General features: G+C 37.7%; 1 long non-coding RNA gene and 1 pseudogene across 2 annotated transcripts; one reads left to right on the plus strand and one right to left on the minus strand.

The window, feature by feature from the left end:
- The first annotated feature begins 8268 nt into the window (after positions 1 to 8268).
- On the plus strand, positions 8269 to 9014 carry LOC144302267 (protein PBDC1 pseudogene; annotated as a pseudogene).
- Positions 9015 to 26671: 17657 nt separating this feature from the next.
- Positions 26672 to 53769, minus strand: LOC144302738 (uncharacterized). 2 transcript variants are annotated; one of them, XR_013369768.1, is made up of 8 exons: positions 53691 to 53769; positions 47269 to 47341; positions 34235 to 34345; positions 33004 to 33172; positions 32755 to 32820; positions 32032 to 32296; positions 31819 to 31949; positions 26672 to 27447 (listed from the first exon to the last, which is right to left on the minus strand). It is a non-coding gene; the product is annotated as an uncharacterized LOC144302738 (long non-coding RNA). The 2 variants fall into 2 exon arrangements; XR_013369767.1 differs by lacking the exon at positions 26672 to 27447 and having other exon boundaries at positions 30377 to 31949.
- Between the last annotated feature and the right edge of the window lie 18320 nt (positions 53770 to 72089).

The following is a 72089-nucleotide window of genomic DNA, read 5'->3' on the forward strand; positions in this document are numbered from 1 at the left end:
GTCATCCTTATCACGTCCATACTGAAAATGAACACACTGAATTTAGTCAAGGTAAAGTAACAGGCTCAAATTCTCCAACTCCTATTCTTTCTTCTCATGAAATCAGCTGCCAACGTGTCTCACCTTCCTAATTTTTGAGGGTGCTAGATGTGAAATTCGACGTGAGTGATAAAACAACAAATAATCACAGCAAAATCACCAGCCAGTCTTTTTTTTTTTTTTTTAAGCTTCTACAACCCTATCATATTCATTGATTTTAGCCAAATTCACCTCCAACAGAATCTCACAAGGAGAGGAAAAGAAACAAACAGGAGGGACTGGCCCAACACATCTCTTACCAGCCTAGAACGGAAGAGTTTCATGCAATTAAATCTATTCATCTGTCCTTCTCTCAACCCCAACACCACATTTCCAGTCATTCTTTTTAAGACCACCAAGATGGAGCTGCAGACACCTGTTTGAAGGATAGGATTCTCAGTTCACAGCAGCATAATTAAGATGCAATAGTATTGAAAAGAAATGAAAACTATCCCCTTTAGCTAGTTGACATGATGCGATGTAGAAATACGATTATGCAGAACCATAAACCTGTACTATGCCATCCATCCTCTCTTAGTTGGTATCTATTCAGCGAGACTTCCTCGCGCCATTTAAAACGTTAATGGAGTGTACAGTTATGTGTAACTTCTCTACAGATTCTTAGTCTGCAGCAATCATCTGTTAACCTCCCTAAATCCTCGCAAGCCTAGTTTTTGTTTCCTCCTTAATATATTAAGAGCCAGAGTCACATATTAAAAAGACCATAAAACCAGTGTCATTTTTTGTTTCTTTTAAAGAAACACAGTACTTGGGCCTCTCTGCTCACCCTCTCTGTCTAGATCCTAGATTCGTGACATTTTAGAAATGTAACCCCCTTCAATTTACAAATGAGGCAACCGAGGCCCAGAGAGGTGATGTAAGATGTGCAAACCAGCTACGACTTGGACCCGGAAGAGTCAAAACTTAGGCTCAGGCCTACTGATCTCAAGGGCAATGTGCTTTCTGCTACCGTGTTTCCTCAAATTAAAGAAATGAGGACTTAGAAACTTTCACAGGTGGTGCTATTGAATACTTTTTCTTTCTTTATCCTATCTAAACCTACCAGAAATAAAGACCAGAAAAGAGGTCACAACGAAAGGGGAAAGAAAATATAGGGAATAAAAGAAAACACTTGCCTACTTTATATCTTACTCAATGAACAGGCAAATGATTTAGCAGACAAAACAATAAGATGACAATTATGAAGAAAATGTAGACATTTCTTAAAAAATATATTTTTTGATAATACGGAAATGATCAAAAGAATCACTGTGTGTTGGATGTAGTGCAGGAGAGGGAGACAGAACATGACAAGAACTGAAGTGGAATAAGCCAAAATAAGATAAAGGTACTGTAATTATAGGCAAATTTATTCAATCTCAAAATGTTGTTTATTGTTACTATAGCTTATGCTAACTAAAATTAACATGTGCTCCTTCAGAAATAGTACTTAAATATTCTTTGGAGGGAAGCTTCTACACGAGGAAATTTCTTGATAGCTCAAATAATTATAAAAAAAAATTACTTTTTTGTGCTTATAATTCAAAAGCTGAGAAAGAGTGAAAAGAATAAAGCTTTAAAAGATTCCCATATTTGTTAAAATGTAATTTATGACAGGTATGATCAAGCTTCATATATATTTTTTAGAAAAAAAAAATTCTCATCTTGCCAGAAGATAAGAAACATCATCTAAAAATTACTGGTAGGTCAGGAACAAAAGGTGCTCAGACTTTGAAAATGCAGAATTTAATCACCGGAAAGAAAAGAACACAAGTTTAACATAAAGAAATTTGCAATTCTGATGAAATGCTCACAGTTTTAAAATGCTGAGTGATTTGACCAGGGATGTTATAGAAAGCAGTCTATTACATTTACATAGCAGGCAATAAAAAACAAAGGTAAACAATTATTTTTGAATCTTTTGGCAGATGCTTTAAAGATCACTGTCTATGTAATTACAAGAGAAAAATGGTCGAGAAAAAGAAAACAAACAAATTTATATCTAAACCTGAAAAGAAAGACTCTGTAGAGGATCCCTCAAAAGTGAATGTTGTTTTTTTTTTTTTTTTAATTTAATTGCCAATGAGGATTATCAAAGATAAAGGCCACTATGGCATACAACAGATCCAGAAAGTATGAATAGCTCGTTTCTTATATCGAATTTCCAATCTCCACTCTTTTTTATCTTTCAAATGTTACCATTCCCTCAAGATTCAAGTCCCACCTCTTAATCTCACACGCACACACACGCACACACAGGTCTCTCCTTTAAACTTCTGTTGCCTTTAATGTCTGTATACATACTGAATATTTACTCACACCGTTAATTATAAGTGTGTAGCTCTAACCTATAACATGCCGGGACCTCTTAATAGGCCCGTATAATAACTTCTACATCTTTATATCTCTCCAGTCCCTTAGACAAAGGGGCACTTAGTCTACAGGAAAAATGTGAAGATGTTTAAGGCCCAGCATTTAAGCTGAAATCTGAATATCAGAACATGAGAATGACATTTAAATAAACTCTTTTTCTCAAAACAGAATTTTAATGCTGGTTTAGTTGGCAAAACTTAGCTTAGGTTTTATTGTGATAAATTAGGGAATACGTATATATCACGAATTCATTTTCAAACTATAAAAAAAGTATACCCTATATGGAAGCAGAATTGAAATGTAAAGAAAAAAAAACAGCTTATAGAGAAAAATGGACATATGTTCTAATGAGGCTTTTGCCACTTACACCTAGATGGGTCTTCTTATGATACAAAATCATCTGCAAAAATAGCAAAAATTCATATCTAGCAAGATACAGTGAGGATTAACATCTCACAGAATCTAGAAAACCATAAATTAATGATAGATTTATCATTAGTCCAACATGTTATTATTGTACTTATTATCATAACTATAGATGCAGATATTTTACAGAGATACGATGCAGAAAACCACTACTAATACAGTCTAAAAGAGCACCAGAAATTTGTTGATAATGGGTCATTATGTCACATTCGTTGCTCCTTGATATTGAAATGCTTGAATAGGGCTAGTTCAATCAATGCTCAGAAATTCATCAACAGTTGATTGGAAGAAATCAATTCTGATTTTGCATTACTTTTAGTTTGCATAATGTATCTAAACTGTCTGCCTATATATCAGAAACACCTACGGAATTTCATAAAATGCTGAATTCTATGCCCCATAACAGATATCTTGAACCTATTATCACCTACAATTAAGAGTTGGTAGGAAGTCAGAAAGTTCTTGCCACTTCTGAGTCTGATAATAACTAAACAAGCTATCTTTAAAGGTTTAATTAGTCCGAATTTAATGATAAGACCCTCATGTTACAATGAAAATCAAATAAGAAAGCATATACCATTATGTTGGATACTATAGAAGTTTAGTACGAGTTGGATCAGAATAAAAATTTGTTAAAACCTCTACATTACTGTCATTATTACTGCCTTTGTTATCATCATGTTTGCTATGATCGTTGTTATTACACAATACTGTGTTCCCATGAGCTCCCCTCAAAGTGTCAACAATTAACCTTTTCTTCCCATTTGCTACTTCACTGTGTCACTTCTTAATTTTACCCTGCTGCACCAACCAAGAGTTGGAATCCAAACTCTTTTTGTGAGAATTCTGAAAACATTTATCCTAGTTATTTAATCTCAAAGAAAGAGAAGCCCGGCCAATTATTTTATCTAAAAAAATTGTGGCAGTTCTTGGAAGGTTAATTCAGCATGTCATTCTTGAGCTTTTTAAGGAAAGACGTACGTCAGATATGTAAGGTAAGTCAAAAGGTTGATGGTGTGGTATCTAGCAACTCAAAATGGACTCTATTTTTTTTTTTTTTCTTTCAAAATGGACTCTAAAACCTTGAAAGTAATTATAAGATTCAGGACTATTTTGATTTGACTTAATAATAAATTCTATCCAAATGTAGATGCAGAACATGAAATGCCAGCTCATTTTCTGTATTTTTTTATAGTATGAACTTCAATAGAGCATTTGAAGTACTTTAAAAATAGACAACTGCCATATGGAATTTATTAATTTTGATTTAAGATGTTGAAGGTCAAATTATTTTCCTCTTTCTTGGTAAGCACTCCCTTCTACAAAACCAATACATTTTTTTCATGTTGTCATAGTTCCACATCCTCCAAAACATATAGATTGTTCACATAAAATATTATTAACGTTGCTACTTATAGTTGAAGTTTAATTTACTCATTTTGAAATGCACAAGTATTCTTGTGTGTAATATCTGCATTTTTAATAGTTTCCTTTCTTCAACGTAACTTGGCGTCCTATTAAAGTTATTGCAAAGAGATAGACTATTTCTGTTGAAAGGACAAAAGTCATATCAAGTGACTAACTCATTTTACAATATAACCATGAAAATTTTTGTAATATAAAGCTTGCCGTCTTCCTATCTCAAAAGGATATTTTGGAGAGCAACTAATAAATTCATTTAAAGAGCTTTTGACATAATGTGCTACACCTATATACTCAATAAAAGTGAAAAAAGAATGCTGGAATTAGTTCAAATTGAAATGAGATCATGTACAACCATAGCATACACAATCCAAATGTTTCTATTTAATAAAGATAATAGGTACTTAGGAAAAAATTGTTTTAAGATGTACAAACATCAACATCTCTTAGAACATTTCCAATCATTAATTATATAAGTAAATAAAACTTTGTGGGAATTCAGTGACTTAGTCACAGACCAAAAAGAGAGAAAGAAGTACCAGTTTTTACCACTAGTGATTATCTTCTTCAATTTCATGTTCTCATGTCCATGATTATTCCTAGACTAAAGGATCTTTTTTTCTTTAAATAAAGGAGAAGTAGGAGGAGGAGGAGGAGGGGGAGGAGGGGGAAGAAGACTAAAGGATCTTAATGAATAGAATACATCCTACCCATCCAAAAAAAAAAACAACACACAGAGACAGCTGTTTATCTCCACATGTCAGATAAGGAAGCTTTCAGAATCCCTCCATCTCATTTTAACTGATCCCACAGTGTATCCAGAACTTTCAGAAATTACTAAATTTCACCTCTGCTAATACCATTAATGTATTCACCCTCTTTGCTTGAGTTAATGGCTGAAATACTTCAGCAACGCTTCTGTATTTTAGCCCTAGAATGTATGGAAGAAAAATAAACACTGTGAGAAAAATTATACAATCAACCTTTGTCCTATGACTCATCTTCAATTAGCTTTGAGGTCCTGTCCATCCCACATCTGAAATCTCTTACAAATTCTTTCATTTAATTTCTTATCACCTCTGACCTGGATTTGCAAAAATCTTCCAAAATATCTGAAAATCTCCTGTCTCTGGTCTCTCTTTCCTTCAAGCAGCCTTGCACACCACCCCAGGGATTATCAGCTGGTCAGCGCACGGTGCTGAAGAATGGGGTAGCACATAGCACTATTCTCTCCCCAACAGGCTGAGGAGTTTAGGTGATCACCTTTGGAAAGGCAAAGGAATGAAAATCAAAAGATAACAGGTGGTTATTTTTATGGTTACCTCACCCTCAAATTTTTCTTTAAATATTTTATGGATTAAACCAGATTGTTTCCCAATTATCCATCAAAAGCACAAAGTATATTCTCAGAATGAAATCACTGGAAGAGGGTGATTTAAAGCAAGTCAAACAAAGAAGTAATCAATTCTGCTACTTCTTCTGTTCTATTATAATCTGGCTGAAGACATATTTATATTTTTAGCCCATAGCTCTTTTCTCAGTCTCAGACCTACATATCCATCTGCCAACTTGACATCTATACTTGAACATCTTACAAGCATCCCAAATTTAACATGGACAAATATTAACTTTTGAAATTCCTCTTCCAACATTCTCTGAAGTCTGGCATACCGACATTTTAGGATTTGATCCTTCTATCCTCCCACCTGAATTATCTTTGATGACTTCATCTCCTACGTGCCACTCATCCAAGTCTTCTTGATTGTATTTCCAAGAAATATCCAGCTTCGGATCATTTTTCCTGCACCCCTACTGCCACCATCCTGGCCAAGACACCTCCTTTCCTAAACTGAACTCTCTCAACAACCACATGACTATCTCTCTGCTTCTATTCTTGCCCCTCTTGTCCACTCCCCACAGAGCGGTAGAGTGAAATTTTTAAAGCATAAATTATATAAGATCTCTCACCTGCTTAAACTTATTTTCACTGGACTGAGAATGAAACATAAAATGTTCTTAGAGCAGTCTGCAAGCTCCTGCCTCGTCTGGCTGTTCTCTTCCCCAGTCTCAGCTTATGCCTAGGTGTTCAGACAAGCAGTGCGTCTCACACTTACACAGAAATCCATCATTTATCTGAAATTCAGATTTGCTGGCTGCCCTACATTTAATCTGACGACCTCAGCCATGCCACTCTCCAATTTGCTCCAGCACGCCAACCACAATAGCTTTAAGAACTTTCCTTCTGAGCCACACCCTTTCCTGCTGTAACACCTACTATCTCTACTAACAGGGATGCTCTTATGTCAGAGCCTTACCTGACAAGCTACAGGTCTTCTCTCCAGATTCACCTTAAATGCTACTTTGTAAGAGAGTCGTCTAATATGTTTATCCAAGTGAGGTCACACCATTAGTTTCTCATAACCCCTTATATATGATTTTCTTCTTGCTTGTATCATAGCTTATATATCTATTTATGTGGACATAAATATGTGACTATGTGTTTGGTGCACCACTATATCCTCAATGCCAGCAGAAAATCACAGATATAATAGAGCCTCAATACATATTTTTGAAAGGCAGAAAGGTAGAGAGGGTGGGAAGGAGAATGGAAGGAAGGAAGGAAGGAAGGAAGGAAGGAAGGAAGGAAGGAAGGAAGGAAGGAGGGAGGGAGGGAGGGAGGAAGGAAGGAAGGAAGGGAGGAATTCTATCTAAAGCAACCCCACTATTCTAAGTCTATGCTGCCTATGCGAACTTTGATCCTATAGTTCAATTTCCTGAAAGCATTTACTCTCTGGACCGATGCACCTGACCTTAACTATAAAATATCACTCAGTCACTCTTACAGATCTCTTGATCATTGGAAATGAAGATATTGGCACACAGGCTTGTGAATGTAGTTTTTGTTATTAAATGCCATGGATTTTATCATTTTTATTATAAGGTCTAACCTGATTCCTGAACACTCCACTTCCCTTCCTCACAGTGCCAAGTACACTTGATCTTCAGAGGCAGGTTCTGCCTCTGTCTCTGGTTTCCTAGTCTATTCCTAACCCAATCCTTTGGGTTTTGTTTATTTGAGAGACAGAGAGAGAGAGAGAGAGAGAGCATGAACAGGAGGCGGGGGCAGAGATGGAGAAGCAGAGTCCCTGCTGAGTGGGGAGCCAGACACAGGGCTCAATCCCATGGATCACGAGATCATGACCTGAGCCAAATGCAGACTTTTAACTGACTGAGCCACCCAGATGCCCCCATTGGCTTGATTTTAATCTGATAAATGATCTTCTGTCTCATTGCAGAGAACTGTGTTAATCAAGATAGTAAAGGTTATGTGCTTTGGAATCCAAAACCCATCTCTCTAGTCTAGTCTTAGTAACTCGGTGAAATTGGAAAAGATTCTGCAACTCTCTGAACGTCAATATTCTCATTTATAAAATAAAGATAAACTATCTTCTTCATGGCACAACTATGTTGATTACATGAGGTTGTTTTCTCCTCCTTAAAAACATTAATCCAAAATTCCAAATCCAAGCCTATATATGAGCTGGATGCTACTAAACTCACCATTTAATGGAGCTCATTTAATGCTCCCTTCCTGTCTTACATCAAGCAACAGAAGTTCCAATACTTGCAGTGGCCAGGGAGGTAGTACAAAAAATGAATCTGATGAGATGTAAGGGAAAACAGGAAGTAGTGGGAATATGGGCATAGAAACTAACACAGGCCCCATTCAAAGAAATTAGCTTACTCAATCCAGGTAATTGTGGCCATGTGAGAACACAAGTTCAGTGTTTTTAGATCATCTAATTTTTGTTTAACAGAGGCTAGAAGTTCACATTTTTATCTAAACATTTTAAATTTTAAAAAGTAATAAAAAAATAAACATTTTAAATTTTAAAATACCAGGTACTGCTTAAAATAATTTTAGAACTTGGTGCAGAATTCTCAATTAAAGTTGGCCAGGGGGTGGGGTTCAACATGGAGATGACTAGGGGAACTGCTGAGCCAGTTCCCGGGGAACTGGTGTCTGTGGCACATGCTCCTTCTCTCCCAGCCGAGTCTTACGGCAATGATCCTGATATCGAGATGGCTTGGGCCATGAAAGCAATGCAGCACGCTGAAGTCTACTACAAGCTGATTTCATCAGTTGACCCACAGTTCCTGAAACTCACCAAAGTGGATGACCAAATCTATTCTGGGTTTTGGAAAAATTTCGAGACACTCAGGATAGATGTGTTGGATCCAGAAGAGCTCAAATCAGAGTCCGCTAAAGAGAAGTGGAGACCATTCTGCTTGAAGTTTGACGGGGTTGTAGAAGACTTCAACTATGGTACTTTGCTGCGACTGGATTGTTCTCAGGGCTACACTGAGGAAAACACCATCTTTGCCCCCAGGATACAATTTCTTGCTATTGAAATTGCTCGGAACCAGGAAGGCTGTAACAAAGCAGTTTATACCAGTGTTCATGACAGAAAGAGAGAAAGAAGGCAACCATGGAAGAGAGAAGGGAGCTGACAGTGCACAGGCAGAAGAGAAAGGAGCCAACAGAGAAAGAGTAAAAGCAAAAAACCAACAAAGGAGAAGAAAAAGAGAAAGAAGCCAACAAAGAAATCCGCAAGAGTGGTGAAACAGCTATGGAAAGTAGACAGGGAATAGCGCTCTGGAAGCTGTGACTCAGCTAAGTCTACAGATACCATGAGGCCACTTGGTTAATGGTTAACAGACCCCTGTGGTTAAATGTATGTCCAGGGCACTGAGGTGGCTCAGCGGTTGAGGGTCTGCCTTTGGCTCAGGGCGTGATCCCAAGGTTCCAGGATCGAGTCCCACATTGGGCTCCCTGCAGGGAGCCTGCTTCTCCCTCAGCCTATGTCTCTGTCTCTCTCTTTGTGTCTCTCATGAATAAATAAATAGAATATTTTAAAAAATAAAAAAATAAAAAATAAAAAAGTTGGCCAGGGAAGTCATGACTCAATGTACTTTTTCTTTTGCACCCACATGTCAAGGCCATAAATGATCACTAGGATATAAAAGGGGGAAAAATACAACTAGAATAAAAAAATAAATAATAATTTATCTGAGGAACACAGATGAAGCACAAAAAATGAGGTGGCAAAATTTGTTTTTTCCATTATGAGGTCTGGTCTTAATTCACTTCATATGATTCCTTCTGTAGATACAAATTAAAAAAAAAAAAAAAAAAGCCTACAGAAGCAGCTAAGTTATATACACCTATCTCAGCCTCTGACCGTCTTTACCTACGCCAGGGCTTTGTCGTTGTGCAGAAGCAAAACCAACCATTCCTTTGTCCTTGAGAGTACAGAGTGCAGAGGCAGCTCCCTCATGGAGGGAGAACCCCGAGTCCCGAGTCCCCTGCCTGCCTCCTGGGAGCCTAGAATGCACATCCTAACGTTAGTGGAGTCAACGACAAACCCATATTCCTAAGCTTTGTGAAAAATAAATCAAGACTCTGGGGAAGCGTTGTTGCTGTTGCTGTTGTTATTCCTTGGCTTTCTTGTTTAGTTTACATCCAGGTTGAGAAACAGATTGACCCTCCAAACTTCAGGGCTTTCCTTTAGAAAAGAAGTATTAAGGTTATTAGAAAACAAATCTCATGCTGACTCACTAGCCCTTGTACAGAGCTTGCTGCAGCCAAAGAAAAATCTGTCCAGATTTATAGCATTTGATTAATTCCCTCAGATGGCTTTGTAATAGATGCATCCCTGGAGCTTTTTCCTGGGTCATTTTTCCTTTACTTTATGTTTGTGTATTTGAAGCAAATGAACAGCCAGTAGATTGGAATGAGTGTTTGGGTTTTTTTTTTTTTTTATAAAAACAAAAAAGGAAAGAAAAAATAGATAAGATCAGTTATTCATGAGGAAAATGGTTGAAAGCAAAAAGCTTCAATTGGCTACAAGTGGCATCTTTCAAACAAAGTAAGCCCGAGTCTTCAATAGCTCAAGGGACTTTTAGTCAATAAATTTAACAAGCTGCAACCGAGGCCAAGCTTCAGCGCAGTATGTAAATGAAAGTTCAGGAAGCCAACTTCTTCTCAACCCTAGGACAGAGTTAATAGAGGGGAAATGACAAAATGTGTAAGGAGGATTTGACAGAGTAAGCTTTTTTCTCTTTTCTTTTTTTCCCCTTTCCTATTTAACTTAAGGGCAAATAACCAGAGAATCTTTGTTTTGAGAAATAAGCCAAGCTGGAAGCATTGAAAAAAAAAAAAAAAAGCTTCATATATGAAAATGATATTTCCAAAGCCAGGAGTTTAAATAGTTCACATTACAGATATAGATTTTTAGGAAAGTGCCATTGTAGATAGGGAAACACTAACTATAATGAAGTTATAACATATACTAACCATTTAGTTTATAAATTAATAGTTTGTGATGTGAAATGTGATGTCCCAAAACAGCACCAGAAATATCTATTGATCAAAGTTGTTGAACTTGTGGAAGAAAGAGAGACCATCACCTTTTACTAGTATCTCAAAACGTGGTGATGAGAAAGGATACGCATTGGGTCTGGGCCCTGGGGAATTTGAGGTGGATCATGAAAGACGGAGAATGATTGGAATGGGGCAAAGTTTACAATGAAAGAAGTTTTGGATTGGAGGGTACAGCAAAGTTGGGATCTTGAAACAGAGCTTGATGGTCAAACGATATAAGCTGGTTCACAGTTTTATCTTCCAGGAGAAAGTATTTCCTGGAACAAGTAACTAAGTTATTTTTTACTAGCCGCAGTATTATTTTGCACAGACAGTAGAAGGTATATTTGGTCCCAGAGGTTTTTTTTTAGCACACAGACACAAAACTAAGTTGGCTGCAGTTTTCACTCCCAAAAATGCATATATTTCATTTCTACAAAACTCCTCTAGTAAGACTAAGAATTATTTTGACCTTAGATGTGTCTGACTTTTCAGCTACATTGATGTCGTGCTTTAGATATTCCTAAAAAGCAGCCTGACTTCTCATTCACTGTTTTTCTTGCTAAAAACCTAATATATTAAGGCAATTATAGTCTTTAAGACGTAAAAATTGAAATAAATCATTGAAAATAAATCAGAACCCTTAATTCTCAGAATACTACTGCCTGTTGAATCATCCAAACAATTTAATACATAGTCCACCAAACAGAGTATTGAGTAATAAAGTTAGTTTGCTGAAACAGGGAAATTTTTATACTATAAATGATATGAAGATAGGATGCATGGTATAGTTCGCGGCTGGCCTGGTTTAGCCTATTAATTTGGGTTTTATTCTAGGATTAAAATTTGTAACTGAAAGGAAATTTGGAGAGTACCTAATTCAAACTCCTTAATTTTAAATACAAATAAATAAATATGAGGAAATATTGCCATTTGCCTAAAGTCCTACAGCTACTTCTCTTCTTTTCAGCGTCATATTTTCAGAGGCTTCAATATCTGAGAATTCACTCCCCCTTCCACATGTTCACACTCTGTCTCAGTTTTTCTTTGTCTCCCAAGGACTCTGGTCTGAAGGAAAGAATATCTCTACTTTCTGGCATTATATCCCATCAGAGTCATTCTTTCCAGAAACTCTGGATCAGATCGTGAGTCATGGCTTTCCCCCTAGGTCAGTCTGCTGAAATGTCACAAATGAGCTTCTCCCCAGGTGCCCTTTCCAGGGAAGCATCATCCACTCTTAACTGAACAGTCAAGTCTCCGCCTCAGCTATTGGTTCATCATTGGGATTTTTCAGATATATTTCAGCATGGTTAGCCACAGGCAGGGCCCCCTGCCAGGTAGCTAGCCAATTGCGGGGTAGAAGATGATTCTAGAAAACAATATGGCCCAACAACAAGCCCGCAGTCGGTAAAGAAAATCATGGGCAGCCATGATCACCATAGACACATTTGAGACCCAGAGAGAATAAAAGCTAAAATAACTGTTTTTAACTAGCATATATGATGCTAAGTCCCATGAAGCTAAGAGGAACGTATGGGCAAGGTGATGAAAGACCTTTGCTTATTGGGTTACACAACCCCCCAAGTGGCCCCCATAAGAAGAAGCCATGGTGCTGAGAGTGTGGAGTGTCCCCCTGGTGCCAGCACTCATGTTGAGTGTCAATAGTAAGGGCAGTAGAGCCTCATTAGGAGGCATCAGCAACAGGATGTATAAAAGCAGATGATTACACTGCCTAATAGCCAAGAGACCTTGGCCTACAGACAAACAAAAAGCTCACTGCATTAAGTGTTAGGAATCCTGGAGAGCTCAGGAGAGCAAGTTAGACCGACGACACCTAGAACAGTGCTGTTGATTAGTGTCCCCGGGGCTCTGGACCTGAGGAAATATGCTACAGTCTGATTTCTTTCTCGTTGTTCTAGCTTGAACCCAAATCAATGCTTTTTAAGCTGTACAACTCATCTGTTCAGCACTTCCTTTGTCCTATTTTCTCTTTTCATTCCATTTACTTCTGATCAGCCACGCAATTAACATTTATTGTATTATGGAATGAGCACTTTTTAAACTATATTTAAGATACCCTTTAACTGATGCAAAGAAACTAAAGCGGACGTGCAGTTATAATACATGTTATTTATACCAAATGGTTAATCACTAAATAGTCTACCATTTGTTAACACTCTCTGCTTCTCTTGAAATGACTGCTCAATTTCACAGATATTAGATATATGACTTAGGTTTATATTCAAGTGCCTGACCTGACAGATAAGTGAGGAAAATTATATTATTAGAAAAAAATAAATAGCTTTACTTTTTACTTCAAGAAATTCCTGAACCAATTTCCCTGAACAAGAAGTTTGCTCATCTGGGCAAAATCTCTCCTCTCAGGACAATAAATTGTTCACCCGGGCAAGTAGCTTACTCCAGAGATTATTTAACAAAACTTAACTCGGGACCTTCATCTCACTCAAACAATCCTAAACTATGTCACAATCCCAATCAGTTCTTGTCCTGGAAAATCCCATCATCAATTCCTTGAGCATGGACCCTAAAGCCATATAAGCCTTATTATTTGATGGTCTGCAGTACATCTAATAAAAGTAGCTTTGCTTGACTGACAGGATTTAACAGGCATTTGGGGGATGTGAGAAAGGCCCCTGAGGTCCAGTTGAGACTACATCACCTCCACTGCTCTGCCCACTGCAGCTCAAGATCTTTGACTTGGAAACAGCATGCTCCCCTTCCAGCTGTGAAGGGGAAATAAGCAGAACTCTTCTTTTCTTTGAGTCTTCAACTTCTGAGTTGTTATCTCTTAGAAACGAGGAACCTTGTAGAGAAATCCTTTCATTGTCTTCTCAAATTGTAAAATACCTTTCTTAGGTAGAAAACTGCCTGGTTATTGATAACACTACTGTCTTTATCTGTCCTCAACACCTTTTATGGTAAGTCCATTTGGGGATGTTCATAAGGAAGAGAACAGATAAGGCCACCCCTCAAGCAGTCTTCAAAGATTCACCAGGTCGGAAGAACTCGTCACACCGGCATCTTTACAGGACCAACATTGCTTTGGGTCGCCTATCAATACCTTATAAAAACTTTTCCTATCTTGTCTCATTTTGTTCATTAGAGTGTTGTTCTGAAAAGGATCCCTTCAGTCCAACCTACAACAGTCCACCTACAAAGAAATGGCCGTTTGTCAATCCCTAATTGGAAACAGCCAACTATTGAGTTGGGCGTCCAAGACACAAAGTACAAGAGCAACTTATCCTACCAGCCACTAGCAGACACTCGTGGGTTTATCTCAATGTAAGTTAATACCCACTCTGGGCCAGATTCCTGTTTCTTGGAAAGTTTTGCACTATAAATCTAATTCTAGCACTTCTGTTTATAAATGGCAAGAGATAATTAAGAACCATAGTGGATATTTGGGAGAATTTTAAATATTAACAAGCTCGTTCATACCAGAGGCACCTTAACAAAACAAGGAGTAAAACTGAAAATATCCATTGAGTGTATTCTTCTTGTTTGAGGAAACACCCCAAATAAATTCAGATTCCAAAACTGTTTCTCAAAAAGAGCTCTTAGCCAAGACACATGGAAAATATAAAACAAATGCATCTTTTAAACTTTCTATATCACAACTTGACCATAACAGCCTTTATACCACTTGTCCCTCTCCTGTGCTTTTTCCAGAACCATCCTTCTTTCCTCTCTTGATGATCCAATTCCTTTCCATTCCCAACAGCCATAAATCCCCAAAGCTCAACTGCCTCTTAAAATTAAATTCACTTTAAAACAGGGCAAATTCCTGTTCCAAAATTAGTACTCTTGTTAGACACCAACATGAACTGCTATACACATATCATTCTCACTCCTATTAAATTCTATAAATCAGGCAATACTTTTAAAGAACAATCTTTATGCATTTGTATGCTTAATTGCACTTTTTTCTACATTTTTGAACAAGGAGCCTCACATTTTCATTTTCTACTGGGCTCCACAAATTATGTAGTCAGACCTTATACTATATTTCAAAGTATAGCAGGATAAAATGTTAATAAATCCATAGGATTCCTCCCTTGTGATTTTCATAAAATTGTACCCAAAAAGTGGATCAAAATAGGCCACTTTAAAGAAAATGATAGTTTGTTGTTTTTAACTGGACATACGCACTACCATAGGAAAACAATAATGTACTTACCTCACTGTAGACCTCTCTGGTATAAAAAAACAAATAAGAAAGCAAACAAATAAGAAAATCAAATGAGATACTAGGTCATTTGGTTTATATCCCCACAGCGCTGTAAGCAATTTGAACTGGGGATGAGTTTTGTTCTTTCAATTTCATTGAACACTCTTAGCGTCTGGATTAGAAATAGACTATAAGCTCTCATCATAAATATCCTGTTAGTATTTGTCTTTATATAGTTCTCAAAGTCGACATCTTTAGAAGTTCACATGTCATTGTTTCACATTATGCTGTCCCATTAAATGATTCTGAAAATAATCATCGAATGGAAAAAAAAAAAAAAAACCAACAACAGAAAACTTGATACTTACAGAGGCTGAAATCGTCACAGTCAGAAAGGTGGTACATGATAACCATACCTTAAACAGTGCTGTGGGTCTGTATTGATTACTTCTTCAACTCATGCTGATGCATGGTCCAGGGGAGTAGGAAGCAAAGGTTGAAAACTCACACCACCTACATCCACTTAAATTAACTATTAGGACCAAGAAACGAGGCCCACCTGTGTCAACATGACTTAACTATGTGTTCTAGGAAATTCTGGCCCAGGAACATTAGCCAGTAGGCCAGTAAATAATATAACTGTTTGCTTCAGAAAATCCTGCAACCAATTTGTCTGGGAAAGATAGTTTGCTCATCTGGGATAACAGCTCTCCTTTCAAGACAATATATTGCTCACCTGGCAAACAGCTTGCATAGCAAACAGTTCACTCATCTCACTTACCTTGGCACTCTCACCTCGCTACATCCACCAACCTTAAATTATTATGCCACAAAACTTGCTCAGTTCTGATCAGTTTCCTGCCCAGAAAAAACCCTAAACCACTCAAGCCAGACCTTATAACTTTATAAATATCTTTTCCTTACATTCCTGTTTAAGACACTACTGAGACTCTATTAGGGAGGTGTTTGTTCTTACTTTCGTAGAACTAATAAACTGGGCTTCGCTCAACCAGTAGATTTTGAGGGATTCTTTTGAGGAGTTGTCAAACAATGGGCACATTCCTACCAATCAAAATAAGTAAAAACAGAGAGAAACAAGCAATAAACATCCAATATAGGTAGAAAATGACAAAACAAAAGATTTTCTCTATCACCCTAAAATTATTATTGGTCATACTACCCCCAAGATTTTATTTCTCCACAAATATTTTGATATTCAATATATTAAATGATTTTGGGTGGTAGAGCAGTAATCAAACAGAAAATGATACCTCACAAGTCCATATAATTAAAATTAAGATTTATATTCTGGACTTTGTGTCAGAAAAATCTGTGACCAAGATCCAGTTCTACAAATTATCTCTGTAATCTTGTAAAAGTCACTGACCCTTTATTTGTTTAGTTCTTCACTTCTAAAATAAGCCAAATGCATCTATCAGACAGTATAATTTTGACTTTCCACTCTGTATCAGGCAGTGTTCCAGGAAACGGAAATACATTTCAGTGGCCACACAAACATTAAATAATGTATGTAAGATAAATTTGTAGTAAAGTAGTAAATATGTAAAGTTTCCTTATTTTTGTTATCATCAACAATAATATCTAGATTCTCTAATATGCAGTCAATGGTTTTTAAAAAGTGAAATTATTAAAGTCTCTATGTGAGAATTTCTTTAAAGCCAGAGTCCATCAATATGAATGTTGTTTGGTTATTCTGAATTTATCAGGCTTATTTTCATTTGGCTACCATAAAATTTGAAATCATAAAAAATACTGATAAAAGTCCATCACTGACTCTTCCAAGACTCCTGCTTATACAAAGTAAATAGCAAAAAAGGTTGTTTTAGAAATATGCATTTTAGATGAAGTTGCATTTCTTTTTTTTTTTTTTGCGAACTCTAATAACTTAATATTTACCTGTTTTAATCATTTTTTAAAAGATTTTATTTATTTGTTCATGAGAGACATGAAGAGAGAGGCAGAGACACAGGCAGAGGGAGAAGCAGGCTCTTTGTGGGGAGGACCCCAGGACCCAGGACCCCAGGATCATACCCAGAGCCAAAGGCAGATGCTCAAACGAGCCACCCAGGTGCCCCTATTTTAATCATTTTTAAGTCTATAGTTCTGTGGAATTCAGTTCATCCACACTATTGTACAACCATCACCACTATTCTTCTCCAGAACTTTTTCATCTCCCCATGTGAAACTCTGGACCCATTAAAGACTAATTCCACCTTCTATTCCCTCTCTGGTCACTGGCAATCACCATTTTATTTTCTGTCTCTTTGAATTTGACCACTCTAGTTACTTTAAATAAGTGCAATCATTCAATATGCATCCTGGCATCTATCCCTCATCATAGTGTCCTCAAGGTTCATCTATTTCATAGCATACATCAGAATTCCCATCCTCTTTCAAAGCTTAATAATATTCCATCATATGTATATGCCACATTTTGCTTATCCATTCATCTGTCAAAGGACACTTAGGTGGTTTCCATATTTCAGCTTTTACACATGCTGCTATGAACATGGGTGTTCAAATATGTCTATGAGACTCTGCTTTCAATTCTTTTGGGTGTGTGCCCAGAAGTGCAATTGGTGGATCATCTGGCAATTCTATTTTTATTTTTTTAAAGAATAACAATGCCACTTTCCACAGAGGCTGCACCATTTTACACATTCCTTCCAGGAAAGCACGAAGGTTCCAATTTCTCTACATTCTCTCCAATACTTGTTACTTTCTGTTTTTTTGATAATAGGAATCCTAATGCATAAGACATTGATTTTCAATGCGGTTTTTACTTGCATTTCCCTGATGTTGAACATCTTCACATGTGCTTATTGGTCATTTGTATATCTTTTTTTGGAAATGTTTATTCAAGAGCAGCCCAGGTGGCTCAGCAGTTTAGCACTGCCTTCAGCCCAGGGCCTGATCCTGGAGACCTGGGATCGAGTCCCACGTCGGGCTCCCTGCATGGAGCCTGCTTCTCCCTCTGCCTCTCTCTCTCTCTCTGTCTCTCATTAATAAATAAATAAAATCTTTAAAAAATGTTTATTCAAGTCCTTTGCCTATTTTTTAATTGGGGTGTTTGTTTCATTTGTTGTTGAGTTGTAGGAGTTCTTTACATATTCTGGATATCAATCCCTTATCAGACTATGGTTTGCAGATAGTTTTCCCATTTTGTGGGCTTCCTTTCACTCTATTGATAGTGTCCTTTGATGCAAAGTAGCTTTTAATTTTCCTATTTTAATGATCTATTTTTGGATGTAATTGCATTTCGTAACTCCTACCTGTGAAACACACAAGTGTGGCTTCATCTGCCCAAGAATTTGCACTGTAAAAATTGTATTGGAATTATACTTTTTATGAAACCCAGAATTCAATTGATCAAATGAGAATGTGTTCATTCACCACCGGGAAGAGAAAACAGATGGAGAACTCTGTTAAAATACAGGGAAGAATGATCCACTGAATTCTTCATTTAAAGAGAAGAAGAAGAAGAAGAAGAAGAAGAAGAAGAAGAAGAAGAAGAAGAAGAAGAAGAAGAAGAAGAAGAAGGAGAAGAAGAAGGAGAAGAAGAAGGAGAAGAAGAAGGAGAAGAAAGGGGAAAGGGAAGGGGAAGGGGAAGGAGAAGGAGAAGAAGAAAGAAGAAGAAGAAGAAGAAGAAGAAGAAGAAGAAGAAGAAGAAGAAGAAGAAGAAGAAGAAGAAGAAGAAAGAGGAGGAGGAGGAGAAAAAGAAATATACTGATGTACCTTATACTTAATGGGAAAAAAGAGCTAAAAATAAAAAGCAGATAAATCTTTCCAGGTTGGAGCTGTGACATACTCACAGGTGGAAACCAAGATGTACCACAGAGCTGGGTCTTGTTTTGCCCAGCAGCATGATGGGCCTCCTGCTGTACTCTGCCAAGAGCCATTATTTTCTATGCAAAAAAAAAAAAAAAAAAAAAGGATATTTCCATAGTAAGATAAGTAGCTTTACTTTTGTGAGTGAAGGAAGAAAAAAAATAAGGAATACAGGTTTGTTGTATACTATCAAGTACTGTCTAATACTTAGAAACTACAAAAAAACATCTATACTTAACAGCATGCAGAGCTCTTAAAAATAATATGGAGTAAAAATAACAAAGAAGGTTAAGTTTTTTTAAACAATGCCATTTATATAAATTTAAAACAAATATACATAAAAATTGATATTTTGCAAGATAAAAATTCAAAGATATTTATCAAACCCCAGAGAAGTAGTTGTTTTTAAGACAGAGAAAAATAAGAGTACCAGGGAAAAATCAAATGAATATACAATTAAATGAACATAGTAACAGTGTACTATGAAGTAAGGATTAGAATGAAGTCAACTCTCTGCACCTATAACCCTATGTTTTAAAAAGCAGGCATGATGTAGCCAAGGACATTCATGACCTTAAGTGGCCAGGAAGTCAAGCTAGGACCACTTAGAGATGTTAGTAATTTGAAGTTTATTCGTAGAAAACAGGCAACTCTTCACTCTGCATCCTTTATGGAACGGCAAATGAAAATAAGGGCAGAAAGGCAGAGGGAAAGGGGAAATAAAGGCAGCCAAATGGGGTCTGAATTGTGAGCAAAAAGAGAGAACAAAGCCAAAAAGAATTCAGTAAGAAGCAGCAATAACAATAGCATAAGAAGCATTGGAAGAAGTAAGCTGAGAATATATCTGCATAAATAAAAGGCTGTTTGGAGTAAAAAGAATACAGGAGCAAGCTAATGTAGTTCTAAGAGAATTCCCAGTTAGGATGAGCAAACGATAATGCCCAGATGTTGATAAAGGCATTTAAGTACCCTCTGGCAGTCCCTCAAAAGATGCAATAGAATTTTAAAAATTTTGAAGGAAACCTGCATCTTGTTTCATTTTGTTTGATTGCTTGTTTTAATTCTGATCACAATTTACTTTTTTAAAAATATTTTATTTATTTATTTATTCATGAGAGACTCAGAGAGAGAGGCAGAGACACAGGCAGAGGGAGAAGCAGGCTCCATGCAGGGAGCCCGATGTGGGACTCGATCCTGGGTCTCCAGGATCAGGCCCTGGGCTGAAGGCTGCACCACCCTGGCTGCCTCTGATCACAATTTAAAGAGGATGGGTGAGTCAGTGGTTTTCATATTTTCGTGTACATTCATCATCACCGGGAGCACTTGTTAAAGCACAGATTGCTGAGACCAGTCAGCAGGTCTGGCTATGCTCTGAAAATTTTTATTTGTAACAAGCCCCCAGAGATTAATGATATGTATGTTGCTGGCCAGGGACCACTCTTTGAGAACTACCGTCTCGGTGGGTATTTGTAAAATAATTAACTCACTGCATGGTGTTTTCCTGGGAAAGCTTTTCCAGAGAAAAAGCCTTTGTTTGGCAAATAACCAGAAGCCCAGTTTCTTCAAGATAAGGAATCTTCATGGCCAACTTATTTCTAGGAAACGGGTCAAGCCATCGTAAACAAAACAAAACAAAAAATTAAATTAAATAAAACAATAAAAGAAACGATAGGACTCGGGGAAGCCTTAGTTTTAAGGATAAGAAGGATTCTGAGAAGCGATCCAGAATTTGAAGCCAAAGCCTGAGATACAATGTCAGGAGCAATAAGGCTGCTGGGGGTATTGGTCATATCTACCCGGAAAGTCTTAGTACCGTGGAATGCGTGGTGGTTAGGACATATTCTCAAGGACCAGTGGACCAAAATTCAGGTCCTGGTTCCACCATTTTCTACTTGTTGTTCTGTGGGCAAGTGATCCTTCATTTTCCAGCTTGGTTTCCTTATTTTAAAAAGGGATGATAATACCCAACTGCATTAATCAGGCTGGGTAATCTGCTGTAACAAACAACCCCAAAATATCAGTGGCTTAGCACAGTAAGTGGATTTCTTGCTGACACAAATTTCAACCTAACTGTCCCTGACTGAGAAGATAAAGCAACTTGCTACCACTGACTGAAAGATAGGCTGGTTTAATCCTGGGATTCCACAGCCCTGTGGTTTGAGGTTGTCCTGATGCCATTCCTACAGCACATGAGGAGGAGGCAGGTGGAAGGAAGAGGAAATACAGAGCCTTGGGTATTTAACCCTCTAAGCCAAAGTGACACTCATCACTCTCATTGCAATTCCAGTGGTGAGAACTGGGCATTCTGGGCAAAAGGACCAGAAAAGGTAACTCTAAATCGACAGCAACTTCCCAGCAAAAACTACCCTATGAAATGGAACCATGAATATTCCTGCCAACTAGCCACCTCTGCCGCACCAGCTCCCAGCATTTAAATATTAAACTACTAAATGGAAGTGCTTAGGACGTAGTGCTGGTGGCCATTATCCTGACTTGCTGGATTTTACCTCTCTTAATATTGCACCTCCCCCCCAAAAAAATTATATTAATTCCTTAGCGATGTCTAATACTCAGACTATGGACTTATGGACTCTTTACATTAAAAATATCCTTTTATATTTGGTTAATTTGCAATCAGTATTCAAACAAGTTCCCCACATTTCATTGGGTTGATATGATGACTCTTCAATCGCTTTTTACCCAGTTTTCATTTTAATGCCATTCATTTGTTGAAGAAAGTAGAATATCTGTCCCCAGAGAAGTCCCAATATTCTGGATTTGGGTGAATGTATCCATATTGTGTCATTTAACATGAAAGTTTATATCTTATATTTCATGTAAACCAGTCGATAGATTCTAGAGGTTTGATTAGATTTAAGTTTAATTCCTTTGGCAAGAATATCATTATGGGGCGGTTGCTCTGCGTCATTCCCAGCAGATCAGCTCGGAGGCTTATACAGTGTCACCCCTTTGGTGATGTTAAGACTGATCAGTGGGTTCACTGATGTCAGCCCAATAATAAGACAGGTCTTTTCAACCTGTCTTTCAATAATTAGTAGCCATTCACAATCAAAAACCCAGAATCACTTGATAATGCTAATTTGATGATACTGTCTGTATTTAACAGTCGGAATTATTCTATAAAGAGCTTAAATTTTTATTTACTCTGAAGTACTATTCAAACAGATACCACTTTTTAGAATAATGAACCAGCACCTTAAATATCTTCAAAAGTCACAGTAAGTTTTTTTTTGCATTATTATGAATTCATGTATTTTATATAAGTGATCGGTTTTAAACCACTTTGAGTATTATTATTATTCCATGGCTAGAATTCTCTCAGTGTCAGTCAACATGAGCTCCAGCAAGATGGTTCCTATGTCCCTGGTATGGCTTTAGTTGTCTTTGATAGGTTCCTTGTTTTCTGGGATAACCTAATGCTTCTAGTCTGATCTTGAATATCTGACCCAGATCTGGAATCAATTACTTCTCCGATGTAACCTCATATAAAAAATTGTATTTAAGAGGTACCATATAGAGTTGAGAGTTTTGCATTGTTACTGGCTTGCCATTACATCTCGGAATTTTCTGTGGTGGGAGGTAGAAAAAAGTGTGTGTGTATGTGCACATATACACCCCAAACATTTATATATTCATGTATATATATACATTTTTTATTCATATATATATGAAAAAGTAAAATAAATCATGGTATTTCCTATTCAAATTTAAAAATACAGGGTTTTTACTTAAGTGTTTAAATTTTATCTTAGATTTCTTTTCCTTATGCTCATAACCTTGGTTCCTAATGGCATGAACTTAATTACTTATTTGCTTTATTCTGTTATATAATAGGATGGTTATATAACTCATAAAAATAACTTCATAGTAATCATATTAATACTACTACAAACAACAAATTTGCTGAATGCAGTCTAAGTTTTTGTTCGTATTTTTTCTTTAGAATATAATCCAGTAAGGATGTACAGTCAATACACTGTGCTGCAAAAAATGAATTCTTTTTCTCTTTGTGGCTATGCCACTTAGATTATTAATTTGTTTTTTAATTTGTTTGATTAATTTGCTTTTGTTTAATATTTTAAGAACACTGTTTTTTGATACAAGTGTCTTAAAACATCTACATTTATACTGTTCAAATATCAAACAGACATGGTCCAGAATCAAAATTCCAAACGTTAGAAATTAGACATTCAGGGAGTCTGATTTTGAACTCTTTCCCTCCCTATAGTCTTTTGGGAGGGACTTTGGTTTATCCTTTTGGTTTATCATCATCTTTTGGTTTATCATCTTTTGGTTTATCCTTTATTGTATCTTTTTTAAAATATAAGCAAATGCCTATAAATACTATACTTTCCCCCCTTTTCATACGACAAATCTTGATGGTCCCTAATCATCAAGATGCTGGGTGATGTTTCCCATGATCCTTCTCCCAATGTGTTTCTTCTCAGAGAAGTAGCAGCCCTAACCAAGAACATTCAGAGTAATAGTAAACTCTGCAAACAGAATTTTTCCTTATACAGGTAAAATCAGGGTCCCCCTGTTGATGTGCACCCTCATGGTCCAAAGGTACCATGCGGCCTCAGAATTGAAGCTGGCACTGGCCTTGTGGCATGTGCCAGGAATTTATCCTCAGGAGATCATATGATGAAGCAGACCCACAAAATCATAGCTACATTTTGAGAAATATATCTGATATTTTGGTTTGTCATACTGGAAGCTTTCATATAACCAATCATAAAAAATGTCATCTCTTTCATCAATTTATTGTGGAAACATGAAAAAAGATGGTGCTTTTAGGAATTATTAAGTAAGTCTTGGAAAAGATACCTCTGAGTCCCAAATCATGCAAAAAAAAAAAAAAATGATATCGAATGTTGTAAAGTGTGAAAATAGAAGTCAATTTTTTGGTCCGACCTCCTGCTTCTTTCCTAGCCCCATTCTTTAAGTGTTATCAACTCATAATTAATGCATTGGTAAGAAATATAACAAGTGGCTTATTCACTGGCCATATTATTCATATACAGCCGATCATTACCGGTCGTATGTATCCTACACAATTCACTATACCAGACACTGTAGACAGAAAGATGAATGATATTTGGTTCTACTCTTGTTCTTGGAAATAAAAATAACGAAGTAAATGATTTCAAATTAACATGGACAATGTATGATGAGAAGAATGGTGTGGGTCCAGCCTGCGTTGGCGGAGAGGGCGGCTATAGTGGACTGTAAGCAGTTCAGGTTAAAATGGTGACTCTCTGAGAGGAGCCTGGAGCGTCAGGGAGGTGATGGGAGAGGAAGACCCAGCATCCATGATTCTAAGAACACGGGGTGTCTACTACTCACCAGGAATTGCTATGGTTATAGAAAAAAAAAATTCACTGCCTTCACGGAGCATACCTTCCAGCGGAGCAAACACAAGACGAACACATAAAAAACAAGTGCGCGCTGTGACCTCAACAGTGACAACTATTGAAGAAACATTAGCCAAAGGGAAAAAGGGTGAGAAGGGGGTGTGTTTATGTCTGGGGGTCAGGAAGGCCCCTCTGAGGAAATGGCTTATGCCATTCCTGGATGCCATTCAATCCAGGGCCTGGATTGAAATGATGTGGAAGGTGATGGGAGTGTTGGGGAGAAAAGCTTTCCAAACCAAGGGAACGGAAACCTTGGATTATTGGCAGAACTGCGGGAGCTGGGGGAGCGGGACAAGGGCAGGCTGCTGCTGCTGCTGCGGGGGGGATGCTGAGCTCAAGCTGCAGCCCGGGGCAGGAGTCAGCAAACCCGGCTCGCGGGCCTACTCTGGTCCACCACTTGTTTACGTAAATCAAGTGTTTTGGGAGCACAGGCAGACAGACCGTCTGGCTGTGTGCTTGCCTCGGCCTGTTTGCAAAGCCTGAACGTGGCTGCCTCGCCCCTTACAGGAAAGGTCTGCTGACCCCGGCCCCCAGGCAGCCAGTTGCCTCAATGAGGAAAGCGCGGGGCAGGCCTGGATTAGAAAGGACACAGCCCAGAGCTGCCACCACAGTGCTTCGGGCCACAGCGGGGGCTTTTCTCATTACTAAGCTGAACCTACAAAATAGGTTTCCATTCATGACCCTGGAGTCATTTTTAATTTCTTTATTTTTCTCATCCCACACGCCCAGTGTGTCAGCGGTCCTGGCTTTCCCCGCTACGCCGGGGAGGTGGAACCGCACCTGTGTCCCACTCCTGGAAGTAGGGAGAGGCCCTCCCCTGCATCCAAGGACAGTCGCAGTCCTCCCAACCTCCCTTTCTGCTACCCTCCTTGGCCCTGTACATTCTATTTTCATCACGTAGCCGGGACAGTATATTAACTATTAAAATCCAGATGATGTTATTCCTGTGTTCACACCCCATCCTCGCACGGTTCACTCAGTGAAGCAAATCCCTTACCACACCATCCAGCCCCTTTACCTCCCTGACCTCACCTTCTGCCGTCCTCCCCTTTGTTCACTCTTCTCCAGATACGATGGCCTTCCTGCTCTTTTACTGACCCTGGAAGCCCACCTCCACCCCAGCGGCGTTGCACTTACTGTTTTTTCTACCTGGAGTGCTCTTCTTCCAAAATTTACAAGGCTCATTCCTCCCATGGTTTGTCAAGTATCACCTTCTCAACAAAAACTCTCCTGACTCTAAATTTGCAACCCTACCTCACTCTCCCAGCATTACCTACCTTCATGCACTGTTTAATACTTCCCCATAATATTTAGTGCTTTCTAAATATATTTTTTAAAGAATCATTTATTTTATTATTTTATAAAGATTTTTATTTATTTGAGAGAGAGAGAGAGACAGATAGCAAGAGAGAGCATGAGCAAGGGAGACGGAGAGGGAGAACCAGACTCCCTACTGGCTGAGTGGGGAGTCTGATGCAGGGGCTCAATCCCAGGACCCCATGATCATGACCCAAGCTGAAGGCAGACACTTAACCAACTGAGTCACTCAGGATTTATTTATTTTAGAGAGAGCATGGGGCTGGGGGAGAGGGAGAGAGAGAATCTCAAGCAGACTCCCTACCGAGAGTGGAACCCAAGTCTCAGCTCAATCTCACGACCCTGAGGTCACGAACTGACCCAAAGCCAAGAGTTGGATTCTTCACCGACTGAGCCACCCAGGCTCCCCTAGTGCTTTGTATCAATACATTAAATAAAATTTTGTATTTGCTTTTACCCTCTTCCTTTATTAAGTGAAGGCAGGGATTTTTTTCTGAAGTTTGTTCTTATTCATCACTGTATCCTCAACCACAAAAACAGTGCCTGGCACGGAGTAGGCCGTCAGGATATATTTTATGACTGAAACAATTAGATCAATCCCTCTTTAATTCACAAACTGGATATTATAAGGGAGAATTAACAGTATCCTACATAAGTGGAAGTCTACATATTTTAGAGATACTCATCACCACGCAAAATAAGAGGGGGATGAACAAGGCGTAAAACCTAGTGAACTCTAAATTTGTACCCTTTGCAATGATGCTTAGGACTTGATTCCTTTCTAATTCAACCCCCCTGCATTCAGAGAACACAGCTGATATGATTTTATCCTTTTAACTTTATTGAAATTGGTTTTGTGACCTAACATAGTACCTGAGCTGAAGAATTCAACATGTGCACTTGAAAAGAATTCAACTGTTTATTGGCTGGAGCGTTTGGTAAATGTCAATAAGGTCAAGGTACTGAGTCGTGCTGTTCAAGTCCCTCTGTCTGTTTTCAGACTTTCTATCTAGCTTGTTTTATCAGTTTTTGAGAGTGAGATAATAGAAGTCTCTTATTGTTCAAATGTCTATTTCTGCTTTCATTTCTGTCATCTTTTGCTTTACATCTTTGTGGGGTCCTATCACCACATGTGACAACCTCTTCATCACTATGAAATAGTCTCCTTGTCTCTGGCAGTATATTTGTCTTAAATTCAATTTTGTCCGATATGAGTGTAGTTATTCCAGATCCTTAATGGTCACAATTTGCATATTATATCTTTTTTTCATCTCTTTACTTTCAATTTACTGAGTCTAAATCTACAGTGTGACTCTTGTGGAGATCATATAGTAAGATCTCATTTTTTTTATTGCAGTCTGATGATATCTGCATTTGATTTGGATGCTTAATTCACTCACATTTCATGTAATTAGTGGTATGGTTGGGTTCATGTTTGCCATTTTGCTATTTATTTTCAAAGGGATATAGCTACCTTGAATTAGCTATAATACCTTGAATTCCCATTTTCTTTGCCTGAGTATTAGTAGTTTTTCCACTTATCAAGGCTTCACAGTCTATTTTAAATCATTGTCAATTTCCAGGACTCTGAATGCTTGTTTTTGATAATATTCTCTAGTTTTATCATTGCCATTTGAGGAACAGAATACGGTGACCTCTTCATTGTACCATGTTGGGAATCCCCAATTATGAGAATTGTTGCAATAGTTCAGGAATAAAACAAAGATAGTAAGAACTAGGAATGAATAGTGACAAACATTGATAGAATGGATTTAATAAATATATATTTTTTAAAGTAGACAAAACTTGAAGAATGACTGCATTTGAGAAGGATAAATTCCAGGCCAATGGAACATGCTGGTTAAAATTGCGGGTTTAAATCTTAAGTCTGGCCCTTGAGGCTGGATGACCTTTCTAGGCCTCAGTTTCCCCACCTGAAAAATAGTGATAATATTCACTCTGGTGCAAGGACTTAATACAACAATGCATGTAAGATTGTTTACACAGTGCCTGGCATCCTGTGATTTCCTAAAAGTTGTAGCTATGACTTTTACCATTATTAGGCCATCCTTTGCTCCCATCAGCTCTTTGATAAAGACATTAATAGCACCATTGGAAACAGATTACAGCCATCTAGGGCCTATTCCATAAGAACTCAGGAAGAAATGAGGGTACTTCTACTTCTTGCTAATCACCAATAAGACAAATTTAAGCAACATTCTTAAGACAATTAAGAAACATGCCATTTCCTATACTAAAAGCTCTAAATATATTATGGCATAATTGTCATATGAGCAAGGAATATGTTGTTTTTAAGAGAAGCTGTCAATCGCCTTTAAAATAGCTGTCAAATTTTTCTCCCTATTTAATATATTCCAAAGGGGTTTTAAAAATAACGTTTATTTCCTCTCCAATTTTTCCTCATTCCTTCAGCAAACACTGATTATTTTCCCTAGTGTCTTGAATACAGATTGAAATCAATGTGGATTTGGGGTTTATTATTTGATTAGTGCACCTGAATCATTAATGACATGAGCTCAATTCTTAAAATAGTTTGAATAAAGAGCTGCTGTCACAGATTACGCAAAGGGAGACCAACAATGCAAGCCTTCATTTCTACACATTAATATTAATTACTAACTCATGCCCTCCACCTTCTTTCAGTAGAAAAATCAAATGAATTCTAATATACAGCATAAATGGTCATGTTTTTATTTATTTTTGGTTATTTATAATTTATATTTCCTACCCTTTCAAAATATATTTGAAGTTCCTCTCAATAAGCACGTAAGACCATAAAAGATACAGGCAAAGGAGATCAGAAAAGAGATGGTAAAAGGGGTAGAGATTATTCTGTCCACAATCTGGGGTCAGAAGGTCATTATGATTGAGCACTTCTTTTAGCTCTGACCTTCCTGGCAGCCAAGAGGAAGAGTGAAATAATGGATCACGTATCCTCACTAACTGATTAAAGGAAACGCAATAGTATTGCAGATGATAGAAAATTTTTTGCAATTAAATTCCTGGAGGAATTCAACTTGACAGAGTCTACACAAGGCATATTGTGTGACACATAAAACAAAAGTTTTCCTCCGCAGTGTGCTGAGGAAATGTATTCCTCACACGGTCTTTGGAAACTCCATGATTGCTTAATCAAAACCAAGGAAACAATATTAAATATTAGCGCAGAGAATTGCTTTTAATGATGATGTCACCTGTCATCTGAATTTCCACACCTAATGGACTCTGCAGATCCCTCTCATGGATTACTCCATAGCAAAGTTTGCTCCTGTGACTCTTCTCTGTGGCTTCCTAAGGACCACTTCCTCCGGGTTACCTTCTTCTCCGATCCCTCCTGTCCTGGTGTAGCCCCAGAGCTTTGTCCCCGGCCTTGTCTTACTCCACACATCTATCCTGAGCAATGTAATCCATACCCACGCCAAACACACCAGTGCCTCATGCATCCAAATGACTATCCCGGGGCTCTCGCTTAAAATCCAGGCCCTCACTTCCACTCCTGGGTGTTTGGAAGATATTTAAAACTTATTAGGTTCCTACCAAAACCTGTTCTCCTTCTATATCCTCTATCTTGGAAATTCACACCATTACCCAAACTTTACCAAAGCACACCTTATATATCTGATCTTTCTCATCCTCACTGTGACTGTTTTATTTCAAGCCCTTTGCATTTTTATTGGTGTGCACGTAAGCCTTGCTCGGCAGTGAGTTCTCTGCAGACAGGGTCCTGATTCATCTTTAAATTCAGTACCGAGGCCACATGGAAGCTAGAATGCTATTGGTTAAGTAAATATATATTTAATAAGTGAATGAAGAAATGATCACATGAGAAGGGAATGAAAAGTACTGAGCTACATTCTTCACACCATATTTCGTCGAATCTATGAGGTGTAATTGTAAGATCTATCACTATTTTATGAGCCATTACAGAAGCAGAAAATAGTACTGATTGTTGTAAGATGCAACTGATTGTCAAGCACATTTTAGTTTCAGATATGAGAAAATCTGAATAAAAACAAATGTGTCTTAAAATTGGCAAAATGTGACATTTTTACCTAAGTTGCATGGTATCACTTCACACTGATCTCAAAAGAAAGTAAAGAGCTTTGAAGCATCAAAATAACTGGCTGATAGCAAGGACCCCCGAGAACCTCTCTTTTTGATTACTTTAGACACCCCTGTTTATCTTAGTTTGGATCCTAATGATGTCATACAATTTGTGTTGTTAATTAAAGGAAGATGTACCTTCTCCCAGGGCTTCCTTCTTTCACTTTCTCCCAGTTCAACCATACTGTTACCAAGCCCAGAGAGTCTTTTTTTTTTTTTTAATTGAACTGCAGTTAATATACAATATTATATCAGTTTCAGGAATATAACATAGTGACCCGACAATCACATACTTTGAGAAATGCTCGCCGCAATAAGCATGGTTTCCATCTGTCACCATAAAAAGTTATTAAAGTACTATCGACTATATTCCCTATGCTGCACTTTTTCATTCCTATAATTTGTTATTTTTTTATAACTGGAATTTTGAGACTCTTGATCTCCTTCTCCTATTCCATCCATCCCCACACTCTCCTCCTCTCTGACAACTACCAGTCTGTTCTCCATATTTGTCAGTCTGTTTCCGGTTTTGCTTTGTTGTTTTGTTTTTTTGTTTGTTTGTTTTTTTTAGATTCAGATACAAGTGAAATTATATGGTATTTGTCTTTCTCCATTAGCATAAATACCTCCAGGTTTGTCTACATTGTTGTGAATGGCAAGATTTCGGTCTTTTTGATGGCTGAATAATATTCCAGTGTGTGTGTGTGTGTGTGTGTGTGTGTGTGTGTGTGTGTATCACAATTTCTTTATCCATTCATCCACTGATGGACACTTAGTTTGTTTCTTGGCTTTTATACTCCAATAAACATAGGGGAACATATTTTTTGAATTAATGTTTTTGTTTTGTTTTGTTCAACTAAATACTCAGAAATAGAATTACTAGATCATACGGTATTCTATTTTTAATTTTTCAAGAAAACTCCATACAAAGGCTGCACCAATTTACATTCTCACCAACAGTGCAGGAGGGTTCCATCCTAACCATCACTTGTTATTACTTACCTTTTTTGATACTATCCATTCTGATTGATATCTCATTGTGGTTTTAATTTGCATTTCCCTGACGATCAGTGATGTTGAACACCTTTTTTCATGTGTCTTTTGGCCATTTGTAAGTCCTCTGTGGAAAAATGTCTCTTCAGATGTTCTGCACATTTTTTAATCAGATTGCTTTTTTCAGTGTTGAGTTGTATGAGTTCTTTACATATTTTACATATTAACCCCTATTGGATATATCATTTTCAAATATCTTCCTCACTCAGTAGGTTGATTTTTTTTGTTGATGGTTTCCTTTCCCGTACAAGTTTTTTAGTTTGGCGTAGGCCCAATGGTTTAATTTTGCTTTTATTTCTCTTGCCAGAAAACACATATCTAGAAAAGTATTTCTACAGCCAATGTCAGAGATTATTGCCTATGTTTTCTTCTAAGAGTTTTACGGCTTCAAGTCTTACATTAGGTCTTTAATCCATTTTGAGTTTATTTTTGTGTATGATGTAAGAAAGTGGTCTGGTTCCATTCTTTTCCATGTACCTGTCCAGTTTCCCCAGCACCGCTTATTGAAGAGACTTCCCCCCATTGTATATCTTGCCTCCTTCATCATAGACTAATTGACCATAGAAGTGTGAGTTTGTGAGCTCAAAGACAGCCTGTCTTAATCTGTCCATCTGCCATAACAAAACACCACAGAATGGGGGCAGGTGGCTTACACAACAGAAATCTATTTTCTCAGAGGTCTTGAGGCTGGCAGTCCAAGATCAGGGTGCCAGCAAGATCAGGTTCTGAGGGTAGTTCTCTCCCTGGCTTGCAGATGACTACCTTCTCCCTGAGCCCTCACATGCGGGCAAGAGGACTGGGAGCTAGCTCGGATTCCCCTTCCTACTCTTAAAGAGCTCTAATCTGTTTGTGGGGCCCCATTCTCATGACCTCATCGGAAACCTAATCACCTCTAAGAACCCATCTCCAAATACTATCACTCTGGTGGGAGGTGGGTAGGGCTTCAACATGAATTTTGAGGGAACAAAAATATTCAGTCCATAACAGAGTCCCAGTCACACAAAGTGCCTGGCTCAATTTCTGCTCCTTTCTGGGCTCCACTTTTATTCAAAAAGTTGCAACTACAGGAGTTAGAGGAAAATAATCTCCTTTCTTTGGTCCAGAGAAGAGAGCCATTAATCTTTTACCTGTCCTTTTAGGGATTGTATTTTGAGACTACAAATACATGGAGCGATTAAGTGGCCATTCACTGATGCTTCCAAAACTTGCTTCAGTTACCCTCAGACTCTCCAGAGAAGTGGTCAAACAGCAGTTGTTTCTAGAAACATACCGGGAAAAGCAATGTTATTGCGGGTAGGAGTGGAAAAGAGTCATTCATTTATCCAATATTGATAGCACACCTGTGATTTGCCGGGCATTGTGGTATAGCCTTTGTCCATGTATCAACGTGGGTTTAAGTGGTGCATTACTCTACAAACTTTGCTTTAAATATTAGGAATTCTCTTCTGAGTATTTGAAATGTCTTAGAAATTTAATTCTATTTTAGAATTGCTTTGAGAACTCCAAACTGCCAGTCACTCTTGTGATTTGGGGAAGTAGCAAGATGAAGAGGCTTTTCTTGTATTTTCTGCTTTAAAATTGCAGATGATAATACTTTCACATGACCTTTAAAAAAAAAGATTTTTTTAAACTATTCATGAGAGACACAGACCAAGAGAGAGGCAGAGACACAGACAGAGGGAGACACCGGATTCCTGGACCACGACCCGAGTCAAAGGCAGGCAACCCACCACTGAGCCACCCGGGCGTCCCTCACATGACCTTTTGACTTATCCACATAACATTAGGGTCAAGCAGGAACAAGGGCCTTTTTGGATCCAAATCCAGGCTAGAGCTGTCTGTTTAAGACTCGCTTTCCCTCTAAAGTAATAGCTAAGTAATAGCACTGTATATTCATTTTGTTTTTACTGTTGTTATTTCCCCCTGACTTTATCTACATAAAGATACTGAAGGAAAGAAGTAAGATGAAGAATAACATGATCCCAGACTTGTGTCAGTGATGGTTAGTCCTGTGCCAATTTTTGGTAAAAACTCATTCATTGCTTTTGGTAACTGGTACTTGCTTTTCTTCCACAGACTTCCTCAGATCATTAATTTACTCATTGCCACTGGTACAGTTGAAGATGATGCTGATGATGAAGAAGAAGATGATGAGAGGAGATAACTTTATATTGATTGCTATGTTACAAGTTCTAGGCTAAGAACTTCATTTTATTCCCAATAATAATCCCATGACATATAATTACTATTAAGTTAATTTGAGAATTAGATTTAGTTTGCCAGAGGTAAATGATGTCCCTAGGGTTACCTACCTGGAAAATGGCAGAGCTGGGATGTGAAGGAAAGTCTGCTCATTCTGGAGCCCACATGCATAACTATGGTAGGTGTAGACAGCTTTGGAATTTCTCATCAGAAGGAACCTAGCTCCCACAGCTCATGGTGTGTTCTTAGGCAATTTGCAGAACTTTTAAGATTCAGTGCCTGTATTTATAGAAATTAGAATGATATGTTTTTCCTCTCAAGATTTGTTGTGATTATTTCTAAATACAATGAAAGAACATGGGTTTAAGGTAGTCATTGTAGGTTTCTTTCCTTTTAGAATGACCTATTGACAATTTCTGGTACACTTAACACTAAATTCGTGTTCTAATATTTAAAATTAAGATTTTTAAATTAATGAGCCCTTTTTTATAGAGCAGTTTCAGATTTACAGAAAAAATGAGCAGTGTAGAGAGTTTCCATATACCCTCCTCCCCCATACACAATCTCTCTTATTATTAATATTTTGCATTAGTATGGGACATGTGTTATAATTAATGAACCAATGTTGATGCATTATTATCAACTGAAGTCTATAGTGTAAGTTTTATTCTCTGTGTCATATAGTTCTATGGGTTTTGATAAATGCGTCATGTCATGTATCCAACATTGTAGCATACAGAATAGTTCCACTGCCCCAAAAAATCCCATGTGTGCCACCTTGTCATCCTTTTCTCTCATTTCTCTGGGTCCCTGCCAACCACACATTTTTTCTTTTTTTTTTTTTTTTTCTACCGTGTTTATAGTTTTATCTTTGGTGGAATCTCATATAATTGGAATCAAGCAGTGTGTAGATTTTTAGTTTGGCTTCTTTCACTTAGCAATATGCATTTAAGTTTCCCTCATATCTTTCTATGGCTTGATAACCTATTTCTTTTTATTATTGAATAATACTCCATTGTATGCATGTTCCACAGCTTGTTTTCCCATTCACTTGTTGATGGACATCTTAGGTGATTCCAGTTTGAATAATTAGGAATAAAGCTATTAGAAGCATTTATGTGTATAGACCACATCTTCTTAAACCGTTCATCTGTCGATGGACACCGAGGCTCCTTCCACAGTTTGGCTATTGTGGACGTGGCTGCTACAAACATTGGGGTGCAGGTGTCCCAACGTCTCACTGCATCTGTATCTTTGCTTAGAAGGTATTCTTTCCACTTTTTTTTTTTTTTTTCAAAAAAAAAAAGCAATCTAGCTTTTTTCTCTTATTCCCTACATTACCTTTTGGCTCGTCTCCTGACAACAGTCTGCCGAGGTAGTAGAATTCACTCTTGTCTGGTGGATGTTTTAGCCACTTTTTTTCAGGCTGCTTCTTCAACTCTTTTCTTCTTCCTGTGAAACATAAATTCACAAAGTCAGCCAAAAGCTTTTCATACTTTCTTATGATACTACCAATAAAAAAAAAGATGCTGAAAGATTTCACCTCCTGAAAAACACAAATGTTTGCATTTTTTACAGAGTGGTACTCTTTCACCCAAAGAATATTCAGTTTCTTGGAGAATGTCAGAATGAGTTGACTAGATCAACCTGGGTGATAACGTATCACCAATCTGCCCCTGAATCCGTTTCTTTTGAAGTTGCCTTTTGGGGCAGGTGATACAATCATTACAAGAAGTCAGGATGCATTCAATAATATATAATAAAAACCATAACACAATGTTTTAACCAGGGAAGGGATTTATTTTCTCAAACAGTAAGAGGCCTCAGTTTGGAAATTCAGCACTGGTACAGCTGTTCACGCAAACGGTGTCTTTCAGGCTCCCTGCTTTACCATTCTTGGTGCGTCATTACAAAATGGCTTCTCCCTGCCTGGTCTTGGCAGCTGGATTTGAGACAGGAAAACAATGTGGTAGATTTATCAAGATAACAAAATCTTCCCAGAAATCCCAAGAGGCTCCCACTTATATCTCATTAGACAGATTTATGTCACATGGCCACCTGTAACTGCAAGAAATGCTGAGAAACTAAATGTTTTATTTTTAGCTGTGTGGATTGCAGCCTCATTATTTTTTTAATAATGAAGAAGGCAACAAAGGATGGAGGATCGGCTACTCATACTATCTGCAACACTGACTACATCTGTTCAACTACTCTGAAGCTTGACAGCACTAAGCTTTAGTTTAGTTAAGCAACCAAACTAAAAGGGGAAAAAAAAAAGACTGAAACTATAATCAGGTTTTAGTTATAATTTACAAGTAATACGGTATGTAGGTCTGTAATTATTTTAAAAGTGAGGAGAATAGCTATATTTGATTTCCCCGTAGTTCAATGTTTTTAATCATACTATATTCTAAATATTTTTAAGATTCATTCCTTTATCTCCATCAATTTCATCACTCTCCTAAGGTAGGCCTGGATTATTAGCACAAAATTCAATAGGCTCCCACTCTTACAATTCCTACCCATTTCAAATTTATCTTCTAGATATCTTCTAGGATGCTTAAAAACACAAATATGACTATGTGCTAGTCAAAGTTATGCTACACATTTTTCTATATCTCCTCCTTCAGAAAACAAGCCCTGGCTCATTCACTAGATGAACCCAGGCTCTTCTTAACACTCCAGTCTGGATTCTTGCCTCCTCCTCCCTCATGTTTGACATTCATAAAATAACTTAATAGTAGTTCCACTTCATGGGATTTTTGCTCTGATTACATAAGGTGCACAGCCCAATATCTGGCACATATCATAACAATGAGCCATGTCTCTCATTTAATGTTCCTGTGACCAAATTTCCCTTTCATGTTCTCTTCCCTCCATCAGAGTAATTCCCTTTCATTAAACTATAACAAGCAAAATTAAGAGGGAAAAAAAATTGCCTTTGTCTAGATACCACCCTTCAAAGATGCTTTTCCTGGGTTTCTTCTGTGCCTTCCTCAGTCTATCGTAGAGGCCGGCTCCTCCTCCTGAAATGATCTGTGCGGGTGTTTGTGTGTTAAGCTAGCCTGTTTCTTCGAACTGTATTGTCAGTTTTAGTAGATTAACTGGCACATGGTAGGTGCTTCATAAATGTTTGACAAAAGTAATGACATTTGGGTGGCTCAGCAGTTTAGTACCGCCTTCAGCCCAGGGCATGATCCTGGAGACCTGGGATCGAGTCCCACGTCAGGCTCCCTGCATGGAGCCTGCTTCTCCCTCTGCCTGTGTCTCTGCCTCTCTCACTCTCTCCCTCTCTCTCTCTCTCTCTCTGCCTCTGAATAAATAAAATCTTTTTAAAAAAAGTAATGACGTTATATATACAAGCTCTATAATTATGGAGAAGGCTATCTCATTTTGGTATTGTCAGAACTATTTCCTCTATGAATCATTTAAATTCAAATAGAAATTAACGGTACCAATGAAGCAAGTTTTATCTCTTATAACACACTAAGGAAATTGCAAAGCAAGAAAAACCAATTATTTAGAACTTCTCTAAAAATGCAACATATAACAATTTGTGGGAGAAATGACATTGAGAAGTAAATGTTAAAAAAAAAGCTCTAGATTGAAGTGAAATGGAATAGTGTTCTTGCTTCTTCTGCTGCTGCTTCTTCTTCTTTCTTCTTCTTCTTTCTTCTTCTTTCTTCTTCTTTCTTCTTTCTTCTTCTTCTTCTTCTTCTTCTTTCTTCTTCTCTTTTCTTCTTCTTTCTTCTTCTTCTTCTTCTTCTTCTTCTTCTTCTTCTTCTTCTTCTTCTTCTTCAAGCTTATCCTCATGGTTACAAAATACAACATCTCCTTAGTTCTTATTTTGGTTCTGGCAGAGGCTAATGAATGTTTCCAGACTTATATCTAATTTTCATTGAACATCTATAATGCAATAGGAGTATATAGTTTTTATTAGGCTTCTATAAAATGTACCTTAATGTATTATATGCAAGGGTGAACCAAGGATGCCCACAATTCTCTACAAATCTTAAAATTGAGAGAACCTAGGTGCTACCCCTCCTGCCCCATTTAGCAGATACAGAAACCGAAGCTAAAAGTGTTAAGTCCCTTGCCCAATATCACAAAGTACTAATGGCAGGGCAAGTAGTAGAACTACAACACAAGATGCAAAGTACGCTTTTTTGATAGGAATTCAGAAATGCATCCCAAATCCCACTGTGGGAGTTCTATTCCATTAATTTACCTAAACTGGAACTTCATTTCCCACAATTCCCTTCTTTGTTATTTTATAATATGAGTTGGCAAAAACAGAAGTGTGTAGAGATTTAGAAGGCAGAAGCAAAGCAGCTGTGCTTAGACTTTGAGCGTCGCCATGGTTTAATGTGTGAAGTGGAGATCCCCAGGGCCAGAGATTCTAAAGTGTCCTCACTTGCTATTACTCCATGTCTAATGAATTCCCTTTCCCATCTACTGATCTTGCTGACCAACACTGACCCCATACCACAAAAAAACAACCATAGACCTCTCTATCAACTCTTCCTTGTGGCTCCACTCTAATAACTGGGTGTCCTTGAGTTAAGAAGGCCTGATGGTGACTTTGATCCTCTAACCTTTCTTACAGACCTTCATTTCCCAGTGACTCTCCTACCACTGTGGGAACTAGTGTCCTACAATAAATTCCTCATTCCACAATGGTCACAGCACTTCTGCTTCCATGGCTAAACACTGACTGGCATACCCAGTTAATCCATGAACTCACATATCTTGCACATCATCTTTTAGAGAGAGAGAAAAAAAAATTGCTAGGTCGACATCTAGAAGATAGCAATCACAAAGAAATTGTGACATAAATTATCATATAGATTTACATTTACAAATCAAGCTTTAGTCCTTAAAATATGTTTATACAATGAACATACATTTCTTTGTTCCCAAGGAGTATTGATAAAGCACACAGAGATTACACCAGTTATTACATAAACACATTAATATATTAAAATATCTAAGAAGCTCTGCAACAAAGAAGTTTCTTTAATCTTGTATTTTCAAAACTTATTTGTGAAAGAAAAAAAAAACCTTTCTTTTTCTCAAGTGTGGGGTATGGTATATACTTCTCAGTATTAAGCAACCCAGTTTCCTATAGCACACCTTACCAGTTTAGGGAAAATAGCATTTTTTAAAAATATTAAGATTTTAAATCACAATCTTAGGAGAATATTTATTCTATCCCTTGGCATGAATAATACAAAGGAATTCCACTGGATTTTAATTGCAAAATCACCAATAAGAAAGGCCTTGAAGGCATTACCCACCTCTTGCCCACATACACGTTTTTTAACTGACTCAATGAATAATGACCCATTGGTTGGCTGAATAATTAGAAGAGTGAAGAAAAAACATCTCTATCCTGCAATTATTAGTACAGTGCAAGATTATTGCTATTGAAAACGAGTCTGGTTCTCCTACTCCTTTCTATTATGTGCTGCCAATCCACACCCAGCCAAGCTGTTTCTGAAAAATGTTGGTATGAATACACCCTTCAATATTTCTTCCACACTGACTATAAATATAATCTAGGCATAAATCATCAAAAGTAAATACCAGTGAACACTTTAATCCTTTATAATAAATCAGGGAAATGGGGAGTCTATGCCTGATGATGAAGTTTTAGTGTAGGTCAAACCAGCGGTTTGCTGAGGAGGCAGCACTTGAGAAAACAGGGAGCATTTTGTTAAAGATTCAGAGTTCCACTATCAGGTAGGAATTCTTTTGCACGTATTTCTATCTCTCCTGGTTATTAAGCAGTTCTATTGTTTTATTTCAGCAAGCCCAATGAAATCAGAAAAAGTCTTTTTTTCTGAATGCCTACTACCTCAAGAAATGAAGTTAGATGCTGAATAAGATAGAAAATTGAATCATAAAAGTCTCTGGCCCTCAAATAATTTCTATTGAATAGGGTATAAAAGATACATATATCAACAATTTTAGTACAGGGTAGATTCTTGTTAATGTCACAGATTAAAGTTCTACAACGTTAAGGAAAGGAAGTGATTACTTCTAGATAAAGGGATCAAGGTCCAAGGCCGTAGCAACTCAGACACACTCATTCCACTCTTCTCAGGACCAGTTGTTTCTCCACGGAGCTTCAGGGGAGATTCCCAGAACTCAGGTTTCTCCTGATAGTGCCACACTGAGCGAGCCGAGGGTGAAGGACTATAGTCCCAAAACTCAAATGAAATGAGATAGATAAATCAAAGCTGAAGTTAAGCAATCTGATGGCCATCCCAGCAGAGCACAGTGCTCCCCAATGGAGAAAGGCTGCCACGGCTCCTGGTACAAACCATATAAGGTCAAAACCTCCCCCTTCCAACCTATGGGAGGAGTTCTCCAGGTGATTGGAAGCAGCCAATCCATTGGAGACCACCCCACTGAACATCACATATATTCTCGGTCCAGAGACACAACAAATATCCAATCCCAAAACAACCTAGGGCTGGTTCCACCTCTGCGAACCTGCCTGCTCTGCTACCTTGAACATACTTTCACTTCAATATACTGCTTTTTTGCTTGCTAAAAAACATAAACAAACAAAACAAGCAATTGAAGTTGGTGGCATTTAAGCCAAATCTTGAAGAAAATATCAGACTGGAAGTTCTGAAAGATAGTTTAAAGAAACTAAGAGAGGCGAAGACATGGAGATAGTATTATCAGATAAAATCCAGTATCCCTAGATAAATTTAGATTTCAAATAAACAATAGCAGCAAAATGAATATAAGAATGGATCACAGGCTCTTTAGGACATACCTATACTGGAAATTATTTGTTGGTCATCTGAAATTCAAATTTAATTGAGGTTCCTGTATTTCCATATTAAATTTGGCAACTCTACCTGGAGGGAAAAATACATGGGATATACTAGAAAAAGAGTGTGGTTTAGTTGGTGGATTGAATTGTGCCCCCAAAGAGATATTGAAGTCCTAGCCCCCAATATCTCAGAATGGAAATAGAGTCTTTACAGGATAATCAAATCAAAGTAAAGTCCTTAGAGTGGACCTCTAATCCAGTATGACTGATGTCCTTATTAAAAGCGAAAATTTAGACAAAGCAATGAACATATTTAGAGGAAAAATAATGTGAAGACTGAGGAAAAGGTTGAAATTATGCTGCCATGAGCTAAGGAATGTCTTGGACTACTAAAAGCTGGAAAGTCAAGTTAGAGCTTCTTGCACAGGTTTTTAAGTGATCATGGCCCTGCCAGCCCCTTGATTTTGGACTTCTAGCCTCCACAACCATAAGACAATAATTTCTGTTGTTCTAGGCTACCTAGTTTGTGATACTTTGTTATGGAAGTCCTAGAAAATTAATGCAGTTGGCTATAGCCAAAGGTAGTCTCCAAAGGATAAAGGCAGGAATTCTGTGAGCTAAGGAAGACTGTAGGGGTCCTGGAATCCTCAAGGAAAAAGTCCAAACTCCCTTTGCTTCCTGTGCATTCTAAAATGGAAAACAAACAAACAAAGACAAAACTTAATGCTGTTATCTGTAGCATGAGTCTAAAGAAAGTTAAGCAATGGCTCGAACATATTTTCCTAGGACATTCATTTTACTTTTGTCTGAAACAAAGCAACTCAAAAGGATATATTATGAAGCAAAATGTGTAGAAATTTGTAGGACAAAATAAGACTATAAACTCTTGAAATAAATGTCAAGTTCTAGCCTCTGCTTCGATTTAGGCCCTCAAATCCTCAAAAATAATCTTTTTATTCCTTTTTAATCAGTAATACTTTGGTGAAAAGGTTTGCAAAATAATATTTAACTGGTGAAGAGCCACACAGATACTCGGAAAAAAAATAGGTATAAGGCAAAACAGTACAAAATGATATATCTCTGTACTCAAGGAGTTTGCAATCAAATTCTGTAAAATAATCACAAAAGGAAATGTAGAGTGAAGTAATTATCAATTTGAGAGAATAAAAGAAATGTTAAAGTAATGCACTATAAATTAACCAAATTTTTTTTTTTCTCTATAGTGTTCAAAAACACTATAATGATCAGAGGAAGAATCACAGGATACAGTTTTTAGCTAGGTCTAGAAAGGAAGAATAAATTCAGAAATGTGTAAAATTGTTTCATTATTATTTTGAATTAAGCTATATAAAATTTCACTCAATATTTTTTAAATCTGAAAGTATCTGTGAGTGCTTCAAAACAAGAAAACATATTTATAATGATTTATGTCATTTTGTTAATTCTAAGAATATGCTATTCTTTTCTTACTCCAAAGAGTTTATTGAATGTGCTCTCACCAAAGGATGATGTACAAAATTAGTTCAGTATACTTTTCAGCCTTGTATTCAAATACCACACTGTCTTGATGACCACAGCTTTGTAGTACAACCTGAAATCTGGCATTGTGATGCCCCCAGCTATGGTTTTCTTTTTTAAAATTCCCCTGGCTATTCGGGGTCTTTTCTGATTCCACACAAATCTTAAAATAATTTGTTCTAACTCTCTGAAGAAAGTCCATGGTATTTTGATAGGGATTGCATTAAACGTGTATATTGCCCTGGGTAACATTGACATTTTCACAATATTAATTCTGCCAATCCATGAGCATGGAATATTTTTCCATCTCTTTGTGTCTTCCTCAATTTCTTTCAGAAGTGTTCTATAGTTTTGAGGGTATAGATCCTTTACATCTTTGGTTAGGTTTATTCCTAGGTATCTTATGCTTTTGGGTGCAATTGTAAATGGGATTGACTCCTTAATTTCTCTTTCTTCAGTCTCATTGTCAGTGTATAGAAATGCCACTGACTTCTGGGCATTGATTTTGTATCCTGCCACGCTACCGAATTGCTGTATGAGTTCCAGCAATCTTGGGGTGGAGACTTTTGGGTTTTCTATGTAGAGTATCATGTCATCGGCGAAGAGGGAGAGTTTGACTTCTTCTTTGCCAATTTGAATGCCTTTAATGTCTTTTTGTTGTCTGATTGCTGAGGCTAGGACTCCCAGTACTATGTTGAATAGCAGTGGTGAGAGTGGACATCCCTGTCTTGTTCCTGATCTTAGGGGAAAGGCTCCCAGTGCTTCCCCATTGAGAATGATATTTGCTGTGGGATTTTCATAGATGGCTTTTAAGATGTCGAGGAATGTTCCCTCTATCCCTACACTCTGAAGAGTTTTGATCAGGAATGGATGCTGTATTTTGTCAAATGCTTTCTCTGCATCCAATGAGAGGATCATATGGTTCTTGGTTTTTCTCTTGCTGATATGATGAATCACATTGATTGTTTTACGGGTGTTGAACCAGCCTTGTGTCCCAGGGATAAATCCTACTTGGTCATGGTGAATAATTTTTTTAATGTACTGTTGGATCCTATTGGCCAGTATCTTGTTGAGAATTTTTGCATCCATGTTCATCAGGGATATTGGTCTGTAATTCTCCTTTTTGGTGGGGTCTTTGTCTGGTTTTCGAATTAAGGTGATGCTGACCTCATAGAACGAATTTGGAAGTACTCCATCTCTTTCTATCTTTCCAAACAGCTTTAGGAGAATAGGTATGGTTTCTTCTTTAAACGTTTGATAAAATTCCCCTGGGAAGCCATCTGGCCCTGGACTCTTGTGTCTTGGGAGGTTTTTGATGACTGCAATTTCCTCCCTGGTTATTGGCCTGTTCAGGTTTTCTATTTCTTCCTGTTCCAGTTTTGGTAGTTTGTGGCTTTCCAGAAATGCATCCATTTCTTCTAGATTGCCTAATTTATTGGCGTATAGCTGTTCATAATATGTTTTTAAAATCGTTTGTATTTCCTTGGTGTTGGTAGTGATCTCTCCTTTCTCATTCATGATTTTATTAATTTGAGTCTTCTCTCTCTTCTTTTTAATAAGGCTGGCTAATGGTTTATCTATCATTAATTCTTTCAAAGAACCAACTCCTGGTTCTGTTGATCTGTTACACAGTTCTTCTGGTCTCGATTTCGTTGAGTTCTGCTCGAATCTTTATTAACTCCCTTCTTCTCTTGGGTGTAGGATCTATTTGCTGTTTTTTCTCTAGCTCCTTTATGTGTAAGGTTAGCTTTTGTATTTGAGTTCTTTCCAGTGTTTGAATGGATGCTTGTATTGCGATGTATTTCCCCCTTAGGACTGCTTTTGCTGCATCCCAAAGATTTTGAATGGTTGTATCTTCATTCTCATTAGTTTCCATGAATCTTTTAAATTCTTCCTTAATTTCCTGGTTGACCCTTTTATCTTTTAGCAGGATGGTCCTTAACCTCCACGTGTTTGAGTTCCCTTGTATTCAAATAATTCTTAGTCATGGAGAAAACTATCCCTTGAGAAACAGTTTTCAAGGAATAATGATAACAGGTTGCTAAATGAGTATTTTTGCTATGAAGAGTAGAGGTTTTCTAACTTAGCTGTGTGTGAAATTACCCGTTTTGCAAGACCCTGTAAAGGTGACACTTAAATGAACCCCTCTACTCCCGTTCTCAAAATTGAAAAAGAAAAAGTAATAACTAGAGGAAAATTTGGTCATGGATCTACTGTGACTGAATAGATTTAATCATATACAAAAAAAAAACAAAACTATTTCTCTGAAAAAGTTGTATTCTATTTTGTACCAAACTTAAATATGGAAGTGGCCCAACTGTCCATGGATTGATGAATGGATTAAAAAGATGTGAAAAAAAAAAAGATGTGAGATATATAAATATAAATATATACACACAATGGAATATTATCCAGTCACAAAAAAAGAATAAAATGTCTCCATTTGCAACAACATGGGTGGAGCTAGAGAGTATAATTCTAAGTAACATAAGTCAGAGAAAGACAAATACCATATGATTTCACTCATATGGGGAATTTAAGAAACAAAACAAACAAGTAAAGGCAAAAGAGAGAGAGAATGAGAGAGACAAATCAAGAAACAGAATCTGATTTATAAAGGACAAACTGATGGTTACCAGAGGTGGGGGATGAGGAGATAAGTGAAATAAATGATGAGGATTAAGGAGTGCATTTGTGGTGATGAGCACCAGGTAAAAATATATATATATATAAAATTTCACTCAATATTTTTTAAATCTGCAAGTATCTGTGAGTGCTTCAAAACAAGAGAACATATTTATAATGATTTATGTCATTTTTTAATTTTAAGAATATGCTATACATATTTAAAAAATCTGTTTTATTCTGGGGCATCTTGGTGGCTAAGCTGGTTAAGCATCTGACTCTTGGTTTCAGCTCAGGTCATGATCTCAGGGTTGGAATTGAGCCCCTTGTCAGGCTCTATCCTCACATGGGATCTGCTTGAGGGTCTCTCTCTCTCTCTCTCTCTCATCTCTCTCAATTTCTCTCTCTCTCCTTTTGTCCCTTCCCCATTCCTGCTCTCTCTCTCTCTCTCTCTCTCTAATAAATATTTTTTAAACTCTATTTTATTTTATTTTCATTTTAAAAATCTGCATTTGTATACATTAATACAGACTGTCAGAATGAGAAATCAAGAAAATAATCCCACTTACAATTTCATCAAAAAGAATAAAATACCTAAGAATAAACTTAACCCAAGATGTGAAAGACCTGAACACTAAAAACTATAAGGTACTGATGAAAGAGATTGAAGACTGACACACATAAATGGAAAGATACACCATACTTATTGATTGAAATCATTAATATTGCTAAAATGCATAAACAATGCAAAGCAATCTACAGATTCAATCCAATCCCTCTCAAAATTCCAGTAGCATTTTCCATAAAAATATGTCTACAAACTAAAATTCGCATGGAACTACAAAATACCCTGAAGGGCCAAATAGTCCTGAGAAAGAAGAACAAGGCCATAAACATTACACTTCCTGATTTCAAACTATAATTGATACTTGAACAACACTGGTTTCAACTGTACAGGCCCACTTACGTAAGGATTTTTTTTTTCAGTAAATACAGTACAGCAATGTAAATGTTATTTTATCTTTCTTATGATTTTTCTTAATAACATTTTATTTTCTCTAGCTTACTCTATTATAAGAATACCATATGGTGATCCCTGGGTGGCTCAGCAGTTTGGCACCTGCCTTCGGCCCAGGCATGATCCTGGAGTCCTGGGATCAAGTCCCACGTCGGGCTCCCTGCATGGAGCCTGCTTCTCCCTCTGCCTGTGTCTCTGCCTCTGTGTGTGTGTGTCTCTCATAAATAAATAAATAAAATCCTTAAATAAAATACTGTATATAATACAGGAAGCATACAAAATATATATTAATTAACTGTTTATGTTATAGGTAAGTCTTCTGGTCAATAGTTGGCTAATAGTAGAATTTTGGAGGAGTCAAAAGTTATACATGGATTTTCAACTGCCCAGGAGGTCAGCACCCTTAACCACCACATTGTTCAAGAGTCAACTGTATACTACAAAGCCACAGTAATCAAAACAGTATTCTATTATTAAAAAAAAAAAAAAAGATATGTGTGGTGCCTGGGTGGCTCAGTTGGTTAAGCAATCTACTCTTGATTTTGGCTCAAGTCATGGTCTCAGGGTCCTGAGATTGAACCCTGCATCAGGTTCCACACTCAGTACATAGTGTGCTTCTCTCCCTCCCTCTGTCTCTCACCCTGCTCATACGCACACACTCTCATAAATAAATAAATAAATAAATAAATAAATAAATAAATAAATATTTTTTTTAAAGCGACTACATAGATCAATGGAATAGATTAGAAAGCTCAGAAATAAAGGCACACATGTATGGTCAACTAATCTATGACAAAGTAATTTATGGGACAAGGAAGATCTCTTTAACAAACGGTATTGGGAAAACTGGCTGGCTACATGCAAAAAAAGAAAACTGGACCACTAGCATACACCACATACAAAAATTAACTCAAAAGGGATTTGAGACTTGAGTGTTAAGACGGAAACTATAAATCCCCTAGAAGAAAACATATGTGGTAAGCTCCTTGACATGGGTCTGAATGATGTTTTCTTGGATCTGTCTCCAAAGGCAAGGAAAACAAAAGCAAAAATAAGTAAATGGGACTACATCAAACCAAAAAGCTTCTGCACAGTGAAAGAAACCGGCAATAAAACAAAAAGGCAACCTACTGAAAGGGAGAAGATATATGCAAATTACATACCCAATAAGCCAGTAAGAGTTTAACATCCAAAATACATAAACAATTCATACAACTAAATAACAACAACAACAACAACAAAAACCCAAACAGTCTGATGAAGAAATGGGCAGAGCATCTGAATAGACATTTTTCCAAAGAAGACATCCAGATGACCAACACGCACACGAAAAAATGCTCAACATCACTCATCATCAAGGAAATACAAAACAAAACCACAATGATATATTACCCTACACTCGTCAGAATGGCTATTATCAAAAAGACAAGTACCAACAAGGGGCGGTTACGGCGTGGAGATGTTTCTCTCCCTGTGTTCCACAAAGCCCTGGTCCCCTGTGATGCTTCCATGAGAGTAGGTTCTGATATCAAAAATATTTTTTGTTCAAAATTTCAAGTTTCTCTACAAGGAAGGGATTTCCCAATTGCTATGAAAAGAAATTCTCTAGCTTGCAGATAGAGGAGTATTTTATGAAGTAGCAGTCATTGACTGTTGGCCAAATGTAACCAGGCATCTCAGAACTGATCATCGGCATTTCAAAGCCAGGAAAAATTGGTGTGACTGATTCACAAGTTCCGAAGGGTATCTGTAAGGTTACATATCAAAAGTTACTAGCTGCCTTTGAAGAGAAGCTATTTAACTTCCAGCAATATGTAATTAAATTAAGGAGGAGAATGAAAGCAAAAGTGTACCGAAATTAAAAAAAAAAAAAATGTAGCACAAAATCCAAGAATTCGTTGATGCAAGTCGGGACTCCATGGTTAGTCCTACAGAGGGCACAAATCCGAGAAAAACAGCATGTCACCATGATATTATACATTAACTGGAAACCATACATGATTCAGAAGAAGGAACGTTAGATGCTGTGTGTGAGAAAAATCTTAGCCTCAAACCAACAAAAAAATGTGGCATGCAATGATCAATGTATGCTATAGTCGGTTTAAAAATATATATGCGTGTGTGTGTGTGTGTGTGTGTGTGCATTGAATGTAACAGACTTTTTTTTTTGGTTTTTCTTTTAAATCTCTTCTCCCAAAGCTATTTTAAAATTTATGATGTCTTAAAATGCACTGGCCTCCTGAACACTGGCATTCCCTTTGCCTCACCACTGCCTCCTGTCCCGGCCTTACTGTTTTTCATCGCACTTACCACCTCTGACTTTTACGTATTTGTTGTCTATCCCTTCCCACTAGAAATTAAGCAGAGATTTTTCTTTTCTGCTCGCTTTACTCCCGTATCTTGGATCCTTACGACAGTACTTACTATGTGCTTCTTGAGTTCGACAAATATTTGTTGAACAAATAAACAGATGAATGAATCTTGAGATCCATGATATCTGTGGGATGAGGCAATAAAACAGATTAGTCACCTAGAAATTCACAAGGTTCATCAGTAAATTAAGTTCTCCGAGGTACTGCTATTTTTAAAAAGCTATTTCATCTCGGTGAACGCTTTATTTCCCCAAATTCATCAATAGCGGTACCTTTTTCCCCACGTAACATTAAAATACAATAGAATTAATATTCCTAACATTCCGTGTAAAACATTTTAGGAAAGAGGAGCTTCTCCAAAAACCAATTAAATTCTGTAATTCGTTTTTTTTTCTTTTAATATCGTATCCTTTCAGTTCCTTATTGCTTTTGTTCCCCTCCTCCTCTCTCTTCTTATTTATTCTTTACATTATTTCTTCATGCTTCGTACAATACACTATTACTCGAAAACACAGGAGTCACAGAATCTGCTACTCAGGATACAAGTGTGAACAAATTTAAGCTGATTTTGAAAGTATGTAAAAAAAACTAAAAAGACTTACAATAACACTGATACAGAGAAAATTTCCATGCTAAGTGTATTTTATGCTAAATCTTATAATTTCGTCAAGCTCTACCAGGAAAATAGAAACCATTTCAGCGTTTTTGTAACAGAGAACATTTAAGGCAAGAAATTGGTTACACAGGTGATGGAAAGGCTGAGAAAGCAAACAAGAGGCAGTGAGGCGGCCTAGACTTGCGTGACAGCAAGAAGCCCTTGCAACACCCAGGCTGACGGGTGCAGGAGGAGAGAAAGCCCCAGAGCCCAGCAGCCAAGGACGCCCGGCAGGAGAGGGAAGCACCCAGAGGGGAGTCAGAGGCAGAGCCAGTGCCCAAAGAGGTGACAGGTCAACAGTGCAGCTCCTTCCTCCTTCCCACACACGGAATTCCCACAGGTGCCCCCTACTAGTTGAACCTGTTGACCTGAGAGCCTGGGAAATGCCTCCTGTAAGAACCAGTCCCTCCGTGGTACAGAAACAGTGGCGAGGGGCAAACAGCCCAAGCACTGGTCCAGGTGACAAACATCATCTACTACACCAGCGTGCAGACACTTGCCTTCATTTTCCATTACGACGGCAAGTCTAGCCAAAGATTAAAAACACACAGAAAATCGTGCTGAATTCAACTCACGCCCAAAGTCATATTATCTGCCTTATTATCCAATCGTATGTCAGCACACCCTCGCAGTCAAGCAGATATGAATGATCAATTGCATTATGTGGAAACAATGATTAACAAAATTGTTTTCATCGCATATGACAACACAACTAATTTTTCACCACAACTATTTTTTAAAGATTTATTTATTTATTTGAGAGAGTGCAAGCACACGGGCACGAGAGCAGAGGGAAGAGCTGAGGGAGAGAGAATTTTCCAGCAGATTCCCTGCTGAGTGGGAAGACCGAAGCCCAACTGGGGCCTTGATCCCATGACCCTGAGATCATGACCTGAGTTGAAATCGAGTCAGACATTTAACCAACTAAGCCACCCAGGCGCCCCTTTACCACAAATATTAAATTTAATGTTCCATATACTTGTTTTCTTAAAGCTAGGATCCAACTGTCATAATAGACATCACTTTAATGAACTTGTTTCTTTCTGTAACAGATTATTACTTTCAATCTTTCTGGTGATATAACATATGAAATAATGTTTTTCTCTACTCCAGATTGGCTAAAAGTCCTTCTCATTGCACCCTCAAGAACCACATGTAACCCACTGCAACAGACCATGCAATACGCCATGAGCCTGCAATAGACTGCAGTGAAATTACTCAAATATAGTTAATTGAAAAAAATATGTTAAAGCAACAAACTGAAAAGCATTCTACTTAAAACTACTCTAGATATAGATAGTTTTATTAAAAAAAAAAAAAAAGAAAAAGAAAAAGAAAAGACAACACCCTCTCTGAAAAATAGCAAGCAGTCCTCTTGCACATGGCAATAAAAGACTAAGGTGGCTTTCACGCTGTGGTTGTTGCCTTTACGGAAATTGTTGGGTAGCTTATGGGTAGTACCGCAAACCATCAAAGAATGATTATAATGATTATCTGGAGTGATCACCGTCTCATTGCATTCATGAAATTAAATCACATGTATTCCCAAAAGAGATTCAACGTGGAATACAATGCAGGTACCATATAGTAAAATTGAACCATCAGTCCAAAAGCAAAGATAGGTTAATAATAAAAGGATGAAAAAGAAAACTATTTCATAAAACTCTTGCTAAAGACAATAATATTTGAGCTTCCTAGGAGCTGAAATGAAGGAAAAATGTAGAGTTTTGTAGCTCTCGATGTCAAATAAAAGAAAATGTGTATGCCACAGGTGGAAAGGGCTGTGTGGTTGTGGTTTTAGCCTTTCTCAGGCTGAGCAGTGATAGTCACATACAACCCTGATGGAGCAAAGTTGGCCTGATCCCATTCAAAGTGCTTAAGGGCCTATCAAGTAAATCCAAAGATATTGATCTGATCCCTTACTTAAAGATTCCGTGATTCTTGTCTAAGCATGCATCATCATGATCTTATCAAATTCCCATTTTAATTCATTCCCCGTGGCTTTTGTTAAATTTCTATTTGTATGTGTAGATTCTTTTTTTTTTTTTTTCTTCTTTTCCAGAATTATGTTATTGCTTCTAGGAGAACAAAATGATTGTTTGGGGGTCTTCAGAAAGCTGTCATGACAACGCCTTTGGTAAAAAATCTGGCTGTACATGATTAGAAACAACTTAATAATTCAAGAATTCAAAATGGGTAATTTTGCATTGGAAAACAGGATTGGAAATCCCAATCATTTTGGTACTCAGTTTAATTTCGGTGGAATGAGAGCCTTTGTTAAGGTTAAACATGGAAACAGATCACTATTGCCATCTCCTGGCAAGTAAACCACATGACCACAAATTAAGTCTTTTTGAAGGGCCCTATATTGTGGGAAGGCAAAAAGATTACCCCATAAATAGGCAATAAAGTATCGAATATTCATTGTAAGACCATCATTGGATTTTTATTCTTTATTCCTATAAGACCTTTACAAAAATCCATTAGACTTGATAAATAGTAGCATTTGTTTTATGAGCTCTTTATGTCAAACAAAAATTCTGCTTGTTATGACTTTTTAAATTAAATGCATATGATGGATCTACCTGTGATTGAAACAAATATAAAAGCTGCTTTAAGAAGAAAACCTAGAAAACGTTTGTAATGCACTGGGGAAAAGGAGCCAGGATTGTACCACCGCATGCAGCCAAGAAAGTGACGGGGAGCTTTCCACCATATAATAAAGCTGATGGAATGGGTAACAGCTCCGACAGCATTAATCCATCTTTCTGCTGTGGGGGCTTTCAGAAGAGATGAATGACACTCCCCCCTCCAACTCGCCTTGTCATCTTGCTGTGTTTCTCTTTAATTTCTCTCTCTTGCTATTGTTCGCCTTTATAATCAGCTGTTGCTGATGCTTTGAACCCCCTTCCCTCCTCACATCTGGACATCAAATCATCAGCTGCATCTGAGCCTGGCTCATATACTCCCCGCCTGAGATGCCAGCTGAGCCAGTTATGAGCTCAATGTCACTGAAGTCTGCAAGCTGTGCTCCAGGGTGCCGTCCCATCCCGTAGATCCCAAAGTCTTGCCGTAGCTGAGTGAAAAAGGGGAATGAGATATGGCTCCAAGTCATTACCCTCCAGACCAGAATGCTACATTCCACATGGTCCTGAGGGCTTGACGTGTGGTCTTCTAAAACTAATCACCTCTTCGAAGATAAACATGATAACTAACTTCCCCAAGATGGGTGGAAAGCGCGGAGATAATTGACATTTTTATTTAAAAACAAAACAAAACTCCTCTGAAGTCAGTTCCTTGGAAGAAGAAAAGAAAATCCACTGTTGTTGTTTTATCACATTTTATTATAAATTTTATCCAATCTAAATTCCATTCCCTTCTGACCAGCTCAAAATCACTGAACGTTTACACCAAGGTAAAAGAGGAATGGATGTTTGAGAAATCAACTTGGATGTGAGTTTTGAAGCATGAAATCACTCCAGTTAAGTAGCTTGGTGGTCCTCTGTTAAAGTTTCACATTGCTAGCCTGTCACATCCCTCGCTAAGCCAATTTCCTGAAGAACAAAGCTGAGAGAACAAGAGGGGATGATCTTCTATTCCTATACTTGGATCATCTGATGAGGCCAGAGTATAAAGGGACGATGACCCCTGAGCGATGCTTCTGTTCCAGCTGACCACTAGCTCAGGGCACCCTCTCCTTTAAAGTGAATCTCAATAAATCTATACGAAGAAAATCCTCACAGATAAGAAAAGAATCTGGAAAGCAGTAAAAGGAAGTCAACGTAATGCTTGGAGTAAAAATAAGTCAAAATCATAAAATGAGAAAATCCAGACAGGCATTTAAATACATGTAGTCAAAGTAACAACAGCATTAAAAGTTCACATATACAGCACTTACCAAGTGCCAGAAACGGCTCTAGTCTTTTTTTTTTTTTTTTTTTTTTTTCAAATTTATTTATGATAGTCACAGAGAGAGAGAGAGAGGCAGAGACACAGGCAGAGGGAGAAGCAGGCTCCATGCACTGGGAGCCTGATGTGGGATTCGATCCCGGGTCTCCAGGATCGCGCCCTGGGCCAAAGACAGGCGCCAAACCGCTGCGCCACCCAGGGATCCCCGGCTCTAGTCTTTTTATATAATATTAATCCATTCGGTCCTCACAATCATTTTATCATCTCCAAGTAACAGAAAAGGAAATGGAGCACAACGATTTAGAAACAAACAAGTTCAGGAAACTTAGAGGAAGAGTGGGCCCAAGAGTCCCACCCAGGTGGTCTGGCTCTTAACGGCTCCTAAATTTATTTATATTCAGGTCTGCAAAACTCTCTCTCTCTCTCTCCATCCCCTCTCTTCCCTCCACCATCATATGTTTAACTGTTACAAGAAATGGAGTATGAACTAATTTCCCCATTTTACAGAATGGTCAACAAATGCTGTCTGAAGTCAGGGAACTGCAAATGGCGGTGCCGGGATGTAATTCCAAGTCCCACCTACTTCCCTCCACATCCCACTGTGTCCCAGGGCCAGAGGGCCATGAAAATGCACTGCTCAGACCTGCTGCTGCAGGGACATGGTTTCTGATGGCCGCGGCTCTCCTCTGGACCTACCCCCATGTGTGCACCAAGGTCAGGCTTCCTTTGGGCACAGGCCCATTCCTGCCCTGACAGGACTATTCTATGGGGAGAAATTGGTTGGGAGATGCCCCATCATCTTGGTTGCAATTTTCATAGAAAAGTCTCGGCACTTTTCCTACCCAGGCCTTCCCTCCTCGTCCTTTCCTTTTACAATGGTCAGATCCACATCATGGTCTGTTTCTCTCTTCATACCCCTACTCCACTCCCCCCTGCCCTTTATCTTTCATAAGCCTTTTCCCTAATAAATCTCTTGTGGGTCTAATTCCATCTTGAGCTCTGCTTCTCTGAAAGTCCAAATTAACACACAGGCCAAAATAATATCTTCAGAAACTCATTTAGCTAGCTATACAAAGATAGATCTATATTTTCTATATGTTTATCTATGTGTTTTTAGACAGGATATGTCTATGTAACTACTTCGTGATTTTACTTATTTTGGATTCAATGAATCACACAGAGGAAGTAAAATGATAGAATGGAGCAAACACGATTAACAAAGCAACCGAAATAACTATGCCATGTCTATGAGAGATCAGTAGATCTGGAGCACACAGCTAGAGTTTCTCCATAATGGAAACAAACAGGAGGCCCTAATACAAGGGCTCACAACCGTAACAACCGGGCTATCTCAGAATGGAACTCCAGCTGAACTTTGCATATTCCTATCAACGTCTAAGTGATATCCTGAGACTTCAAAGGGTAGAAAATCCTTTCTCAGATGACAAAAAAAAGAGTTCTCTACACTATACATCTCAGGATCCTGTAAACTGGCTTAAGTTGCAACTAGTAACATTTTTTTCCTCATGTTTTCTCCTCTTTATTCTATGATTTATGATGATCTTGAGGTATTCAGTTGTTCCTATTTATGTCTCTCAAAGCCTGTTCTCTTTCCTGATGATCTATTCTCCTAAATCCCAAAGATCTCATCTTGAATTTTCTTTCAGGACTACATGATCTTGTGACCCTAGAGGCACAACACTCAGATATTTAGCACATGAGGATAAGGCCAATGCTATAAATATGTGCTTTGTGAGGTGGGACATTGGTTGAGGAGTCACACTGGGAGTCGTGGAAGAGGCTCTTGTGAGTTAAGCTTCAATAGCGCTCATCATGACCAATATACAAAGCACTTAAGATTGGTATGACATCTTTATTAATCGACACAATTGTACTTGAACAGGACTCACCTTTGACTAGATAGACACAATGATCTGGCTACATCCTTACAGCGGAACTATGCCTCCATGACAATGAAACGGAATGCTCTTAATACATCTGCATTCTGTTTCAGTGACCTAAACAGCGATAAATCATTGGCTAAGGAATTGCGAAACCAAATCACATGGTTCTAAAGAAAAATACATACACAAGGAAATAAAAAAATATATATTATTTTGTTGAAAAAAATTACTCTAATTCAGCCCACTAATGAATTCATCTCATACTTGTGTAATGATGTTGCAAATAATGGGAATATGGTACAGAGAGATAAAGCACGGTAATGGTAGGGCGCGGCATGGGACAAGGTGGGACGCAAGGTACATTACGGTGTAGGGCAGCATTTCTAGACTGTTGTTATACATCATAACAGTATGTCCAGAGGCCCTTAGAAAGTGCTTTGTATTTTTCAAGTTTTTAGCCAACAGGATTCAAAATTTTTTGTCAGAATCAGCAAAGACAAAGAACTTTATCCAAGATAGAGATCAATAAGTGGTTTGCTATGTGGCCACTTTTTAAAGAAAGTCTTCTACAAAGTAGGTAGTAATATTGGCTTAATAGTTCAAGGAAAATTGAACTTATAATCCAATTTACTACTAGAAAATCTGAAATTTAATCAAATACAACTTTTTTTTTTAAATCAGCAATGTGAAGAATAAGTATAAAAGGTCTGTTTTCACAGTTATTTTATTTTATTTATTTTATTCTATTTTTTATTTTATTTTAAGATTTTCTTTATTTATTCATGAGAGACACAGAGAGAGGCAGGGACACAGGCCGAGGGAGAAGGAGGCTCCATTCAGGGAGCCCGATGCAGGACTCAATCCCAGGACCCCGGGATCATGACCTGAGCCAAAGGCAGATGCTCAACCACTGAGCCACCCAGGTGTCCCTCACATAGTTTTTTTTAAAACGAAGGGTTCCTCCACCAGCATGTACATATAGACATGTGTATAATTGATAAAGTAATTACCTTTCCAGTCACAAGACTTCAATTGATAAAGAGTTACATGCTCATTTGTACTTACTCCAAGTCAATTAAACCAAAAGGATAGAAATCCACTGCTGAAAACTAACAAAATATTTTCTGTAAACCTAAAACTGCCCTAAAAAATAGTCTATTCTTTAAATGATATATAGAAAAATAAACTGACAAAAATCATAAACATAATGGAACCTTTCTGCGTCTTTGATAATGTAATTACCAATGTGTACATAAACATTAAAAAATTGTCAAATTCATTGATTCAATCTGCATCTAAATTTTCTGAGAGACTGTAAAATACCAAAAAAAAAAAAAAAAAAAAAAAGGTTGTAAAATATCCATCACATTGTATATAGGTTTTTCCAAGGGAATTCCTGGATCTCATTTATCCTCAACAACCGCCCATGAGATAAGTGCTAGGGTACCCATTTCATGGACATGTGTAGTGAGCATAAGAGAGCTTCCCCCAAGGGTACTCAGGTAGTACCTGGGAAGGCTGGTATCCACCTCCAGCTCTGATCTTGTCTCACCCCCGAACTACTGTGCTCTACCTCCCACTCTCCCAAACCACTGAATGCCTAAGGAAGCCTCAAAGGGGTTCCATCTACAGCTGCCTCATTCCTTCCGTGGACTTAATACCTCGGGGATGGTGTACCCTCCTAACAGTGAGCTTGGTGTTGCAGCGTGCAAGAAGGCTTCTAAAGAGGATGCAGAAATACTTCATGTATTGACCTTCGGTTGTTTAATGCTCAGAGACTTCCATCATTCGGGGTGACTCAGATAGATAATTGCAAATTATTTCTGGTGTCCTGCTGAAGACAATCTGAAGAACATATAATTATCATGGTCATCCTCCCCTCTACACATTTCCCACCCCTTTTCAAGAAAAGCATTCTATTTCCTCTTTACAGCAATCTGGGCCCTTCCCTTTTCCCTAATATTCTCAAAGATAATGGACACACTGATCTACTACACTTTTTAATTCCTTAAAAATTCCACAAGTATCAGTCCTCTGAGCTTGATCGAATCCACCCTGCTTTTCAAACTACACATGAACTATATTGTCAACTTTTCTTACTTGGCTCTTACCATCCCTTCATGGACTAACTACCTCCCCCCTCTCCCCCCGTATGATTACAGTTGAAGTTTTTTTCTTTTTTTTTTTTTTTCAAGACAGGAGTTTTATAAAAGCATAAAAAGTTTCAGCTGTTTCATATGTTTTTCCCCTTGGGTCCCTCCTACTGATGACCTATGCTCTGTGTTTGTGCATGTGTGCATAATCTTTTAAATAAAATTCAACATCTTTATCATGCTGTATTTCCTTTGTTAGTGCTTTTTTAAGCACTGATATCCTAAAATTATCCCCTTCATGGCTATCTTTGAAATTCTTTCCTGTTTGTAGAAACCAGACATCTGCCTTAGTGATATTTCTTATTTTGCTTAAATCTCCTTCTTCTAACAACCTCTTAGGAGTGGTCCAGAAGTATTGTCAGTCACCAGGAGGAAGCTGGAGAGAGAGAGAAAAGGTCCAATAGAGGAAAGCCTTAGGAATGGGGTTTCAAGAGTTTACGGGCTAAATTTAAAAACATGTTAGACCCCTAGCTGTCCTTAACATTTCTTTCTGGCTTGTGGTTGTGTGTTTTTGTGATGACAATGCCAACACTGAAAAGAGAAAGAAGAAAGAAAAGAAAGAAAAGAAGAAAGAAAGAAAGAAAGAAAGAAAGAAAGAAAGAAAGAAAGAAAGGAGAGAAAGAAAGAGAAAGAAAGAAGAAAGAAAGAAAGAAAGAAAGAAAGAAAGAAAGAAAGAAAGAAAGAAGAAAGGAGAGAAAGAAAGAAGAAAGAAAGAAAGAAAGAAAGAAAGAAAGAAAGAAAGAGAAAGAAAGAAAGAAAGAAAGAAAGAAAGAAAGAAAGAAAGAAAGAAAGAAAGAGTATTTTCCCCCCTCCAGAATGTCATACTTCATTGTTCTTTTGTATACAAGTGATTCTCAAATAAAGGATATGGAGTGGGAAGCCCTGTGCGTGTATTATGTTTGTAATAATACCTTTATTGAATCATCACCCTGAAAATCTGCATCCATCTTTTTTGGATTCCACACCATGTACTGAGATTGTGGGTTGCCCTTTCTCAGCAAACCAGTTGTGTTACTTTTTCCACCCCCAGCACACTTGGATTGTTAAAGTCCTTTATTGACTCAAAATTCAAGGTTGCATCAAGACTAATATTGCTACACTTAGTTTTGGGGAAGGAATTTCAAGCTCAGAATGAATTTCAACACTTTTAATGGTTCCCTATTGACCAAAAAGAAAATCCAAACACTTTACTATGACATGCAAAGCCTCTGAGGCTCTTGATGGCTTTTAGCTTTATAGTGCCACTCAGTTGGTGGTTACAAGGAACCACACACAAACAATCCGGCCGCTCAAGAATACTTATTAGCTCCTTTCACTTCACATCTTTTGTTTATGCCCAAAATGCCTTTTTTGCTGTTTCTACTTGACTAATACCTAATCCACTTTTCCTTCCCAACTTGAATCATAAATTGCCTCCCTTCTGAGGGCTCCCTGACACTCTCCCAGAGTAATATTTGCTATCAATTTTGTAATGCTGTACATTTTGAAATTACCACCACATTCAGCTTTTATCACATTGCATTAGAACTGTTTGTACATTTCTCCTTCTCCCTCACAAGCTCATGCTCTTTTGCAAACACAAAAACTTGGCTGTAAGTGCCACCGTGGTAAATATCGTCTTGTACTCTGTTCTGCTGTCTCTTTGCTTTGCACAAAGCCTTAAAAATGGTAAAGTAAAATGAAGAAAGAAGAAGAAGAAGAAGAAGAAGAAGAAGAAGAAGAAGAAGAAGAAGAAGAAGAAGGAGAGAGAAAAGAAAAGAAAAGAAAAAGAATAAAAAAGAAGGAAAAAAAGCTTTTAAATAAAATTATAGAGGAGTTATATTCAAGTTGGAAATTACTTTGCCCTCTACAACTATGTGCCAATGGGGACATAACTTTTTTAAATTTCACTTTTCTCACCTGTAAAAGGGAGAAAAGCACTTTATTTCATATGATTGCTGTGAATATTAAATATTTTGTATGGAACACATGGAGTCCTTTAAAATTTATTATGTGGACTATTATTAGTAGTAGTCTAATAAAAAAGATGCTGTAGTCTATGGCTTCTTTGAAATACTAGTGTGAATGAAAATAAAGGAGTCTTAATAATTAATCTATACAGAACAATCAAATTTGTTCCCAATAGGCTTCTTATTTTGGAAACAGTAACAAAAAGAAAACTTTTAAAATATACTTAAAAATTCAACTTATAAAAAAAAAAAACTCAACTTATTTCAAGACACAATTGTATTTTTTCCAAAATAATGTAATGAGAAACATATTAGGTGTTGCAGTTATACTTCATCAGACGGTTTGTTTGTTCTCATCAAGTGTAGAATCTGACTACACCTACTTCATTAGCATCTTATATTTGCTTGGTTCACTTAATGTCATTCAAACACTCTATCTGAAACGAATCTCCTGAGATATACTTCTGCCCTTGAAGATGAACTTACTTTAATGTCTACACAGGGGCCCAAGTGTCGGCAGCGTAGATGGCTAATGGGCATGAAAACCTGCAAGAGGGCGTGAAGCAGAGAAGGAGCCTCTGCTTATGTAAATGCTTCCGTTGCACCCTCAGAAGCCGTGTGTAATGTGTTTCGTCAGGGACCCCCCCCCATATCCATCGCCACACAGAACAGGCGTAACAATGGGGGAGGGCAGCCCCGTCAGGAAGCCAAACACCTCTGAGTCCACTTACTAATCAATTTACTGATTGTACCTAAGGAAAGAAGCTATAATTCAGAAATTCACGTTGCTTGCTGGAAACTCTACGTGTGAGCCTTTCATCTTGGAGTTGCATGGGCTGGGGAAGAACATGGCCATTTGCCCTGGACCTCCAACCACCAGGCAAGGGGGTGCCTGAGACTGACTAGCTAGATGGCTCCGGGTCAGCCCAACCCTATGCATCTAGTTGTGAGCATACTCGGTATCCCCTGAGGCAAAAAGATCTTGACCCATGCCCAGTTTGGGGAAATAACTTCAAAGAAATTACGATTTCAAAGAAAACTTCATTCATTTCATTATTCAGGGGAATAGCTAGTATGTCAAAGGCCTTTCATTTCCCAAAAAGGAACAGTTTGGTATTGTCTTTGACTATGATAATTTACAGTCTGATGGGAGAGTGGGAGACTTCTCAGAAGAATCAGCTTCACCTTCTTCCAGGATTCCTACAGAGGGCGATGGTGCACGAGGTACACTGTATGGATCTATGTGTGCTCCTCGGGGATTCTGTGGTTGTTTTAACACTGATCTTTGTTTCCTTCCATTACTGTACCATGCACTCATCAGATCAGCATTAGCCCTCCATAACCTAACCGTTGTCCTCCGAAATCAGGGTAACTCGGTGGTTTATAGAGTTGGCACTCCAAACTCTCACTACGTATAAAAATATCTATTTTCTACATCTTTCTCTATAAAAGTAGTCTTTCGGTTGCCTTTACTCAAAGTTGGATAAAACTAGTTCTTTTCTTCGTGAGTTTCATCCTCTTCTATACAGGAAAACATTGATTTTTCTCCCCCTCTCTATGGTTTTAATATAGTACAAGCCACCCTGGTTTTATTTATGTTGTGTTTTAGCTCAAATGCCATCAAATATGTCAACTGCCTATGGGAACATTGGTCGTTAGGGCTGCCTCCACTGTATAAGTAGTCAAAGAGTAGCAAACAATAAATAGTGTTAGTACAATGCAGACATGAATCAAATCTCTTACATCAATTCCATTCTCCTCTGCCCAAATTACAAAGAGAAGTTAGATATATGGGATCTGGATCTAGACTTGATTTATTTAGGATTTTCTGCTTGGGTCAAAGCTTACCTATCTTGCTCCTCATAGACCAGACTGATTTCTTGGGACATGGGGGGTGCAGGTAGATGAGGGAACGTGATTTGCGCTAATGTCCTTTTTCAGTGGCTCAGAATTATGATTGACATACATTGAATAATTTCTCAATGAAGTACTCCATACTCTTGGAGAGGCTGGGTATTGGACAACATTTTTTAAAAAGGAAACTATTCAGATAGTTTGTTTATAAGACATTTTAAAAAAGAAAAATATTGATAAAGTTTATGTAGCTGAGTAGCAACAATAGTTTCAACACATACATTTACCATCACTAGCATTTTTAATGAAAGTGTCAGGTAGTGATAACTATTTGAAGGGATTTCACGATGAGAGAATCTTTATTGATAGAACAGTTTCCACTGTGCAGATCATGAGCATGAACAAAACAAGCCTTCACCAATTCGCAGCACTCAATTGTACTCAGATGCGTGTTGAATGATGTTTCTTTGGAAAGAAATGTAAATACTTTTTATTTCAAGTAGTAAAAAGATGGGAAATGAAATGATCTTCATTTGGAGCAAGTGAGTTTGTAGCATTACCATAATCAGCAATGTCTACCCTCCCACTATTCTTTGTGTTACATTGATGTTTCCATTATAAACTGATGTAGCTACTGAATTAAAATTCCTACACAGATGTTGTTGTGCATTGACTCTTAGCAAACAGGTTGCCTTTGATTTAAAAAAAAAAAAAAAAAAAAAAAAAAGAAGGCTTCCAAAATTCAGTAGGAGTGGTTCACTAAATTTCAAAGGAAAGAATAAATGTAAAGTAAATTAGGAAAAAATAAAAGTTGCCTTGAAGTTTTCAAAGTGTCTTTTTTAAAAAGCTACTCATAGAAAGCCTTTTCTGCTATAAGTGCTAAATACAGAAAGTCAGATTGAAATAAATTTTTAAAAAGGCACCAATAATCTTTAAGAGAGGTATCATGGAAGGGTAAAAACAATGTATTTTATTTATTTATTTTTAAGATTTTATTTATTTATTCATGAGAGACACACACAGAGAGAGAGAGGCAGAGACACAGGCAGAGGGAGAAGCAGGCTCCATGCAGGGAGCCCAACGTGGGACTTGATCCTGGGCCTCCAGGATCATCCCCCGGGGGGAAGGCAGGCGCTAAACCGCTGATCCACCCAGGGATCCCAACAATGTATTTTAAAACAAATGTTTAGTTTTAATGTGATTTATTTCCAATACATTTATGCTTTTCATTTGACTTATATTAGAAAATTTATTTGTCATATCACCTTTCCTTTTTGCAATTGGTTTTCTTTTCTGGTTCTGTTTGCATGTTTCTTAATTTGCTGATCATTAGGTTTGTCCGTTTACAGGCTAAAACCAACAAAGAAAAAAAATACAACAAAGAATAACTTCACAACTCATTGAAATTGTACAAAACACCTCTTTGTTAGGTTTTATAAACTTTTAAAAGATATGTAAAATAGAGGATGGAAAAACAAATTCAAAGTCTTTGGAAAGCGGGTCATATTTTGTGGTTTTTAAATGTCATAGTTTTGGGGTTTTTTTTTACAAGAATAAAGTGAATGGTTATCTCCCAAATATGGAAAATAAAGTGAGATTATTACTTGAAGTGAATTGTTAACTGCCTGTTATCTCTCTCTCTGTTCAAGGATAATTTGCAAAAGAGTTGACCAGCATTAGACAAATATAGTTTCATTAAGATAATTAAAGTTGTTTTCTTCTGCAAATAAGTTGCATGGATTTCAATATTGTATTATATGCCAGGTATAAATGCCAGTAAGTTCTTTTCTTACAAACGTGGGCTGTTAATAATTATGGTGCCATCGTATGAACAATCAGAGCTAACAATTATTCGGTATCATGATGTTTCTGGAACTGTTAGAAGTGTTTGGAATAGACGGACTCATTTCATCTCTACAACAATCCCACAGGGTAGGAACGGTTATCTCCAGTATCCAGATGAGGAAACTTAGACGAAGAGAATTTAAACAACTTGACGAAAAGTCACAATGTAACCGAATAAGATGAGACCCGAGCAGGTCTAGCTCCAGAGACGTAGTTCTTAATTACTACTTTTACAAAACTGCCCCTTTCTACAGTGCATTTCTAGTGCATAATGTCGGGATTTCGCTTTCCACAATTCTCCCGATGGCAAATAAATGACAAGCGGAACTTAGAAATGTCTTAGTAATTAGCAAAAACACTAGCGGAGATTCTGTTAAAAGGGAAAATATCAGGTTCGTGAGCTAAGAAGCTGCTAAAACAGGAACTGTTTTGCCGATGGGCAACAGTCAAGTACCATCAAGCGCTGGCAAGATTCTAAAACAGTCTGGACACTTGAAGATAGTATGACAGCAGGTTAAAACGCCAGGCCGAAAGGAGTTAGGTCTAGTTATTATTTTCTACCTATTATTCTACTACAAACAGCAGGCAGTGACAAGCCAATTATCACCACGAGGAGCAAAAACGTACTGAGCACCAGAGAAAGAGAAGGCGAGCTTCCCTAAGTCATCCGCAGTCTTCCCCCTGCGGAGATAGAGTAGGTGCTCTCAGGACGGTACTAATTCTAGATACACCAGCAGGGAGCTAAAGGAAGGCAGCAACCTAAGGGACGGACGCCTTCCCTGAGAAGAAAAGCAATAATGTAATCAAAATGTCTTTCGTGAGCACCATCCAGGTGACAGGCACTGTCCATGCCCTGGGGTTACAGTGAGGTCGAAATAAAACCCCTGGCCGGGGAGGGAGGGAGGCGGGCAGGATAGAGGGAGAGGGGGACAGCAAGATATGGCACAGCATCATAATGAAAGGATCGAGGATGACAAGGCGAGCTATTTTAGCGGAGGGGTCAGGCACAGCATCTCTGAAGCTGTGACCCTTGAAGTGGGACTTCAATAAAGGCAGGAACAAGCTGTTACAGTTTTTCAGTTCACAATGTCCAGACAGAAGGAAATAGGGAAAAATAAAGACTCAGAGGCAAGCAAGGTCCAGAATGAAGCCGAAGGGGTGGCCAGGTCAGATGACGCAAGGCCCTAGACTGCAGGGAGAGGCCTTTGATTTTCATCTAAGGGGACAGAAGGCTGGTGGGGACCCGGGAGCAGAGGGCTGTCAGGTACGCTGTCGGAGGCGCCCCGTGGCTTCTTGGTGGGGAACAGACAATCAGAGCACGAGTGGGCACAAGGACATGAGGGAAGCTAGTGGTTGCCTCCTGGGAGGGAGGGTGACGGTACTCACCAGGGTGTTGCCATGAAAATCATGGGGAGGCTGAAATACTCAAAATTGAATCTAGAGCCAACAGGATGTGCCGCTAAACTGGGGAGTTTGGGGCTGGAAAGAAAAAGAAAGGAAAACATATACAGCAGTGATTTTAGAAACCCCACAGCTGGTGCAAAACCATCAGGGCTCACACAGAGGAAACCGGCGTGAGAGACTTCGTGGCCACGGCCCGGCCTCGGGGTCCTGGGGCGTCTGGATGCCACACACAAGCTCACCTGGACACAAATCACAAGTAAACGTCTATATTTTATATATATAATAATTGCATATATTTAGCTACCAAGTACACCGTGTCTATTGTTTTGGATACTAACATTCCCTTTGCCTAACCTTAAAAAGCCAACAAAAAGAGTATAAAAAAATAATAATTAGAAAAAATAAAAAGGGTATCATTGACACTGAAAATGTCATTAGGCCCAAAAGCATTAACCAGAAGCAATAAAAAAACACACGCCTCTCTTCTGATGGGCTACGTATCAGGTCGCTCTTTCACAGTTGATTCACCTTAAATCTTGGTCCAAACACAAGCCACTTGGAAGAGGCAAGACACAGGGTGACACAGACGCAGCACACACGCACCCCTACACTGACAGCCTGCCCTTGGTCCCCGTGTTCACCGCGAGCCTCCTCTGCAGGGTCACAGCAGGTGGCAGGTGCGTGGGGATGGGCGAGCAGGCCCAGCCCCAGGTCCTGGGATCCGGGTGTCTGGGAGGAGGGCGCCCTTGAGGATGTCAGCCCAGCCTCGGCCGCGAGCAGACCAGGCCGTGTCCAGGGACACGAGGTTCCACCACCAGGTGAGCTGGGCCCACGCAGGTCAGCAGGAGCCCCAGGGGGCTCGCTCAGGGGGCTGAGGGTTTCCTCCTGGGAGGAAGCCTCGCCGGTGACTTAAAGTCTCCACGTGGACACTAACCATTAGCTCCTTCCTCCATCTCCGGCCATGAGAAAGCATTACGCTACCTCTCACAGAGTTTGGGTTTGTGCTTCGGGTATTTTAACCCCGAGCACAGACCCTGTGACACAGCAGCACTCCAAAATGTTTACCGGAGAACGGAATGAATGAACGAGTCTGTCTGTATAGAGAAAAAAAAAAGGAAAGATGGATAGAATTTCTGCAAAACAGAAAAAAAAGCTGAGAAACCCCATCAAAAGCAAGAAAACTTACGAGCTCCTTTTTGACCTTTCCACCTGTCGCACCCGTACCCTGTGCCTGCAGCCTCCATAAGTGACCCAGCGGTGCTTCCTATGATAGGACCACGAATCTAAAAACCAGAGGTGATGTCCTGCTGCTTCTTCACACTCCATAAATGTGCTTGGCTACAACCTACAACCAGGTCTTCAGATATTTATTTAGATGCTACATTTCTTTGCTTTCGATAAGACTCCCTTTTCTTTACATGCCCTGGTTTTAGAGCCTGGAAAGAGGAAACGTTAACAAAATCAGCAGTAAGAGAAAGTTGATTTTCTTACAAACACACTTGCTTTCCCAGGCCCCAGCCAATCTCCCAGATCTCCATGTTTCTTAGATGCCACAGTTTCAAAGAGCCCTTGCGGCAAGGTCAACGGCCACCGTGGAATTGTTTTCAAGGCCTAGCAAACAGCGGGCTTTCAAAGAGAACTGTGTCAAGGCCTTTGGTAGAGGAAATTATGTGCTTCTGAAGTTTATAAAGCATTTTTAATGTCTTTTTCCCATTAAATACAGAAAATTACAAGGTCTAACAGACCGTAACTACCATTCAGCTGGAGTAAACAGATTTTCATATTTTGCCATGTTTGCCTCAAATATTTTATTTATTGAAAAATTAAAACATTAACATATGAGATGGGAATTTCCGGTTTTTGTTTTTCTTTTTTTCCCATGGTCTTTACAACCTCAGTCCCACCCACCCCCTCCATCATTCTCCAAAGGAAAGACTTTGGTGTATTTCATTCTATTGCATATTTCTGGACTTTTGCTACATACACTTTAGACACGGTCTTTTTAAAATTATATGGTGGCCTCTTATTGTATCAGTCAGTAATTTGTTTCTCAACTCAACATCATATTTTTGAAATATATTCAGGTCAGTTCCTACAGATTCCTACTCATTTGTACTGCTAATTATACACCAACTTCTTGTATGTTTACTTCTTTTCTTTTCTTTTTTTTTTTTTTGGATTACCTATTCTCGTCCATGAATATACTTTCCTTTTCTGCAATTTTTCCAAGAGAAAAATGTGAATTGTGTGCAGGTTCTATATTACAGTATATTTTTTTTCTTTTCATCATTTTATAGATTTTCTCTCCAACACTGATAATGTTCTTTCCTCTTAAATTTTATTTTGTCTCATGTTTATATTGCTATATTAGGGGCATTTTGCTTACAATTTTATATTGTGTTAATTTCTTTCATTTACAACTTTTCTGCACTACTTGAAGCATTGCTTAGAAGCTATGTTTGTCTTCATGATATTATCTAGTAGGCTTTATCTTTATAAATATGTTTAGTACATTAACATGTCTTATAATTACTGATCAGATGGACTTATTTATTCCATCTCATTTATTTAGCATTCTTTTTTATCTCTTTCTCTTCTTTTATCATCTCTTGGGTTAAATTTTACTTAGATACATCTATCTCACATTATATCACTTTCTCATTCTAAAAAAAAAAATGTTTTCATAACTTTCAGTGTTTCTTCTTAAATGTTTAGCATTAACACTGATTTCATACAATCCCAACAAAGTCTAAGGCTATTCAGTATATCTTTTTTCTTCCCAAGTAATAATTAATATGTGTTAGCTACCTTCCAACTACTCTGCAATCATCTTCTAAGATTAGAGTTGTATTTTTCTTATACTTAATAGCCTTACTAATATCATTTACCATTATTTTGGTTCATGAGGATTTACAACATCACACTCCTTTCCTTGAATTTTATTTATTTATTTAGCTGAAGAGCATCTTCTAGTAATGTTAGTAAGAATGTTTCAGTTATAAAGTCTCAGCTCTTTTGTTTCTGTAATAGCTTATTTCTTTCTCACTCTTAAACAACAATTTAGCTGGCTATATAATTTCTTCCAGAATAAATGTAAATAATTTAAAAATCCTTTGGGGAAAAAAATACTTTTAAATGGCTTTCAAAATCGTCAAAATGATAAAAAGAAGAAAAAGAATCCATAAAGTAAGAACAGAAGTTGGAATCAAAAGCAGACAGATATGGATCAAAACCACATGAAGATTATTTTAAAATGTGTCTTATTAATTTTGGAAATGAAAATAACATTAAAAATAAATTATGGATGCATACTAATTTGAGCAAAGCCAGAGAAAAAAATGAAATAATTGAAACAATGTACTAAGAAATTGACCCAGTAGGGGCACCCAGATGGCTTAGTGGGTTAAGCATCAGCTCTTGGTTTCTGCTCAGGTCATGATCTCAGGGTCGTGAGATCAAGCCTCATGTTGGGTGCTGTGTTCGCTGGAGAATCTGTTAAAGATCCTCTCTCTCTGCCCTTCCCCCCACTCATTTTCACTCTCTCAAATAAATAAATCTTAAAAATAAAAGAAAAACTACAAAGGGATATAAATAGATGAAAATATGAAAGATAAGGGAAGCTCTAACATACACCTCATATACATTCAAGAAGTGCAGGGTATAGGGAATGAGAAAGAGATTATTTGAGGTGATAATGTCTGATCACTCTGCACGCAAGAAGAAAATATATATGTTGACTTTGTGACTACCTGTCATGGAGTTGACCTCTCGTGCTTGGAATTTTAATTTTCAGGCTCCCATTGACTGGGAATTTCTTGGAAAGTTTCATGCTGTTGTTGCCATATTTTTAAAGACTTTACTGATTTATTTGAGAGAGAGAGAGAGAGAGAGAGAGAGAGAGACAACCACAAGCAAGTGGAGAGGGAGAGGGAGAAACAGACTCACCACTGACCAGGTGCCCAGCGGAGGGCTCCATCCCAGGACCCCGAGATCATGTCCTGAGCCAAAGGCAGATGCTTAACCAACTGAGCCACCAGGTGCTCCATCATTTCTGGTTTTTATTTCCGTGTTTGTTTCTCTCACCTGGGTTCTGACCTGCATCTCTAGTTATACAGTTGTCTCTCTAATTGCTCACAGGTATGTACGTCAGAAACAAGTCTTATGAGAAACTCTTGAGCCTTTGTTTCCTGAGGTCACCACGATTATAGTTTCTGAATCGATAGGCACTTTGGCCTGGGTCCTGAGATGCCTCCCTTTCTCTTCCAACCCTTGCTCCAAGCAAGCAGCAACTCAATAACAGGTACACAGAGAATTAGCCCTCAAAACTCAAAACTTTTTTTTTTAACTTTTTAAATCACTGTAAGTGTATGTTGCCTCTGTGTAATGCCATTAATATGACTCCAGGACCTGTGTGAGCCAGTCTGGTCCTTGTTGAACCCAGCCACCTCTTCTGGTTCTAGAGCTTGGTCCCCGAGTTCTGTGGATTATGCCTCTATATGCTGAATTGTGTTTCTGTTCTGTGTGGAAATCACAAGATCATCTGGAGGTAATGTCAATTTTAATTTTCAAAGCTTTTCTAATACTCTAGACTATCCTCTTTCTGTTTTCCTCTGAAATGGGTAATTAAAACCAAAGAAACAGATTTTATATGTGGGTAAGCCAATGCAGAGGACCAAGGAAAAATAATTAAAAACCTAGAAGATCTGTTTATAAATGTCTTTAAAATCATATTCGAAAAAAGAAAAAAATAAAATCATGTTCCACTCTAGAGAGCAAAACCTGTAAATTATAGGTTAAAATCTGCATTGTCTTGTGCTATAAAAAAATCTAGTCAACCAATCTATGCTGTAAGAAAAAATTTTTTAATTCTACTTAAAAATATTACAAATGAATGTATATTTATATGTTTTAAGCTAAATCAAACATTTACTATGTGTTTTTGTTCATGATTCTCTGCTTTAGCCAATTTTTTGATTATCTAACTAGATACCCATTCCAATAGCTTTTATTATATTTCTGTTACCATCAGAAAAGTATTAGGAAGAAAATAAACTTGAGGACTCTGCTTCTTTATGAAAACGAATATGAGATGGAAATAATCTAATTTGTCAATAAAACCCTTTTTAACTTTTAATAAAATTCTTATTCCATTTCTATGTTCAACTATATCTATTGAGAGATGACAGACTGTCAGCAATGTGGTTCTCGTGAAAATGTGTGTTTTGGGATTAGTCTTTGATAGGAATTATGTGACGCAGACCTACACAACATGAACTCAGAGAAGAATAAATCACTCCAGGAATGCCTGGGTAGCTCAGTGGTTGAGCATCTGCCTTCAGCTCAGGGCGTGACCCTGGGTCCCAAGATCAAGTCCTACATCCAGCTCCCTGCAGGGAGCCTGCTTCTCCCTCTGCCTGTGTCTCACCTCTCTCTGTCTCTCATGAATAAGTAAATAAAAACCTTTAAAAAAAAATCTATGTGGATTTGGTAAGATATGTAGTCCCTTAGACATTTCACCAAAAAAAAAGAAGAGGAAGTAGGAGAAGAAAAAGAAAAAAAGCAGCAGGGAGACAAGCAGCTTTTATTTATTTATTTACTTACTATTTATTTATTTATTTATTTATTTATTTATTTATTTATTTTAGATGGGACTATTATCTATACAAATTAAATAAACTTGTTAATTTTTGTTGTAACAAGTTGCCACATAAATGACTACTAAGCTTCAGAGATTTGTTTCTACCTGCAAAATGCCTGACTCTAAAGGTATAGAACAGAATTTAAAACTCTAAAATCCTTAGGCATGTTCAACCATTTCACTGACATATAATGAAATAAGACCTTTTATGAAAACCAGGACCTGCTTTCCCTGTGTAAAAACTAATTCAGTATGTATTCTTTTTAACTTGAAAACAGAGATGCAGAAACACAGATGATGACCAGTGCTCCAAGGAGCCTCTCCTATTGGCTACCATGACCTACAAGGTGAAAGGGGAGGGAAAGAGGAAGCAGAGAGCAGGACAATCTCTAGTTTGGATTCCTTCATAGGCTGTGCAGATTGCCCCAAATTTAGGAGCTTTGATCCAGCAAGTCTTCTAAATAATAGATTAAACTTTCCTTGGGATTATAAGACTAAAGTAGCTGTTTAATGTATTTCTGGAGCTGATTTTAATTTCATTTTATGACCTCTCCAGTCAATGCATGAAGTTATCTTATACAATATCAAGAATAAACAAGGATGCAGAGAAACAATCTCCACTTTGCTGCTGGTGGGAATGTCAATTAATATAATCACTAATAAAAAGTCAAGCTGAAGATAGATATGCCCTTAATTCCAGGAACCCCACACGTAGGCACATGCCGTAGAGAAACTTTCTCATGTGACCTCAATGAGTCATTCACAAGAATGTTAATTACAGCATTTATACATTCATTAAAGAATGTGATCAACTTAAACATTTATTATCGAAAGCATAGATGAATGAATTCTGAACTATTCACAGTAGGGAATCAGATAGCAACTAAAATGACTAAACTAGAAGTTGAAAAAGAGAATTTTCAATATGAGTAGTTTTTAGGAATGTTAAAAACATGCAACACACATGACTATTGTCTATACACATAATCCACTATATATGTATTATGAAATGTGTTAGAAATATACATTGAAATGTAGACTCTATAAATGTATATACATTTCTTCTATGTATGTACAGACTTACATAAAATATTATACACATTTAGGACAGTGATTATCCCAACAGAGGGAAAAAAGAAAGAGGGCTCAGGAATGAGTATACAAAGGTTGAAACTACATCTCTAAGGTTATACTGCTTCAAAAGAATAGAAGAAATGCTAAAATAAATCTAGTAAACTTGTATGATTACCAAGCTTATAATGGGTTCTCACATTTCACTATATCATTTCTCCACTTTTCTATATAGATGAAATACTTTGTGATTATGGAACACAAACCATTAAATATTTTTCCTAAATTCACAGCTCAGCCAACTCTTAGAAATACCTAAAGATACACAGAAACAATAAAAAAAAAAAAAAGTGACCATGAGTCATTGTGTTAAGTCTCCATTTCTCCATAGCTCATATGGCTTCTACTCCAGGAAGTAAGATCCACACTACTATTCTTTCTCTGATGGTGCATTTTTAATTTTAATACTTTTTGATATTCGAATCAGTATCAGGTGCATACTTCTAAGATTGACTGGTTGCTGAATCTTTTGATGAAGGGAAATACTCCAGAGTCAGGGCAAAGAAATTTACTTTTTTTTTTTTTTTTTTCACATGGAGACAAAAAATAACTGGAAACTTCCTTCCATTCACAGCCACCTTTGTTATATGGTAGATAGCTTCAAGACAACAACAACAACAACAACAAAAATCCATTTTAGAAGTTAGAAAAGGTGAAGGCAGTGAAATCAGGCTGTAAGTCTCCCCCAGCTTTTTCTTTCAGAAGAGCAGAGAGAAGGCACATACACCACTGAGACATTTTCTCAGTCTACAGGGAATATCGCAGGTTGTTTGGGTCATTTAGATTTATGACTAAAGAAAAAAAATTAAACTCAACTTAGAGGGACTTTTATCTGCTCTAGAGAATTGTGCAGAGTAAATGATATTTCCCAGGCAACGGTTGTTTTTCTCCTCGTTTCTCTAATATTATTTCTTTTTTATTTAGGAAAATTTTAATATCAACATTTCAATTAAACTTTAATACTCTCTTCATTAAACTAAATTGAGAGGATCTTGACAATGCTATTGAACATTTTATCTCCTTACTTTGGTGTAGAACAAGCTTACTTACATTTTTTTTTCTATTCATGTCTCAAATTTAACTGTAATCCACAAAGGCACAGATACAAATGCCTCCATAATACTTTATTTCTTCTACACATGATTTGAACTCTTTTCAAATGCTGTATTTACATAACGCCTGAGATTATTTTCACAAGAACAAAACCATTTTTAAAGCCCTGAAGATTCTGCTTTAATAGCTCAGGGTGGAGCATGTTTTCAAAAGTATCAACATGGAGCAGTTAATGGTAAATTATATACAGGGAATAAGACTGATTCCAGATATAAGATGACTAGCAAGCCTACACCTCCCCGATACAACACGTACCCTGATGCGTAGTCTGATGGGCAAGAGCTAAGTCTATTGAGATGACAGGCTTGACCTGTACTTAGGTCTGTGGGACTTTCCATCCAGTCTGTCTTTCTGAGGTTGTAATGTCTCCTTGCTGGATCAAAAGAAGCTGAACTCAGCAATGAGGGGGCCGCTCTCCTGAGCATTTCAACTCTTTGACATAGAACAGTTGGATTCGAGAAGAGAAAATGATACAGGCTTAAGTTAGTTTTTGAACTTCCCTTCTGTTTCTCGTAAGGCTAAATTCTTTGCTAACTCTGAGACATAAAGGACACTGACTCCTCCCTTTTTTGCTGGGTTGTGCTTTCACATTTATTCTTGGTTCCCTGGAGTACATCAGTAGGAATTGAAGCAATATTGGAAGGTTCCACATAAGTACCTGCTTCCCTGTCATTTATGTCACTGCTACCCCTAAATCTATAAAACTGAAACTTTGTACAACTACTGAAGAATGGTATCTTTCTTCTTCTTTGGGGGAAAAAATGCCCACTTGGTCATTGCAGTCAAAAATGTGTGTTACAAAGCTAGATGGAGAGTCAAAGAAGTCAACTGGATATTTACTGTGTGTTGCATCACTCAATTTCCATGCAAATACTGTGAAATTTTACCATCTTTTTGTATGAAATCATATTAAATAACTTGGCTAAGTGACAAATTCTGTAATATGAGGCTTAGATTAAACATCCAACTATTTCCAATTACAACATATTATTTTTTTTCCATGCTATTATCCTTCTTGCAGCATTGGGGTTTTAGTAATTGAAAAGTGAAAGAATTGTATTCCCTTTGATACATTGATAAAATATGTAATATGCTTACTAATGTACTAGGCCTAAAATTTTTAAGACAGCATTCCATTAACCCTCAAAAAAAGCATACAGTCAAATTGAAATAAATAAGGGACAGCCACTACGATGTAGCACTGGTATGAGACTTACCCTTTGATTGAAAACAACTCTGAAGGTTGGATTGATTAAAAACTCTGATCTGAACCAATTGAGAGCAATATAGGCCCCCAAGAGTTGGAGAGCAGAGATTC

Source organism: Canis aureus, chromosome 31, assembly GCF_053574225.1.
Source record: "Canis aureus isolate CA01 chromosome 31, VMU_Caureus_v.1.0, whole genome shotgun sequence".
Classification (NCBI taxonomy): domain Eukaryota; kingdom Metazoa; phylum Chordata; class Mammalia; order Carnivora; family Canidae; genus Canis; species Canis aureus.